The 71,429-nt window shown below is 45.0% G+C and overlaps 4 protein-coding genes across 7 annotated transcripts; 3 read left to right on the top strand and 1 right to left on the bottom strand.

Moving 5' to 3' along the window:
* Positions 1-20,910: 20,910 nt before the first annotated feature.
* LOC121570392 (ATP-binding cassette sub-family B member 10, mitochondrial-like) lies at positions 20,911-27,271 on the top strand. Its single transcript, XM_041881882.2, has 14 exons — positions 20,911-21,372; positions 21,739-21,936; positions 22,102-22,228; positions 23,847-24,075; positions 24,256-24,402; positions 24,618-24,753; positions 25,079-25,174; positions 25,288-25,497; positions 25,604-25,683; positions 25,801-25,981; positions 26,153-26,196; positions 26,282-26,316; positions 26,615-26,755; positions 27,268-27,271. The coding sequence occupies exons 1-14, from the start codon at positions 21,069-21,071 to the stop codon at positions 27,269-27,271; spliced, it is 1,932 nt and encodes a 643-aa protein (XP_041737816.1). The 5' UTR covers positions 20,911-21,068.
* An 11,834-nt stretch (positions 27,272-39,105) lies between these two features.
* Positions 39,106-41,943, top strand: LOC121577954 (actin, alpha skeletal muscle 2). The gene is made up of 7 exons (XM_041891958.1): positions 39,106-39,212; positions 39,894-40,030; positions 40,186-40,510; positions 40,639-40,800; positions 40,951-41,142; positions 41,241-41,422; positions 41,577-41,943. The coding sequence occupies exons 2-7, from the start codon at positions 39,902-39,904 to the stop codon at positions 41,718-41,720; spliced, it is 1,134 nt and encodes a 377-aa protein (XP_041747892.1). The 5' UTR covers positions 39,106-39,212; positions 39,894-39,901; the 3' UTR covers positions 41,721-41,943.
* Positions 41,944-42,035: 92 nt separating this feature from the next.
* Positions 42,036-46,847, top strand: ccsapb (centriole, cilia and spindle-associated protein b). 3 transcript variants are annotated; one of them, XM_041891972.2, is made up of 4 exons: positions 42,036-42,910; positions 43,586-43,945; positions 44,396-44,670; positions 45,024-46,847. In XM_041891972.2, exons 1-4 carry the CDS (start codon positions 42,838-42,840, stop codon positions 45,192-45,194), a joined length of 879 nt encoding a protein of 292 aa, XP_041747906.1. In that variant the 5' UTR covers positions 42,036-42,837; the 3' UTR covers positions 45,195-46,847. The 3 variants fall into 3 exon arrangements, with proteins under 3 accessions (XP_041747906.1, XP_041747915.1, XP_041747924.1); XM_041891981.2 differs by lacking the exon at positions 45,024-46,847 and adding an exon at positions 44,864-45,016; XM_041891990.2 differs by lacking the exon at positions 42,036-42,910 and having other exon boundaries at positions 42,917-43,945.
* Positions 46,848-48,022: 1,175 nt separating this feature from the next.
* On the bottom strand, positions 48,023-53,289 carry LOC121577977 (ras-related protein Rab-4A). Of its 2 annotated transcripts, none has more exons than XM_041892003.2 (8): positions 53,134-53,289; positions 52,556-52,636; positions 52,277-52,391; positions 51,806-51,868; positions 51,254-51,408; positions 50,490-50,585; positions 50,190-50,334; positions 48,023-48,855 (listed from the first exon to the last, which is right to left on the bottom strand). In XM_041892003.2, the coding sequence occupies exons 1-7, from the start codon at positions 53,147-53,149 to the stop codon at positions 50,219-50,221; spliced, it is 642 nt and encodes a 213-aa protein (XP_041747937.1). In that variant the 5' UTR covers positions 53,150-53,289; the 3' UTR covers positions 48,023-48,855; positions 50,190-50,218. The 2 variants fall into 2 exon arrangements, with proteins under 2 accessions (XP_041747937.1, XP_041747946.1); XM_041892012.2 differs by having other exon boundaries at positions 50,190-50,331.
* Between the last annotated feature and the right edge of the window lie 18,140 nt (positions 53,290-71,429).

Raw genomic sequence — 71,429 nt, 5'->3', positions numbered from 1 at the left:
TCAAATAAGGTTTATGTTCCTGTTGAAGTGCTAAGTCAATAGTAGCCAATTCAAACACCTCACAATTTGGATCAAAGGGTTCCTTAGTCTTCCCCCCACTAGAGTCTACTATTTCTCCCTCAAGGACTAATAATAATAATAATAATAATAATAATATGCCACTTAGCAGACGCTTTTATCCAAAGCGACTTACAGTCATGCGTGCATACATTTTTGTGTATGGGTGGTCCCGGGGATCGAACCCACTACCTTGGCGTTACAAGCGCCGTGCTCTACCAGCTGAGCTACAGACTAGTCACGCCTTATCTTCCTCTTCCTCACGCTCAAAGCTGGGGGATGGACTTCTCTCTCTCTCTTCTCTCTTTTCTCTCCTGTCTGACTTTCTCTGCCCTTGTCCTGTACTCCTCTATCTCTGGCTCTTCCTCACCTTCATCTTCCCTTCCTCCTCCAGCCCCTTCTTCCTCATAGGGAGGTGGGGCCGTTGGGGCCGGTGGGGGGGGGCAACATTATTCCCCTGCACTCTCCTTCTCCTCCCTACGTATTCATCATCTGGATTTTCTCTCCATGCCTGGTCTGCCAAGTTTGGATATAACCTTTCTGCCCTCTGCTCTGGGGGAGGCACGGAGACCTCAACCTTCACTTCTCTTTCCCTCTCACTCACTTCTCTTTTCTTCCTGCCTTCTTTCTTGGCTCTGTCCTGTCTGTTATTCTGCTCATGATGGATTGCACGTCTCTCTGAGGCTATTACACAATTCAGTTATTTTCCCAACATACTCTCCGTGATCGGCCCATGGCAAAAGTGTCCTCTGGGCATCCCCTGAAACCCACTGCCCTCTAACGGCAGCCCAAACCTTACTATTCCTGTTTTGGGGTGGGTCATTCCTTCTACCGCTCTGGCCACGTCCTCTGTGTTCATGGCCTGTCTGCTAAATGGCATATTATTATTATTACTGTATACATCTAAGGTTGCTGGGGCCCCTTTCATTCCCCGCCAATATATTAGGTAAGGCTATCAGTGGGTACTGGCCCCCTCCTACTCTCTCTCTCTCTCTCACTGCTTATTTCTCCTTTACACACCTTATGTATCTGTTTAAGCATGGATTCGAGTTTATCTGCGTCTAGACGTCCCTCAAAACCATACCTCTCCCTCCACCTGGTTACATAATGGAGATATCTTCTATCCCTGGATTCCATTTTAATTACATCAAGCATTTCTCGTCCCCAGTAAATTCTGGGACCTCTTGTGAGGATTTGCCCCCCCCATGGTTGGTACTGTTAAAAATCCCTTAGCCACCTCTTCTATATAACAAGTCAATTTAACAAGTAATTCAAAATAGCTTCACACAACAACACCTTGAATCACCCCTTCCTGTATATGTAATCTTGACTAGTCCCCCAGAATTATCTCATACTTTTACAGAGGGATTGATCCCCACAATGTAATCTTGATAATTCCTGACAGTCTCATACAACAGGAATGGGTTCTCCCTCCTCTATACAACCACCTCTCCCTGTATATGTAGTCTTGACTAGTCCCCCAGAATTATCTCATACTTTTACAGAGGGATTGATCCCCACAATGTAATCTTGATAATTCCTGACAGTCTCATACAACAGGAATGGGTTCTCCCTCCTCTATACAACCACCTGGAATTATTCATGTGACTTTTGAGCAAACATTAGGTCTCACACGTATACAACCTTACATGATTATTGGTGTTGTATCGGTAACCTGGAGTTTATAAGGCTCCAGAACGGATAGAGTTACATCAAAATCTACAGTTGTTTGTGACTTTTTACTTTACTAATATTATATTTCTCACACATGCTACTTTAATTCCTTCTGGTGTACTTTTTGTATTTGTTTAACCCGGATTATTTGTTGACTGTTCAATAATCTCTTACAGGTTACATCCCATAGGTGTACTTTTAATAGTTCCTTCTATTTCAACACCGGGTAGTTTCTTTTGGTAATGGCCTATTACCGTGAATCATTACGGACCCACCACCAGGTTGACTAGTCCCCCAGAATTATCTCATACTTTACGGAGGAGTCTATCCTCACAATGTAATCTTGATAATTCCTGACAGTCAACCCCACATTTCACTTAAAATGGCTACGCATTGATAAATTTGATACTTTTCAATATTTTAGCAAGTCCTCAAATCAATTTCACCAAGTTAATGAATAAAGACTACTGACCTTATCCTTGCAGCCGAGATTCAATGTAGGTTTGGATTCCGTCACCGTCTCTGTCATTAATCAGGTGTCCTCTGGCCTGTTTTAACCCTTAATGTCAAAGGGCAGGACTTTCTATTTACGAATGTATCATTCGCCCGTCGACGGTTTTCAGAGTTACCTGGAATGACAGAAACAGGGTATTGGAATCCGGCTCGAAGGACCAAGCTGTTAAGTGAATTATTTAACAAACTATTTTAGTGTCTCTGTGCGTCTCCCAAAAGGTTGTAAGTCTTTTGGGATTTAAGTAACGGCCAGAGTCCCGGTCTGCATAGTCAGAGATATTTATTCATTGAGAATTCTGCCATCACAATTTCAGAGTCCATCTTTTATACTCATACGTCATACAAAAATAAATCCCTTCCCTCTGTAGGCGGGCTGTAGTTTTCCACTCTAAAACTGCTCTACTGACCTTCAGTTCACACACACACACACATATACACACATGCATACACACATACATACACACACACACACACATATCCTACTCCCTGCTTTACTCAGTTATTGCCGTTCTCACAATATTCTGCACCATGTTTTCATAACAGTTTCTCCCCTCCCTAAATTGGGAGGCCTCTTTATCTTAGTTTCTCAGTTGTCTTTGTTGTCTGGCCTAACTCTTACTCACATTGCTAAATAGTGGCTCAATGCCATTGTCACACCCTGGTTCTGGGACTCATTATTGTTGAGCCAGGGTGTGTGCAGTCTATGTGTTTATGTTCTATGTTGGGTGTCTAGGTTGTTGTTTTCTATGTTTGGTCGGTGACTCCCAATCGGAGGTAACGAGTGTCAGCTGTCGGCTCGTTATCTCTGATTGGGAGCCATATTTATACTGTGTGTTTTCACCTTGTGGTTGTGGGTTTTTGTTCCAGGTTCAGTCATAGTCACTGTAGGACTTCACTATCGTCATTTGTTTGTTGTTTTCGTGGTTGCTTTTATTTAAATAAAGTCATCATGTTCACTCCACGCGCTGCGTATTGGTCCGTTTCCTCAGACGATCGTGACAGAAAAACCCACCATAGAAGGACCAAGCAGCGTGTCCAGGAGCAAGACAGCTGGACATGGGAGGAAGCGCCTGGTAAGGAGATCGAGAGGCTGGCGATGGCCCAGGTGGGCAAATCGTGGTCCTGGGAGGACATGCTCGGGGGCAAGGGACCTTGGGGGGAAGATCAAGGCCCTGGCGAGAGAGGAGCAACGGCGTCAGCAGGGCCATCATCGTTGGAAGGACGAGAGGCAACCCCAAAAAGTTTTTTGGGGGGGGGGCACATGGCTTGGACGACGGGGCTAACGGAGGCAGAGAAGGGGCGAATTCAAGAGGCCACCAGGTTACGGGGGCTACTGGTTAAAGGAGGGAAAGGAGATGTAGAGGCACGGCGTGAGAGACTGAGGTGTGTATCCAGTCCGGTCCGGCCCGTTCCAGTTCCCGGGGTAGAGCCAGTGGTGTGTGTCCCCAGTACGGTCCGGCCTGGTACGGCCCCTCGCACCAAAGGGACGGTGCGCGTCTCCAGCCCGGTCCGACCTGTTCCTGCCTCTCGCACAAGGCCCTACGGTGTGCGTTGCCAGCCCAGCCCGGCCTGTTCCTGCTCCACGCACAGAACCTACGGTGTGCGTCGCCAGCCCAGCCCGGCCAGTTCCTGCTCCACGTACTAAGCCTACGGTGTACGTCGCCAGCCCGACCCGGCCTGTTCCTGCCACTCGCACCAAACCTACGGTGCGCGTCGCCAGCCCGGTCCGGCCTGTTCCTGCCACCCGCACCAAGTCTACGGTGCGCGTCGCCAGCCCGACCCGGCCTGTTCCTGCCACCCGCACCAAGTCTACGGTGCGCGTCGCCAGCCCGACCCGGCCTGTTCCTGCCACCCGCACCAAGTCTACGGTGCGCGTCGCCAGCCCGACCCGGCCTGTTCCTGCCACTCGCACCAAACTGACGGTGCGCGTCGCCAGCCCGGTCCGGCCTGTTCCTGCCACCCGCACCAAGTCTACGGTGCGCGTCGCCAGCCCGACCCGGCCTGTTCCTGCCACTCGCACCAAACTGACGGTGCGCGTCGCCAGCCCGGTCCGGCCTGTTCCTTCTCCCCGCACTAGCCCTGAGATGCGTGTCCTCAGCACGGGACCACCAGTTCCGGCACCACGCACCAGGCCTATAGTGCGCCTCAGACGGCCAGAGTCTGCCGTCTGCCCAACGGGGCCTGAACTGCCTGTCTGCCCAACGCCGTCTGAACTGTCCGTCTGCCAAGCGCTGCATAAGCCGCCCGTCGGCCATGAGCCTTCAGAGCCGTCCGCCAGACCGGAGCCGCTAAAGCCTTCCGCCAGACAGGAGCCGCTAGAGCCTTCCGCCAGACAGGATCAGCCAGAGCCTTCCGCCAGACAGGATCAGCCAGAGCCTTCAGCCAGCCAGGATTTGCCATTCAGTCCGGTGCTGCTCTTTAGTCCGGTGCTGCCCCTTAGTCCGGTGCTGCCCCTTAGTCCGGTGCTGCCCCTTAGTCCGGTGCTGTCCCTTAGTCCGGTGCTGCCCCTTAGCCTGGTGCTGCCCCTTAGTCCGGTGCTGGCCCTTAATCTAGTGGGGTTAAGGTGGAGGGTGGTCATTTGGAGGAGGCTACGTAAGCGGGTAGTGACTATGGTGGGGTGGTGGTCTAGGCCGGAGCCAGAACCGCCACCGAGGAGGTATGCCCGCCCAGCCCTCCCCTGTTTGGGGGTTTTGAGGCGCGGTCGCAGTCCGCGCCTTTAGGGGGGGGTACTGTCACACCCTGGTTCTGGGACTCATTATTGTTGAGCCAGGGTGTGTGCAGTCTATGTGTTTATGTTCTATGTTGGGTGTCTAGGTTGTTGTTTTCTATGTTTGGTCGGTGACTCCCAATCGGAGGTAACGAGTGTCAGCTGTCGGCTCGTTATCTCTGATTGGGAGCCATATTTATACTGTGTGTTTTCACCTTGTGGTTGTGGGTTTTTGTTCCAGGTTCAGTCATAGTCACTGTAGGACTTCACTATCGTCATTTGTTTGTTGTTTTCGTGGTTGCTTTTATTTAAATAAAGTCATCATGTTCACTCCACGCGCTGCGTATTGGTCCGTTTCCTCAGACGATCGTGACAGCCATAGCCTTTACTGGTCCTACACTCACACATTTCTAACACATTATACACAGTTTCAGGGTGTAATAATTAGTCATTAATAATGAATCTATCAGCTTCCCATTCCGACGTCGACCACGAAGATTCCATCTGCTAGCCCCGGCCCGCTAGCACACGCTAGCCGTGGCCTCTTGCTCGCTAGTGCTTTAGCAGCCCCCGAACTACCTCCGAACTATCCTATTGCTGTTCCCCGGACCTTATGATAACTCAGCTATACAGCTGATGCCTGCTGGACTGTTCCTTTTTACGGTACCGCATCCTGTTTATGTTTAGCCTCAGCCCAAACTGTGTCGTCATTACCAGCTGTTGTCTTAGCTCTCTCAAATTACACCTGTGATTGCTTTATGCCTCTCTCCCATGTCAATATGGTTAGCTTATTGTTGTTTCGGTTATTTCTAATTGTACTATTTCACTGTAGATCCCCCAGCCCAGCTAAACCTGCCTTAGATAGCTCCTTTGTCCCACCCCCCATACACGCGGGAGACCGACTCAATTGGTGCCTCCAGTGATGCTATCTCTTTCATTGTTACCCAACGCTTAGGTTTACCTCCACTTTACTCATATCCTTCCATATCCTTGTCTGTACATAATGCCCTGAATCTTTTCTACAACGCCCGGAAATCTGCCCCCTTTATTCTATGTACCCAATGCACTAGAAGACCAGTTCTTAAAGCCTTTAGCCGTATCCTTATTCTAGTCCTCCTCTGTTCCTCTGGTGATGTAGAGGCTAACCCAGGCCCTGCAGCCCTCAGTATCACTCCTACTCCCCAGGCGCTATCATTTGTTGACTTCTGTAATCGCAAAAGCCTTGGTTTCTTGCATGTTAATATCAGAAGTCTACTTCCTAAGTTTGAGTTATTCACTGCGTTAGCACACTCCGCCAACCCTGATGTTCTAGCAGTGTCTGAATCCTGGCTTAGGAAGGCCACCAAAAATTCTGAAATTTCCATCCCCAACTATAACATTTTCCATCTAAATAGAACTGCCAAAGGGGGTGGAGTTGCAATCTACTGTAGAGATAGCCTGCAGAGCTCTATCATACTGTCCAGGTCTGTGCCCAAACAGTTTGAGCTTCTACTTCTAAAAATCCACCTATCCAGAAATAAGTCTCTCACTGTTGTCGCTTGCTACAGAGCCCCCTAAGCCCCCAGCTGTGCCCTGGACACCATATGTGAATTGATTGCCCCCCATTTATCCTCAGAGTTCGTACTGCTTGGTGACCTAAATTGGGATATGCTTAACACCCCGGCCATCCTACAATCCAAACTAGATGCCCTCAATCTCACACAAATTATCAACGAACCTACCAGGTACAACCCTAAATCCGTAAACATGGGTACCCTCATAGATATCATCCTGACTAACTTACCCTCTAAATACACCTCCGCTGTCTTCAACCAGGATCTCAGCGATCACTGCCTTATTGCCTGCGTCCGTAACGGGTCCGCGGTCAAACGACCACCCCTCATCACTGTCAAACGCTCCCTAAAACACTTTAGCGAGCAGGCCTTCCTAATTGACCTGGCCCAGGTATCCTGGATGGAAATAGATCTCATTCCGTCAGTAGAGGATGCCTGGTTGTTCTTTAAAAGTAATTTCCTCTCAATCTTAAATAAACATGCCCCATTCAAAAAATACAGAACTAAGAACAGATATAGCCCCTGGTTCTCCTCAGACTTGACTGCCCTTGACCAGCACAAAAACATCCTGTGGCGTACTGCATTAGCATTAAATAGCCCCCGCGATATGCAACTTTTCAGGGAAGTTAGGAACCAATATACACAAGCAGTCAGGAAAGCAAAGGCTAACTTTTTCAAACAGAAATTTGCATCCTGTAGCACTAACTCCAAAAAGTTTTGGGACACTGTAAAGTCCATGGAGAATAAGAGCACTTCCTCCCAGCTGCCCACTGCACTGAGGCTAGGAAACACTATCACCACCAATAAATCTACAATAATCGAGAATTTCAACAAGCATTTTGCTACGGCTGGCCATGCTTTCCACCTGGCTACCACTACCCCGGCCACCAACTCTGCACCCTCCGCTGCAACTTGCCCATGCCCCCCCTGCCGCTTCTCCTTCACACAAATTCAGACAGCCGAAATTGTCGCAACCCCTATTACTAGCCTGTTCAACCTCTCTTTCGTAATGTCTGAGATCCCCAGAGATTGGAAAGCTGCCGCGGTCATCCCCCTCTTCAAAGGGGGTGACACTCTAGATCCAAACTGTTACAGACCTATATCCATCCTGCCCTTCAAAAGTATTTGAAAGCCAATTTAACAAACAGATCACCGACCAGACCATTTCGAATCCCACCGTACCTTCTCCGCTATGCAATCCGGTTTCCGAGCTGGTCATGGGTGCACTTCAGCCACGCTCAAGGTCCTAAACGATATTATAACCGCGATCGATAATAGACAGTACTGTGCAGCCGTCTTCATCGACCTGGCCAAGGCTTTCGACTCTGTCAACCACCGCATTCTTATTGGCAGACTAAATAGCCTTGGTTTCTCAAATGACTGCCTCGCCTGGTTCACCAACTACTTCTCAGATAGAGTTCAATGTGTCAAATCGGAGGGCCTGTTGTCTGGACCTATGGCAGTCTCTATGGGGGTGCCACAGGGTTCAATTATTGGGCCGACTCTTTTCTCCGTGTATATCAATGATGTCGCTCTTGCTGCTGGTGACTCTCAGATCCACCTCTACGCAGACGACACCATTTTGTATACATCTGGCCCTTCATTGGACACTGTGAAAACAAACCTCCAAACAAGCTTCAATGCCATACAACACTCCTTCAGTAGCCTCCAACCGCTCTTAAACACTAGTAAAACTAAATGCATGCTCTTCAATCGAACGCTGCTGGCACCCGCCCACCCGACTAGAATCACTACTCTCGACGGGTCTGACCTAGAGTATGTGGACAACTACAAATACCTAGGTGTCTGGTTAGACTGTAAACTCTCCTTCCAGACTCACATTAAGAATCTCCAATCCAAAGTTAAATCTAGAATCGGCTTCCTATTTCGTAACAAAGCCTCCTTCACTCATGCTGCCAAACATGCCCTCGTAAAACTGACTATCCTACTGATCCTTGACTTCGGCGATGTCATTTAAAAAATAGCCTCCAACACTCTACTCAGCAAATTGGATGTAGTCTATCACAGTACCATCCGTTTTGTCACCAAAGCCCCATACACTACCCACCACTGTGACCTGTACGCTCTTGTTGGCTGGTCCTCACTACATGTTCGTCGTCAAACCCACTGGCTCCAGGCCATCTATAAATCACTGCTAGGCAAATCCCCGCCTTATCTTAGCTCATTGGTCACCATAGCAGCACCCACCAGTAGTCTGCGCTCCAGCAGGTATATCTCACTGGTCATCCCCAAAGCCAACACCTCCTTTGGCCGCCATTCCTTCCAGTTCTCTGCTGCCAATGACTGGAACGAATTGCAAAAATCTCTGAAGCTGGAGACTCTTATCTCCCTCACTAACTTTAAGCATCAGTTGTCAGAGCACCTTACTGATCACTGCACCTGTACACAGCCCATCTGAAATTAGCCCAGCCAACTACCTCATCCCTATATTGTTATTTATTTTGCACCCCAGTATCTCTATTTGCACATAATCTCTTGCACATCTAGCATTCCAGTGTTAATACTAATTGTAATTATTTTGCACTATAGCCTATTTATTGCCTTGCCTCCATAACTTGCTACATTTGAACACACTGTATATATATTTTATGTTGTATTGTTTTTGACTTTATGTTTTTTTACCCCATATGTAACTCTATGTTGTTGTTTTTATCGCACTACTTTGCTTTATCTTGGCCAGGTCGCAGTTGTAAATGAGAACTTGTTCTCAACTGGCTTACCTGGTTAAATAAAGTTGAAATAAAATAAAATAAAAAGTAGCTTGATATCATACTTTTACAGTAGCTAGTAATATCATAACTTGTACAGTAACACTTAAGTAAATATATATCTTACCCTATGGCAGCTGCTCCTGACCTTGGAGGTATCCAGTCCATCTCTGAGCAGCAGCAGGAGAAGGTAGAACTGTTCTGGGGTACTGCTGACCAGCAGCTGGTCCAGCAGCTCCTTTACTGGCTCATCCAGGGACCTCACCTCTGATACTGACAGCCATGGGGCAATATACACTGAGTGTACAAAACATTAAGAACACCTTTCTAATATTGAGTCACCCCCCCCCCCTCTTCACCCTCAGAACAGCCTCAGTTAGTTGGGGCATGGATTCAACAAAGTGTCGAAAACGTTCCACATGGATGCTGGCCCATGTTGACTCCAATGCTACCCACAGTTGTGTCAAGTTGGCTGGATGTCCTTTGGGTGGTGGACCACTCTTGATACACACAGTTAAACTGTTGAGCGTGAAAAACACAGCAGCGTTGCAGTTCTTGACACAAACTGGTGCACCTGGTACCTACTACCATACCCCGTTCAAAGGCACTTAAATATTTTGTCTTGCCCATTCATCCTCTGAATGGCACACATACACAATCCATGTCTCAATTGTCTCAAGGCTTAAAAATCCTTCTTTAACCTGTCTCCTCCCCTTCATCTACATTGATTGAAGTGGATTTAACAAGTGACATCAATAAGGGATCATAGCTTTCAGCTGGATTCATTTGCTCAGTCTCTATCATGGAAAGAGCAGGTGTCCTTAATGTTTCGTACACTCAGTGTACATTTTCTAAATGTACAATTATTTTGATAATTTCTGTAAATATTTTTTATTATTATATTATTTTGTGTTCAAGAGAAATTCTGTGAAATTCTGAATGATGTCTGTTTTAGTCATCCATGTCTGTCAGTGATGGTACAGGAAGTTAACTTGGACATATACTGGAGGGTCAGTGATGGTATATGAAATTAACTTGGACATCTACTGAAAGGTCTGTCAGTGAAGGTACAGGAAGTTAACTTGGACATCTACTGGAGGGTCAGTGATGGTATAGGAAGTTAACTTGGACATCTACTGGGGGGTTTGTCAGTCAAGGTACAGGAAGTTAACTTGGACATCTACTGGGGGGTCTGTCAGTGAAGGTACAGGAGGTTAACTTGAACATCTACTGGAGGGTCTGTCAGTGAAGGTACAGGAAGTTAACTTGGACATCTACTGGAGGGTCTGTCAGTGAAGGTACAGGAGGTTAACTTGAACATCTACTGGAGGGTCTGTCAGTGATGATACAGGAAGTTAACTTGGACATTTACTGGAGGGTCTGTCAGTGAAGGTACAGGAAGTTAACTTGAACATCTACTGGAGGGTCTGTCAGTGATGAAACAGGAAGTTAACTTGGACATTTACTGGAGGGTATTTTACAACTATTATCAGCAGCAGGAAATCCCACAACGTACAGGTAGGTGAGCATCTCAGAACCCATTACTGTATCAATATTGATGTTACTCATATTGATGTTACACAGGAAACGGAAACCAGTTGGGACTTACTGTATGAATGTGCGGGTTGACAACATGCCTAGTAAAGTTTGCTTAACTATATATCTTTGTCTGTCGTGACTACAACGCAAAGCATATTGAAACATGGTGGCAGCGGTACTCAAAAGAACCTGGATCTCATCAATGTAAAGGAAGAATACATCCCAGGCGGCAGTTTGAAAAAGTGCCGCGCTTACAGGCTAGTCATCGCGCCTAACGTTAACGTTAGCTAGCTATCGTATCCAATAGCTAGCTGGATATTGGATACAAGCAGATTCGTGAGTAGCTAACGTTCCATTCTAAGAATAAATCGCCATGGAAAATGCACTGAAACCCCAGGGAAAAATAGACTTTGATGATTGTAATTTAGCACTGACCTGGAAAAGATGGAAAGAGGAATTCAATTTGTACATGGCTCTTACAATGAGAGAAAAACCTGAGGATTACAAAGTGAAGCTACTGTATTATCTCATTGGGGAAAAAGGCAGAGAGATTTGCGAGACTCTATGTGTGGGCAGTACAAAAGACGATCTCTCTGTTGAGGAAGTAATTGCAGCACTGGATGCATTTTGTGATCCCAAGAAAAATGAACAATTGAGAGATATAATTATTTCATGCGAAGTCAGGGCCAAGATGAGATTTTAGACATATATCTCACTGAATTTAGGACTCTAGTGGCCACCTGCAACTTTGGAGTAATCACAGACTCTCTTATCAGGGACAGGATTGTGTGTGGCACATGTGACCCACACTTAAGAGAGCGCTTACTCAGAGAGACTGATCTCAGTTTAGAGAAATGCATACAGATTGGCAGAGCTGCAGAACTGTCCAGACAGAGAGCTAAAGTCATAAATGTGCAGGTCCCTGTAGCAGTGCATGCAGTCACACAGAAAGATAGACCGAGAGGGAGAGGAGACCCTACAGAGGGACAGAGCATTATACAATGCAGATACTGTGGACGGACACATGAGAGGAAAAATGAAAAATGCCCTGCATATGGACAAAAATGTAAATCCTGTGGAAAAAACAATCACTTCTCTACGGTTTGCAAAAGTGCAGGGACCAGCAAGAGAAACAGAGTCCTGGCAATGGAAAATGTGTTAGCTGACTCAGAGAGCGGTGAGGATGTTCTCTGCATCACACTAGGGCCAAAGTCAGAGAGCATCAACGTGGTGCAGGAGATAACCACAGACCCCAATGCAGCTCTTTTTGCAACCATGCTGGTCAACAAAAAGTCAGTCAGATTTCAGCTAGATTGTGGTGCTAGTTGTAATGTTATCCCTGCAAACCTCATAAAAGCCAGTCGCCTAGAGCCCTGCAGTCAGGTATTGGTGATGTATAACAAGAGTACTCTGACGCCACTGGGGAAGAGCACACTTAAAGTGATCAATCCACGCAATAAGAAAATCTACCGAGTTGAGTTCATCGTAGTCAACAAGAATGTGCACAGGCCCATTCTATGCAGTAAGGCTATCCAGGCAATGGAGTTGATTACTGTGCAGCATCACAACATCCTGGCCATCGAGAAAATAACAGGATCCTGGACTAAAAAGCAAAGTAAACAAGAGTACTCTGACGTATTCCAGGGAGATGGATGCTTATCCAGCAAACTGAAGCTGGAAGTGGATGAGCGAGTGGAGCCCGTCCAGCTGCCAAAGAGAAGAGTGCCAGTAGCACTATATAAACCACTCAGAGAGGAGCTCAGTGGTCTAGAGAAAAGAAGGATGATAAAAGCAGTTGAAAAAAGCACAGATTGGATTAGCAGCCTGATCGTAGTGAAGAAACCGTCTGGAAAACTAAAAGTGTGCATTGATCCGAAACCTCTCAACAAGGCGCTCAAGAGGAGCCATTACCCACTTCCCACTGTTGAAGACGTGCTGCCAGATCTGAACAGAGCACGTGTGTTCTCTGTTTGTGATGTAAAAAATTGATTTTGGCATGTGGAACTGGAGGAGGAATCCAACTATCTCACCACGTTCTCTACTCCAATGGGACGCTACAGGTGGCTGCGCATGCCAATGGGAATCAGTCCAGCCCCAGAGATCTTTCAGAGGACGTTGAACCAGGCAATGGAAGGTCTTCCAGGAGTCAAAATCATTGCAGATGACATCCTGATTGTGGGAGAAGGAGACAACGATGAAGCGGCGACTCTGGACCACGACAAAAACCTAAAAATGCTCCTGGACAGATGCAGGAAGCTCAATATCAAGCTGAATCTGGAGAAGCTGCAGCTCAGGCTGAAAGAAGTGCCCTACATTGGCCACCTGCTAACATCAGAGGGGTTGAAAGTGGACCCAGGAAAAGTGACAGCCATTAAACAGATGCCTAGGCCTACAGATGTGCAGGGGGTGCAGCGCTTCCTGGGCATGGTAAACTACCTAGCCAAGTTCTGCAGCCACGCCACGGAGCTCTGCGAGCCACTGCGACAGCTAACACACAAGGACTCACTGTGGGAGTGGTCAGAGAGACATGAGCAGGCTTTCAATAAAATCAGGGATACCATTGCACAGACCCCTGTGCTGAAATACTACAACCCAACAGAGCAGCTTGTACTACAGTGTGATGCTTCGGAGAGTGGGTTAGGAGCAGCCTTGATGCAGGGAGGACAACCAATAGCATACGCCAGCAGAGCCCTGACAGAGACTGAAAAAGGGTATGCACAGATAGAGAAGGAGCAGCTTGCAGTGGTGTTTGGCATGGAGAGGTTCCACCAATTCACATATGGACGAACTGTGGAAGTGCAGTCAGATCACAAGCGTCTAGAGAGCATCATGACAAAGCCTCTCAGCGCACCAAAAAGACTACAACGCATGCTCATGAGACTCCAAAACTATGAGGTCAGTCTCCGATACGTTCCGGGAAAACATGTGGTTCTGGCCGACACCCTGAACAGGGCGAACCTCACAGAACAAGACAACAGAGGCCCTGTGGAGGTCGAAGTGGAATCAATCAATATGATACACTACCTCCCTGTGTCAAGTCGAGAGACTAAAGCACATCCAGAGAGTCACTGAGCTGGACCGGGAGCTCCAGACACTGAAAAATATGATCCTGCAGGGGTGGCCTGAAGTGAAAGGTATGTACCCTTGGAAGTAGCCATGTATTTTCACAACAGAGATGAGCTGAGTGTGCAAAATTGAGTTATCTTCAGAGGTGAGCGAGCCGTTGTGCCTACTGCCCTCAGGTCAGAGATAATGCAGAGAATCCATTCCTCACACATAGGAACAGAGGGATGTCTGAGAAGAGCTCGCGAGTGTGTCTACTGGCCAGGCATGAATGCACAGCTGAGAACATACATGGCACAATGTAGCACCTGCACGGCATGGGGTATGAAGCAGCAGAAAGAAACGTTGAGGCCCCACAAAGCACCAAAGCGTCCCTGGGAAAAAATAGGGACTGACCTGTTCCAGTTCAACGACAGAGACTACATGGTCACAGTTGATTATCTCTCCAACTGTGGACCATTTGGAGAACACACAGTCGAAAACGGTCATTCGAAAACTGAAGACACACTTTGCACGCTATGGGATACCTGACATCCTTTACTCAGACAATCGTCCCCAGTACTCTTCAGACGAGTTCCGAAGTTTCAGTAAGGCTTGGGACTTTACACACAAAACATCGTCTCCAGGATACCCGCAAAGTAATGGGAAAGTGGAATCGGCAGTGAAAACAGCCAAAAGACTGATGGCAAAAGCAAAGAGAGCAGGTGCTGACCCATACCTGGCCATGCTGGATCACAGAAATACCCAGTCACAGGGAACAGACAGCAGCCCTGCAATGGTGCTCATGGGAAGACGTACAAAGACACTACTTATAATGAGTGAAAATCTTCTGAGACAGGGGATGGCAAACTGTCAGCTGGAGAAGTTCGAAGAAAGACAGCAGAAACAGGCAAAGTACTACGACACCTCTGCTAAGGATCTCACAGAGCTGCAACGAGATGACAGGGTGAGAGTTCAGCCACTCACAGGACAGAAACACTGGTGGCAGAGGGCCACAGTAGTCAGACCAGTGGAGCAAAGGTCCTATGAGGTGAAGACAGAACAGGGACAAGTCTTCAGGAGGAACAGGCGACACCTGAGGAAGAGCAGAGAAATAGAGGAGGATTTCCCCACTGTTGAGGAGCCTGGCACATACAGTGGGGAAAAAAAGTATTTAGTCAGCCACCAATTGTGCAAGTTCTCCCACTTAAAAAGATGAGAGAGGCCTGTAATGTTCATCATAGGTACACGTCAACTATGACAGACAAATTGAGGAAAAAAAATCCAGAAAATCACATTGTAGGATTTTTTATGAATTTATTTGCAAATTATGGTGGAAAATAAGTCTTTGGTCACCTACAAACAAGCAAGATTTCTGGCTCTCACAGACCTGTAACTTCTTCTTTAAGAGGCTCCTCTGTCCTCCACTCGTTACCTGTATTAATGGCACCTGTTTGAACTTGTTATCAGTATAAAAGACACCTGTCCACAACCTCAAACAGTCACACTCCAAACTCCACTATGGCCAAGACCAAAGAGCTGTCAAAGGACACCAGAAACAAAATTGTAGACCTGCACCAGGCTGGGAAGACTGAATCTGCAATAGGTAAGCAGCTTGGTTTGAAGAAATCAACTGTGGGAGCAATTATTAGGAAATGGAAGATATACAAGACCACTGATAATCTCCCTCGATCTGGGGCTCCACGCAAGATCTCACCCTGTGGGGTCAAAATGATCACAAGAACGGTGAGCAAAAATCCCAGAACCACACGGGGGGACCTAGTGAATGACCTGCAGAGAGCTGGGACCAAAGTAACAAAGCCTACCATCAGTAAAACACTACGCCGCCAGGGACTCAACTCCTGCAGTGCCAGACATGTCCCCCTGCTTAAGCCAGTACATGTCCAGGCCCGTCTGAAGTTTGCTAGAGTGCATTTGGATGATCCAGAAGAGGATTGGGAGAATGTCATATGGTCAGATGAAACCAAAATAGAACTTTTTGGTAAAAACTCAACTCGTCGTGTTTGGAGGACAAAGAATGCTGAGTTGTATCCAAAGAACACCATACCTACTGTGAAGCATGGGGGTGGAAACATCATGCTTTGGGGCTGTTTTTCTGCAAAGGGACCAGGACGACTGATCCGTGTAAAGGAAAGAATGAATGGGGCCATGTATCGTGAGATTTTGAGTGAAAACCTCCTTCCATCAGCAAGGGCATTGAAGATGAAACGTGGCTGGGTCTTTCAGCATGACAATGATCCCAAACACACCGCCCGGGCAACGAAGGAGTGGCTTCGTAAGAAGCATTTCAAGGTCCTGGAGTGGCCTAGCCAGTCTCCAGATCTCAACCCCATAGAAAATCTTTGGAGGGAGTTGAAAGTCTGTGTTGCCCAGCGACAGCCCCAAAACATCACTGCTCTAGAGGAGATCTGCATGGAGGAATGGGCCAAAATACCAGCAACAGTGTGTGAAAACCTTGTGAAGACTTACAGAAAACGTTTGACCTGTGTCATTGCCAACAAAGGGTATATAACAAAGTATTGAGAAACTTTTGTTATTGACCAAATACTTATTTTCCACCATAATTTGCAAATAAATTCATTACAAATCCTACAATGTGATTTTCTTGATTTTTTTTCCTCATTTTGTCTGTCATAGTTGACGTGTACCTATGATGAAAATTACAGGCCTCTCTCATCTTTTTAAGTGGGAGAACTTGCACAATTGGTGGCTGACTAAATACTTTTTTTCCCCCACTGTACTACCAAGTCTGATCTCTTTTTCTTTTACTAGCTCTGACTTTGCTGATAGCTACAGTGCCTTGGAAAAGTATTCATCCCCCTTGCCGTTTTTCCTATTTTGTTGCATTACAACCTGTAATTTAAATAGATTTTTATTTGGATTCCATGTAATAGACATACACAAAATAGTCCAAATTGGTGAAGTCAAATGAAAAAAATAACTTGAATAAATAAATAATGGAAAAGTGGGGCCTGCATATGTATTCACCCCCTTCGCTATGAATCCCCTAAATAAGATCTGGTGCAACCAATTACCTTCAGAAGTCACATAACTAGTTAAATAAAGTCCACCTGTGTGCAATCTAAGTGTCACATGATCTGTCACATGATCTCAGTATATATACACCTGTTCTGAAAGGCCCCAGAGTCTGCAACACCACTAAGCAAGTGGCACCACCAAGCAAGCGGCACCATGAAGACCAAGGAGCTCTCCAAACAGGTCAGGGACAAAGTTGTGGAGAAGTACAGATCAGGGTTGGGTTATAAAAAAATATCTGAAATGTTGAACATCCCACGGAGCACCATTAAATCCATTATAAAAAAATTGAAAGAATATGGCACCACAAGAAACCTGCCAAGAGAGGGCCGCCCACCAAAACTCACGGACCAGCCAAGGAGGGCATTAATCAGAGAGGCAACAAAGAGACCAAAGATAACCCTGAAGGAGCTGCAAAGCTCCACAGCGGAGATTGAAGTATCTGTCCATAAGACCACTTTAAGCTGTACACTCCACAGAGCTGGGCTTTACGGAAGAGTGGCCAGAAAAAAGCCATTGCTTAAAGAAAAAAATAAACAAACACGTTTGGTGTTCGACAAAAGGCATGTGGGAGACTCCCCAAACAAATGGAAGAAGGTACTCAAAATTGAGCTTTTTGGCCATCAAGGAAAACGGTATGTCTGGCGCAAACCCAACACCTCTCATCACCCTGAGAACACCATCCCCACATTGAAGCATGCTAGTGGCAGCATCATGCTGTGGGGATGTTTTGCATCGGCAGGGACTGGGAAACTGGTCAGAATTGAAGGAATGATGGATGGCGCTAAATACAGGGAAATTCTTGAGGAAAACCTGTTTCAGTCTTCCAGAGATTTGAGACTGGGAGGTTCACCTTCCAGCAGGACAATGACCCTAAGCATACTGCTAAAGCAACACTCAAGTGGTTTAAGGGGAAACATTCAAATGTCTTGGAATGGCCTAGTCAAAGCCCAGACCTCAATCCAATTGAGAATCTGTGGTATGACTTAAAGATTGCTTTACCCCAGCGGAACCCATCCAACTTTATTATTATTTCACCTTTATTTAACCAGGTAAGCCAGTTGAGAACAAGTTCTCATTTACAACTGCGACCTGGCCAAAATAAAGCAAAGCAGTGCGATAAAAACAACAACAACACAGAGTTACATATGGAAAACAAAAACGTACAGTCAATAACACAATAGAAAAATAGAAAATCTATATACAGTGTGTGCAAATGTAGTAAGTTATGGAGGTAAGGCAATAAATAGGCCATAGTGCAAAATAATTACAATTTAGTATTAACACTGGAGTGATAGATGTGCAGAAGATGATGTACAAATAGAGATACTGGGGTGCAAATTAGAAAAATAAATAACAATATGGGTATGAGGTAGTTGGGTGGGCTAATTTCAGATGGGCTGTGTACAGGTGCAGTGATCGGTAAGGTGCTCTGACAACTGATGCTTAAAGTTAGTGAGGGAGATAAGAGTCTCCAGCTTCAGAGATTTTTGCAGTTCGTTCCAGTCATTTGCAGCAGAGAACTGGAAGGAATGGCGGCCAAAGGAGGTGTTGGCTTTGGGGATGACCAGTGAGATATACCTGCTGGAGCGCATACTACGAGTGGGTGTTGCTATGGTGACCAATGAGCTAAGATAAGGTGGGGATTTGCCTAGCAGTGATTTCAAATCAAATAAAATTGTATTTGCCACATGCGCCGAATACAACAGGTGTAGACATTACTGTGAAATGCTTCCTTACAGCCCTTAACCAACAATGCATTTATTTTTTTATAAAAAAAGTAAAATAAAACAACAACAACAAAAAAGTGTTGAGAAAAAAAGAGCAGAAGTAAAATAAAATAACAGTAGGGAGGCTATATACAGGGGGGTACCGGTGCAGAGTCAATGTGCGGGGGCACCGGCTAGTTGAGGTAGTTGAGGTAATATGTACATGTGGGTAGAGTTAAAGTGACTATGCATAAATAATTAATAGAGTAGCAGCAGCGTAAAAAGATGGGGTGGGGGTGGAGGTGGGGGGGCAGTGGAAATAGTCCGGGTAGCCATGATTAGCTGAGTCTTATGGCTTGGGGGTAGAAGCTGTTGAGAAGCCTTTTGGACCTAGACTTGGCGCTCCGGCACCGCTTGCCGTGCGGTAGCAGAGAGAACAGTCTATGACTAGGGTGGCTGGAGTCTTTGACAATTTTGAGGGCCTTCCTCTGACACTGCCTGGTGTAGAGGTCCTGGATGGCAGGAAGCTTGGCCCCAGTGATGTACTGGGCCGTACGCACTACCCTCTGTAGTGCCTTGCGGTCGGAGGCTGAGCAGTTGCCATACCAGGCGGTGATGGAACCAGTCAGGATGCTCTCGATGGTGCAGCTGTATAACTTTTTGAGGATCTGAGGACCCATGCCAAATCTTTTCAGTCTCCTGAGGTGGAATAGGCTTTGTCGTGCCCTCTTCACGACTGTCTTGGTGTGTTTGGACCATGATAGTTTGTTGGTGATGTGGACACCAAGGAACTTGAAGCTCTCAACCTGTTCCACTACAGCCCCGTCGATGAGAATGGGGACGTGCTCAGTCCTCTTTTTTTACCTGTAGTCCACATGGTTCGTACCATGCTGATATGATGGGCTGGGCATTGTCGAACAACAGCCTCACCACCTTCCTGTAGAAAATCAACTGAACCTCCTCGTGCTTTATCCTGTCGGCCGACACATTGTAAATGTCTCCCATCAAGCATAAATTCAAGAGGTTCTCCAAAGCCAGCAGAGCTAAGCTCCAGTTTTCACCATCAAACGTGTCTTTGAGAGTCACCTGGTTTGTGAAATCCAAGGCGGTGATTAACTGTGTCAAAAAAGCAGAGTTGTTTATTATCCTCTCCTTTACAGTAGATGTCCAGAGAGAACCCGTCCAGAGAGAACCTGAAGAGCAGCGGGAGGGAACTTGGCCTGGCAGCATAATGGAGAGTGGTGTCACAGTACCGTTGTGCACAGAGCTTTGTGAGTATGGAGTTGATTGGGGAGAGTAGGCCCTTCCCTGCCAGCCCGTTCTTCATCCCTGGCTCCTCCTTATAGGCCTGGAGATGGTCTGGCAGGAAGAGGACTGCAGGATGGTGTCCACCTTACCACGGATGTCCCTAATCAGGTGCTGGCGAACAAGTAGGTCATCCTCGGCCGTCCAGGCCCTGGTGCTGGAGCATGTGTGTTGTGACGTGGAGAAACACACGGTTGGCGTTGTCCTGCTGCCTCTGGACCGTGAGGTAGCTGCTCAGGGTAAGAAGAAGGACCTCAAACACCTGGGGTGTGAGGGGGTCTGTGGTTTGCTCTGACACAGCTTGGCCAGCAGCTCCACCAGTAGCTTGTACTTAGTGGTGCATGTTACAGAGAGGACTGGGGAGGACAGGATGCCCTGACAGCAGCTCAGCACAGTGGAGACAGACGCTGAGGGGGTCTCTGATGCAACTCCTGAATCCTTTCAATTATAACCTGGAAAGAAAAATGGTCAGAAATCATAACATCAATAAAACACTTGTACCATCAGTGCAAAACCGTCAAGCTTCAGTTTGTCCACCCAGGGTGTCTTGGGGTTTTTCAGCTTCAAGTGAATACCAGAGTAAATGGAAGCCATACCTGAAAGCTGGTCTGTGGAAAGGGAGAGATCAACCTGAGTCAATACAATTCTGAGACTAAAAGATGTAATCTTATTTGGCCAGTAGAAGGAGACGTTTCCTTAAAGTTAAATTAAGACAACTTGGAATAATAGAGCTGGTGAATGGACTTGAAATAGGAAGTATCTTCATGATTGTGAAATATAAATGTACCATGCCTGGAGTGTACTGGTCAAATAAACTTGTTTTTTGCATGTAGCATGTAGCCAATCAATTCAAATCAAGCTTTATTTATACAGCTTATTTCAGACATGCAACACAATGAGCTTCACAAGGAAAAAGGAAAAGCAAAGCTAAAAAGGTGTGTTTTAAGACCTCTTTTATAGTTTTATGCTTTATTCACATTTGAAAAGCCGGAAATAGCGTCCTAAAGAGGGCTCTGAAACGCTAGCGCACTTGAGTTTTGAATTATTTTGCTTTTCTGTCTGAGTCGCTCGCTAACTGGCTTGGGTGCACCAGAATGGGACTGATGCTGTTGTCAAGATGTCCAGGAGTACATCTTTTGAAACGCAACGTTCAATCCCGAACACATAGACTAGTTTGGTTAGAATGCCAGACGTCCAGGGGACAACGAAATGGGCGAGAGGTGAGTGGGAAAAGCCTTTGGCACGCGCTTCGCTTTTACACCCGAGGAGATGCACCTCTCTCGTGCCTTGTGTTCCACTTGGACAGTTCCCCATACCGCACCATTTGTTGAGGAGCTCATGGACAACCACGGTCAACTTTGCAAACTACAGCTCCTCAACAGACTCAGAACAAGCAACAGAAACGAAACAAACCCCAACTTGGATACCCACTGAGGATGTCAAAAGGATATTACAACTTGCCCACCCTGAGCGCTTGCGACTGTCAGGTAGGTCATGTCACTGGTTCACTGTACCACCACTGACAACTTCTAAAATGACAAACATTTGTATTTATTATGGATCACCATTAGCATGCAGCAGCTACTCTTCCTGGGGTCAGGCAAAATTAAGGAAGTTATACAATTTTAAAAACATTACAATACATTCATAACAGATTTCACAACACACTAAGTGACACATTACACTGAAATAACAATGTTATCACTAACTTGTGCCTGTATAGGGTTGACTTCATTACATCCCTTATTCCTTCCTTAGGCCCTATTTGTTGTCATGAAAGTTTCCCTTTTTAAACAATAATGCAGTAACTTGTTTTGACTCTTATATTTTGTTATCTATGCTATCCTCCACAGCGGCTGTGGGTTTCCTGGTGGTTTCCAGTGCTGTCACCATGTCGGCGCCCTTCTTTCTTGGCCAGGTTATTGACACCATCTACTCCAGCTCCTCAGAGGACTTCAGTGCCTCCCTCTGCTCTCTGTGTTTCACGCTCTTAGGGGTGTTCCTCTGTGGGGGCGCTGCCCGTGTCTACCTCATGCAAATCTCAGCTGAGTGTCACCATTTGCTTCCAGTGCATGCAGAGTAGGTTTCCATAGCAATTACACAGGTGACTGTATGAGGGAACTTAACTTACTATCTCTGAAAATTGTCATGACTGTTTACACTTTTGATGCCATACAGAGGAAATGTATAAAACAATGATGTTATGACTCTTGCAGGGCAACAGATTGTGAGAAATATAAGTGTAACCCTATTCTCCTCCATTCTGAGGCAGGAGGTGGGTTTCTTTGATAAGACTCGTACCGGGGAGCTCATTAACCACCTGTCTGCGGACACGGCTTTGGGGTGTTAAAGACCCTTTTTCTCTGTACTGGGGTCAGTTCTAAGATTCTGAGTCTCATCAGAATGCAAGTCAACTGGTTTATTGTCATGAGGAAGAAGATGTGATTTTTTTCATCCCTTCAGGTAGGCTTTCCTCGGGTGGACACAAGACTTTAAAAATCCTAACATCGCTGAGCCTTTCACATTAAACGACCGTCTTTCCTGTAGTTTGTTGTCTTGCCAACATTGTGGTGCGCACACTAAACGATGTGGCACAGACGGTGGTCACACACTACAATATTATTCACTTGGTTGTGAGGATTCTCGATATCATGCTGTCTCACAAAAACATTGTGATTAGATTTAGCGTAGCTACGAGCTATGGCTCAAAGCAGCCTCATAAACTTTCAGTCAGACATTCACCATACAGAGTTTAATTGAATAACATTCCTTGTGAACTTCAGAGCTGTAACGATTTGACACTTTCACTTTGGTTAAAGGCAAGTCCAAACGCATACTAGTAGTAGTCATCGCTCCTGCTCAAGAGTCTACACATTCTGGGTGATGCTAAACGTAATCTCACTCGCTTCTTCTCTGCTGAGCTCTCATTGGCTGTTGCTGATCACCGTTCTCAAAACTTGTTGTAAATCTCACACTACAAGAGCATTGCAGATTTTGCGCCAATAAAATCAAATATGTTTGAAAATATCTATGTATGTTATGTTGTAAATGTGAATATGAATTAATTCCCCCATTACAGATTACTCTGACGTTTTTCTTGCGCTGTAACCAATGATTTATGAAAACTTGCTTAGTGGGTTGATGTCCTCATTGTGGTTATACATACGTGTTTAATACGTTTTATGTACACACTGTATTAGAATATTTATGAAATGCACATTGTTATATTTGGTAGCACTTGTTTTCCCTCGACTCCAACCCCATTCGATGCATGGAACGGATGTGGGTGGGGCTATGTCTACATAAGGGTGCTAATTTTAAAAAACTCACAAAAGCTCTGATGAAGGCCTTGAGGCCGATACTTAAAGCTTATTAAAGAGCAGGGATACTATCAAGAACAGTGTGCGGGTTTCATCTTGTTCAACTGTTGCCATGCACCTACAAAAGAGATAGCTCAGATGTGCGAGTGCCTTTTTAAGTTAGATTTTGTGCCAATAAAATCAAATATGTTTTAAAATATATGGACGTCTGGGACTGCTCAAAGACGAGATCGGTAGCCCTCAGATTGTGTCTTTGACCCGAAAACATTAAACGAGCGTAGGTGACAGCCGCGTGCCCCGAGTAGGCAACGACGTCGGGATTTTGTCTCCAATCTCAAAAACTTGTCTGGGAAAGCTAAATCATGGCCAAATCGTGTGGTGTACACCCGGCTTACATTTCTTCATTGTTCTGGTTACTCTACGTAGATTGGTTTGACCAAAGTTCTTTCTGTCACAACAGGAAATTAGAATTTAGCGAGTTACTTCCATGAGTTTCTTCCTTGGTTACTGTACACGTTTCATTTCAGTCACTTCCTGAAACAAATTATGCATAGCAAAATATCCATAACACATTATTATACTAAATATAGTAAAGTTGAATAAGTTGATAAATATGTTCACACATCCTCTTTAGTCATTAGTGGCTTTACAGGTTCCAAAGGTAACAGAGCAAGCTTAAAAGACGAGCTGAATTGCCTCATGTTTCCTGGCCTCTCCTTCCCTCTCTGCCAACAGTTTTACGTGTCACCCAGTTTAGCAACCTTTGTGCTGATGATCGTGCCTCCTATGGCTGGCCTGGCTGTCATATACGGGAGATACCTGCGCTCCATATCCAAACGCACACAGGACTCTCTGGCCGAGGCCACACAGGTAAGATAAGGCCTGCTAACAGCTCATCATTACAGTCATTACTGAGGCTGTGTTTCCCCTAGATTACTCTTCAAGCAGAGTACAAATACAACCTAATCAACATCCGGGTCTTTTAACCCCAAAATGTTGAATTGAAACCAATTGAACAGACTGAGACTCTGTTGTTCTGTTCTCATGTAGTTGGCAGAAGAGCGTATCAGCAACATGAGGACAGTTCGGGCGTTTGGTAAGGAGCTGACAGAGGTGGCTAAGTATACAGAGAAGGCCAACTACATTCTCCACCTGGCCAAACAGGAAGCCGTTTTGCTGGCCGGGTTCTTTGGCGTGGTGAGCATTCAGCCATTCAATGTTGCCCAATTTTCCCTAAAGAGATGGTTGACATTTTGTCAATGACATCAGTTGAAATGTACTCCACCCCTTTGGTCTCTTGAAAGACAGGAATCACAGAGTTGTGTGATCTGTGATGGAAGCTTCTGCTTTTCTGGCCTGTATTCCTTCAGGGGCCATTGGGTTGTAACTGCTTTCCTATGGGTCTTTTTTAGACAGGACTCAGTGGCAACATCATCATCTTCTCTGTGCTGTATAAGGGAGGGCTATTGATGGCCACCGAACACATAACTGTGGGAGAGCTCTCTTCCTTCCACATGTACGCCTTCTGGGTGGGCATTAGCATTGCAGGTAGGGTGCATATAATTGTCTCATTGCCTATCCATGCATTCTGAGGAAAACCCCAGCCCGGGGCGGCAGGTAGCTTAGTGGTTAAGAGCGTTGTGCCAGTAACCGAAAGGTCGCTGGTTCTAATCCCCAAGCCGACTAGGTGAAAAATATGTTGACGTTCCCTTGAGCAAGGCACTTAACCCTAATTGCTCCTGTAAGTCGCTCTGGATAAGAGCGTCTGCTAAATGACTAAAATGTAAATTAATCAATGAACAAATCACACTTAAATAAAAAAACGGATTCTCTATCTCTGAGCTTCTGTTTAATTGTCTGTTTTGTTGAACAGGGATGAGCTCGTTCTACTTTGAGCTGATGAAGGGTTTTGGAGCAGGGGCACGGCTGTGGGAGCTATTGGACAGGAAGCCTGAGTTTCCCCTTAATGGTCAGCATCATGCCCCTCCATTCTAGACCACACTGAGACAGCATTGTGCAAAACACCTTAGACTCCTCTGCATCTAAACTGGCATGTCCATGTTCCTCCTCATTTTTCTGTAGAGGGTATTGTGCTGAGGCCAGAGCAACTGAAGGGTAATCTGGAGTTCCAGAATGTCTCCTTTGCCTACCCAACCCACAAAGATGCCCCTATCTTCCAGGACCTTAGTCTCTCCGTGCCTGCCGGCTCTGTCATGGCCGTGGTAGGCCCCAGCAGATCGGGCAAATCCACCCTGGTCTCCCTGCTGCTCAGGCTCTATGACCCAGACTCAGGTGAGGACTGCAGCCAGGAGGTCATCTCTTACAGCAGCTTCATGTCACTGTCTCTTCCATTTCATCAACAGTCTTCTGATTTTGAGATCCCTGTTTTGCTGTGTAGGTGTGATCACTATTGACGGGCATGATGTGAGAGATTTGAATCCTTATTGGCTGAGGAGTCACATTGGAACTGTTAGTCAGGTAATTGGTCACATGATGACATTATTATTAGTTGACCACATGTTCCCATTGTTGTGGCTGAGCTGTGTTGTGACATGTGGTCTGTCCCTGTACTGTTCTCCCTCTGTGGGTCTGCAGGAGCCTGTGCTCTTCTCCTGTTCCATTGATGAGAACATTGCCTATGGAGCTCCCGACTCTGACACGGTCACAGTTCAGGAAATCCAGCAGGCTGCACAGATCGCCAATGCCTACGAGTTTGTCCACGGTTTCCCCGAAGGCTTTGACACTGTGGTGGGAGAGAAGGGTGTTCTACTGTCAGGTAAATACATGGATTTCCTAATGATGGTGTTGGACTTCACTGGATATTCTCAACCCTGAATGATCTGACTACAGACAGATATGGGTTTTGTTATGGAGTTCTTCTTCATAGCTAAAACCATAGCTTCTTTAACAGCTGGAATGGAATTACTTATTTTACTTGAACCAACAGGTGGTCAAAAACAGAGAATTGCTATTGCAAGGGCTCTGCTGAAGGTAATTTAATTACACCTGATTACATGCATCAACAATTGATGTTTTTAATCATTTGAGCTAATGTAATAATGTTTCCTCCCTTCAGAACCCCAAAATACTTCTACTTGATGAGGCTACAAGGTAAGAGAAGTGCAGAATCACATCACGTTTCATTTCAGTCACTTCCTCTTCATTTTGGACAGTTAAGCAAGGTCAATGAGCTGGGTGATGTCAAAGGTCAAACAACCCAACAATATAATGTGAGCTATAACTTGAGGTTACTTGCATAACCCTGGTTGTCTGATAACAAGTGAGGTCTCTCACGTCCCAATAGTGAGAGACCGAAACAAGTATTTGAAGAGAACTCAATGGATCTCTGATCTAATTCTAATCTATTCATTTTTATTAAATAAATAAACGTTTTCCCCCTATTCCTCAGTGCCCTGGATGCAGAGAATAAGTTCCTGGTCCAGGAGGCTCTGGAGCGGCTCATGGATGGGCGCACTGTGCTGATCATCGCCCACCGCCTCACCACCATCCAGAACGCTGACGCCGTCCACGCCGCAAAGCTGTCATCAAGGCAAAGGGTGGCTACTTTGAAGAATCTCAAATATAAATTATATTTTTAGATGTTTAGCACTTTTTTGGTTACTACATGATTCCATATGTGTTATTTCATAGTTTTGAAGTCTTCACTATTATTCTACAATGTAGAAAATAGTACAAATAAAGAAAAACCCTGGAATGACTAGGTGTGTCCAAACTTTTGACTGGTACTGTACATTGTCATAAATGTAGAAGATAATCAAATAACATATTTCACTGCAGTTGATAAAGCAATGAATGAACCGCCACTGATCAGTTAGGAAAATGATGTGCATATCCATGAAAATATTCTGCTATTTTACCTGTTTAGTCACTGGCTATAATTTTATTGTGATGGAATTTATGCAGGATATTCGATTTACATAAGATATAATCACAGAATTCATCTTCAAAGGTGGGTCTTTCTTTGCTACCAATTTGGTGAACATGTCTGAACAATCTAACATTCAGTAGGTAAAATTTGACCAAATCTGTGCGTTGCCCCAGCTAACACACACCTGACTCCAATAATCAACTAATTATGATATTCAGTTTAGAATGCAATTAGTTTAATCAGCTGTGTTTGCTAAGGATGGGGAAAAAGTGTGACACCATTCCGGCCCCCCGAGAACTGGAGATGCCAGTCCCTGCTGTAATATTAATCACTTTTACTAATAGCTACATTTTCTCCCCGTTAAACCGATTCCACTATCCCTATATCACTATTGTATTCAGATGTTTTGGGGCATAAGTCCTATATAAATGTTCTCTACACAAGGCTCTTGGGTAAAATCAGTATGTTGTAATAATGTAATCAAATATTATATTTTGATGATTTTGTGTTCTAAATCATTAGGCATCTGTGAAAATAAAATCGAATCGATATTCTGTGAATACTTTTTCAAATAGACCCCCACTAATAGCCCTACTACTACAGCAGTTGCAGTACTGAAGTTACATGACAGGTTTATATTTTGGTTCTGTATCATACTGTCATCGCATATTCTCAGAAAATATTTCCTCTTACCAAAAGAGGGTGCTATTACCCTGTTGCTTTTTTCTCTCCAATCTGTGTGTGAAGTGTGTTTAAAAAAGTTATAATTTTAACTGAACTACACTGAACAAAAATATAAACCAACATGTAAAGTGTTGGTTCCATGTTTCATGAGCTCAAATAAAAAATCCCAGAAATGATCCATATGCACAAAAAGCTTTCTTTCTCTCAAATGTTGTGCACAAATTTGTTTACATCCATGTTAGTGAGCATTTCTCCTTTGCCAAGATAATCCATCCACCTGACAGGTGTGGCATATCGAGAAGCTGATTAAACAGCATGATCATTACACAGATGCACCTTGTGCTAGGTACAATAAAAGGCAATATGCAGATTTGTCACACAACACAATGCCTCCAGAGTGGTGCAGTAGTCTAAGGCAGTGCTAGTTGTGCCACTAGAGATCCTGGTTCGAATCCAGGCTCTGTCGTAGCCGGCCGTGACCGGGAGACCCATTGGGCGTCGCATAATTGACCCTGCGTCGTCCAGAGTAGGGGAGGGAATGGCCGGCAGGGATGTAGCTCAGTTGGTAGAGCATGGCGTTTGCAACGCCAGGGTTGTGGGTTCAATTCCCATGGGGGGCCAGTATATAAAATAATGTATGCACTCACTAACTGTAAGTCGCTCTGGATAAGAGCGTCTGCTAAAATGTCAAGAATGTCCACCAGAGCTGTTGCCAGAGAATTGAATGTTAATTTCTCTACCATAAGCTGCCTCCAACGTTGTTTTAGAGAATTTGGCAGTATGTCCAACCGGCCCCACTACCGCAGACCTCGTGTAACCACGCCAGCCCAGGACCTCCACATCAGAGGACTATTTCTGTCTGAAATAACGCCCTTTTGTGGGGAAAAATGCTTTCTGATTGGCTGGGCCTGGCTTAGCCCCTGCCCAGTCATGCAAAATCCATAGATTAGGGCCTAATGAATTTATTTCAATTGACTGATTTCCTTATATGAACAGTAACTCAGTAAAATCTTTGAAATTGTTGCATGTTGCGTTTATATTTTTGTTCAGTATAATTTACTGTAAAATTCAGTTCAGACAAATCTGGGCTATCCAAAACAATTCCTTGGATTTTTGCCTCATCCATTCTACTCATACACCTTTGTGACCACTTTCAGTGATCAAATACACTACATTGCCAAAATTATGTGGACACCTGCTTGTCGAACATCTCATTCCAAAATCATGGGCATTAATATGGAGTTGGTCCCCACTTTGCTGCTATAACAGGCTCCACTCTTCAATGGGGGCATTGTCATGCTGAAACAGGAAAGGGCCTTCCACAAACTGTTGCCACAAAGTTGGAAGCACAGAATCGTCTAGAATGTCATTGTATGCTGTAACGTTAAGATTTCCCTTCACTGGAACTAAGGGGCCTAGTCTGAACCATGAAAAACAGCCCCAGACCATTATTCCTCCTCCACCAAACTTTACAGTTGGCACTTTGCATTGGGGCAGGTAGCGCTCTCCTGGCATCCGCCAAACCCTGAATCGTCCGTCGGACTGCCAGATGGTGAAGCGTGATTCATCACTCCAGAGAACGTGTTTCCACTGCTCCAGAGTCCAATGGCGGCGAGCTTTACACCACTCCAGCCGATGCTTGGCATTGCGCATGGGTGATCTTAGGCTTGTGTGTGGCTGCTCGGCCATGGAAACCCATTTCATGAAGCTCCTGACAAACAGTTATTGTGCTGATGTTGCTTCCAGAGGCAGTTTGGAACTCGGTAGTGAGTGTTGCAACCGAGGACAGACGATTTCAATGTCCTACGCGCTTCAGCACTCGGCGGTCCCTTTCTGTGAGCTTGTGTGGCCTACCACTTCGCGGCTGAGCCGTTGTTGCTCCTAGATGTTTCCACTTCACAATAACACCACTTACAGTTGACCACGGCAGCTCTAGCAGCTCTACGATAATCGAAAATGTCAACAAGCATTTTGCTATGGCTGGCCATGCTTTCCACCTGGCTACCCCTACCCCGGCCACCAGCTCTGCACCCTTCGCTGCAACTTGCCCATGCCCTCCCCCGCTTCCTCTTCACCCAAATTCAGATAGCTGATGTTCTGAAAGAGCTGCAAAATCTGGACCCCTACAAATCAGCTGGGCTAGACAATCTGGACCCTTTCTTTCTAAAATTAGCCGCCGAAATTGTCGCAACCCCTATTACCAGCCTGTTCAACCTCTCTTTCGTATCGTCTGAGATCCCCAGAGATTGGAAAGCTGCCGCGGTCATCCCCCTCTTCAAAGGGGGTGACACTCTAGATCCAAACTGTTACAGACCTATATCCATCCTGCCCTGCCTTTCGATAGTATTTGAAAGCCATTTCGAATCCCACCGTACCTGGTCTTCTGTAGCTCAATTGGTAGAGCATGGCGCTTGTAACGCCAGGGTAGTGGGTTCGATCCCCGGGACCACCCATATGTAAAAATGTATGCACACATGACTGTAAGTCGCTTTGGATAAAAGCGTCTGCTAAATGGCATATTATTATTATTCTCCGCTATGCAATCTGGTTTCCGAGCTGGTTATGGGTGCACCTCAGCCACGCTCAAGGTCCTAAACGATATTATAACCGCGATCCATAAAAGACAGTACTGTGCAGCCGTCTTCATCGACCTGGCCAAGGCTTTCGACTCCGTCAATCACCGCATTCTTATTGGCAGACTAAATAGCCTTGGTTTCTCAAATGACTGCCTCGCCTGGTTCACCAAATACTTCTCAGATAGAGTTCAATGTGTCAAATCGGAGGGCCTGTTGTCTGGACCTCTGGCAGTCTCTATGGGGGTGCCACAGGGTTCAATTCTCGGGCCGACTCTATTCTCTGTGTATATCAATGATGTCGCTCTTGCTGCTGGTGACTCTCAGATCCACCTCTACGCAGACAACACCATTTTGTATACATCTGGCCCTGATTGGACACTGTGTTAACAAACCTCCAAACGAGCTTCAATGCCATACAGCACTCCTTCCGTAGCCTCCAACTGCTCTTAAATGCTAGTAAAACTAAATGCATGCTCTTCAATCGAACGCTGCTTGCACCCGCCCGACTAGAATCACTACTCTCGGCGGGTCTGACTTAGAATATGTGGACAACTACAAATACCTAGGTGTCTGGTTAGACCGTAAACTCTCCTTCCAGACTCACATTGTCACGATCGTCTTCTTGTGAGATATTGGACCAAGGCGCAGCGTGTGCCAAATACATCTCTTTATTTTGGAAGAGAGAAAAAACACGAAACCGAACACTATCCAAAACTAACAAAACAACAAACGACCGTGAAGCTAAATAACGTAAGTGCACAGACAAGCAACAAACGTTCAACATAGACAATTACCCACAAACACATGATGCCCATGGCTGCCTTAAATATGGCTCCCAATTAGAGACAATAAACCACAGCTGTCTCCAATTGAGAACCAATCTAGGCAGCCATCAACATACAAACACCTAGACAAGATATTACCCCATTAAACCTACAAACCCCTAGACAAACCAAAACACATACTTCACCATGTCACACCCTGACCTAACTAAATTATTAATGAAAACAAAGATAACTAAGGCCAGGGTGTGACATAACCCCCCCCTTAAGGTGCGAACTCCGGGCGCACCAGCATAAAGTCTAGGGGAGGGTCTGGGTGGGCGTCTGTCCACGGTGGCGGCTCTGGCACTGGTCGTGGTCCCCACCCCACCATAGTCACTACCCGCTTTCGTAGCCTCCTCCAAATGACCACCCTCCAACTTAACCCCACTGGATTAAGGGGCAGCACCGGACTAAGAGGCAGCACCGGACTAAGGGGCAGCACCGGACTAAGGGGCAGCACCAGGATAAGGGGCAGCACCAGGATAAGGAGCAGCACCAGGATAAGGGGCAGCACCGGACTAAGGGGCAGCACCGGACTAAGGGGCAGCACCGGACTAAGGGGCAGCACCGGACTAAATGGCGGATCCTGGCTGGCTGGCTCTGGCGGATCCTGGCTGGCTGGCGGATCCTGGCTGGACGGCTCTGGCGGATCCCGGCTGGACGGCTCTGGCGGATCCTGGCTGGACGGCTCTGGCGGATCCTGGCTGGACGGCTCTGGCGGATCCTGGCTGGACGGCTCTGGCGGATCCTGGCTGGACGGCTCATGGCTGGCTGACGGATCTGGCTGCTCATGGCTGGCTGACGGATCTGGCTGCTCATGGCTGGCTGACGGATCTGGCTGCTCATGGCTGGCTGAAGGATCTGGCTGCTCATGGCTGGCTGACGGATCTGGCTGCTCATGGCTGGCTGAAGGATTTGGCTGCTCATGGCTGGCTGACGGATCTGGCTGCTCGCGGCAGGCTGACGGATCTGGCTGCTCATGGCAGGCTGACGGATCTGGCTGCTCATGGCTGGCTGACGGATCTGGCTGCTCATGGCTGGCTGACGGATCTGGCTGCTCGTGGCTGGCTGACGGATCTGGCTGCTCATGGCTGGCGGAAGGCTCTGGCTGATCCTGTCTGGCGGAAGGCTCTGGCTGCTCCTGTCTGGCGGAAGGCTTCGGCTGCTCCTGTCTGGCGGAAGGCTCTAGCGGCTCCTGTCTGGCGGAAGGCTTTAGCGGCTCCGGTCTGGCGGACGGCTCTAAAGGCTCATGGCAGACGGGCGGCTTTGCAGGCTCAGTACAGACGGGCAGTTCAGGCGCCGTTGGGCAGACGGGCAGTTCAAGCGCCGTTGGGCAGACGGGCAGTTCAGGCGCCGTTGGGCAGACGGGCAGTTCAAGCGCCGTTGGGCAGACGGGCAGTTCAGGCGCCGTTGGGCCGACGGGCAGTTCAGGCGCCGTTGGGCAGACGGCAGACTCTGGCCGGCCGAGACGCACTATAGGCCTGGTGCGTGGTGCCGGAACTGGAGGTACCGGGCTGAGAACACGCATCTCAGGGCTAGTGCGGGGAGAAGGAACAGGGCATGCTGGACCCTGGGGACGCACATAAGGCCTAGTGCGTGGTGCCGGAACTGGTGGTCCCGGGCTGAGGACACGCATCTCAGGGCTAGTGCGGGGAGCAGCAACAGGACGCACAGGACTCTGGGGACACACAGGAGGCTTGGTGCGTGGTGTAGGCACTGGTGGTACTGGGCTGGAGCGGGGAGGTGGCGCCGGAAATACCGGACCGTGCAGGCTTACTGGCTCCCTTGAGCACTGAGCCTGCCCAACCTTACCTGGTTGTATGCTCCCGTCGCCCGACCAGTACGGGAAGGTGGAATAACCCGCACCGGGCTATGTAGGCGAACCGGGGACACCATGCGTAAGGCTGGTGCCATGTAAGCCGGCCCGAGGAGACGCACTGGTGGCCAGATGCGTTGGGCCGGCTTCATGACATCCGGCTCAATGCTCAATCTAGCCCGGCCGATACGTGGAGCTGGAATGTACCGAACCGGGCTATGCACGCGTACAGGAGACACCATGCGCTCTACTGCGTAACACGGTGTCTGCCCGTACTCTCGCTCTCCACGGTAAGTACAGGGAGTAGGCGCAGGTCTCCTACCTGACTTCGCCACACTCCCTTTAAGGCCCCCCAAGAAATTTTTGGGTAGTACTCACGGGCTTCCAGCCTTGCCTCCGTGCTGCCTCCTCATATCGCCTCCTCTCGGCTTTAGCTGCCTCCAGCTCTTCACGAGGGAGGCGATATTCTCCCGGTTGTGCCCAAGGACCCTTTCCATCCAGTATCTCCTCCCATGTCCATGAATCCTGTGTAGGTGGGTCCTGTTGCCGCTTGACACGCCGCTTGGTCCTAGATTGGTGGGTAATTCTGTCACGGTCGTCTTCTTGTGAGATATTGGACCAAGGCGCAGCGTGTGCCAAATACATCTCTTTATTTTGGAAGAGAGAAAAAACACGAAACCGAACACTATCCAAAACTAACAAAACAACAAACGACCGTGAAGCTAAATAACGTAAGTGCACAGACAAGCAACAAACGTTCAACATAGACAATTACCCACAAACACATGATGCCCATGGCTGCCTTAAATATGGCTCCCAATTAGAGACAATAAACCACAGCTGTCTCCAATTGAGAACCAATCTAGGCAGCCATCAACATACAAACACCTAGACAAGATATTACCCCATTAAACCTACAAACCCCTAGACAAACCAAAACACAAAACAATTACGCACAATACACAATGAGAAACAGAGGGTTATAAAGGGAACACAATAAAACATAATGGGAAACAGGTGTAAACAATAAAGACCAAACAAGACAAACACCAAAACATCGATCGGCAGCAGCTAGTACTCCGGGGACGACGAACGCCGAAGCCTGCCCGAGCAAGGAGGAGGAGCAGCCTCGGCTGAATCCATGACAGTACCCACCCCCTTGACTCCGGTGGAAATCCCTCAACATGGAGGGATCTAGGATGTCCCTCCTAGGGACCCAGCACCGTTCCTCCGGACCGTACCCCTCCCACTCCACGAGATACTGCAGGCAAGATGGAACGGACTGAGTACGCCGGAGCCCCCTCGATGTCCAACGGGGGCGGAGGAGCCTCTCGTACCTCACTCTCCTGGAGTGGACCAGCTACTACCGGCCTGAGGAGAGACACATGGAACGGGGGATGGGGTGGTAATTGAGTCGCCTTATTTTTACAGAAGGCGAGAGCCAAATCGGCATATTCAGGTGGAATGTGCATGGTGGGAACTTGGTTCGGACTTTCCACCGTCGTGGCCCCTACGGAAACACCCACACACCTCCCGACAAACTGATCAGACCATCCCTTGAGAGCCCTCTGTTGCCATGAAATGTTGGGGTCATGAGACGTCAACCAGGGAAGCCCCAACACCACGGGAAACGCAGGAGAGTCAATCAAATACAACCAAATGATCTCCTCATGGCCCTCCTGCGTTTTCATCCTGAGCGGCACCGTGACCTCCCTAATCAACCCAGACCCCAAAGGGCGACTATCTAGAGCAGGGTTCTTCAATCCTGGTCCTGGAGGGCCGAAACACTTCTGTTTTTTATTTCTACCTGGTAGTTAATTGCACTCACCTGGTTTTCCCAGGTCTGAATTAGCCCCTGATTAGAAGGAGAGGATGAAAAACAGAGGTGTTTCGGCCCTCCAGGACCAGGATTGAAGAACCCTGATCTAGAGCATGGATAGGGAAGGGCACATCCACTGGAACTATAGGAATCCCTAACTTATGGGTGAAATGGCGATCGATAAAATTCCCAGCTGCGCCTGAATCGACTAGCGCCTTATGCTGGGAATGAGGAGAAACCTCGGGAAACACAACTTTAATACACATATGCGCAACAGGGAGCTCTGGGTGAGTTGGGCGCCTACTCACCTGGAATGACTCATCAGTGCGCGGCCTACTGCCTCGATTCCGAGGAGACCCTCCCCAGCACCGACAAGCAGTGTATCCTCTGCGGCCACAGTTGGTGCAGGGGACGGCCTCTCTCCTGGTCTCTCTCCTAGTACCAGCACCTCCGAGCTCCATCGGGGTCGGCTCGGAAGTGCTGGGGAATGGAATGGATGGCCCCGAGTCCGGACGTCCGCGGGTAGCCAACAGGGTGTCCAGGCGAATCGACATGTCCACCAGTTGATCGAAGTTTAGGTTGGTGTCCCTGCAGGCCAATTCCCGACGCACGTCCTCCCTCAGGCTACATCTGTAGTGGTCGATGAGGGCCCTCTCATTCCATCCCGCGTTGGCAGCCAGTGTCCGGAAGTCCAGTGCGAACTCCTGCGCGCTCCTCCTCCCCTGTCGAAGGTGGAATAGACGTTCACCCGCCGCCTTACCCTCTGGTGGATGATCGAATACTGCCCTGAAGCGGCGGGTGAACTCCGCATAGTTGACTGTAGCGGCGTCTATTCCCCCCCACTCGCCGTTGGCCCACTCCAGCACCTTGCCGGACAGACAGGAGATGAGGGTGGACACGCTCTCATATCCCGAGGGCGCCGGGTGGATGGTTGCCAGGTAGAGTTCCACCTGTAGCAGGAAACCCTGACACCCGGCAGCTGTGCCATCATAAGCCCTCGGGAGCGAGAGCCAAATCCCACTGGACCCCGGAGATGAAGCGATGGGCATAGCTGATGGTGGTGGTATCGTCGGAGGAGGTGTAGACCAACTTCTTCTTTCCCATCGCTCCACGGTGTTCACCACCTGTTCCATGGCGGTGCCGAGAGCCTGGATCATAGCCGCTTGTTGTTCTACGCGCTCTTCTATTGATCCAGCTGGCACCGCCGCTCCTGCTGACTCCATGTCTAAAGGTGCGTAATTCTGTCACAGCGACGTGTATGCGGTAGGCGAAGTCAAGAGCAGGACACCGAGCTACTGGCAGAAACTTTACTGGATGCAGTGCAAAATACAAAGTACACAGGCAACCTCAAACAGCGAGGAAATAATAAGACCCGCACACATGGGCAACTGCCGCAAAGACCAAAACAATTACGCACAATACACAATGAGAAACAGAGGGTTATAAAGGGAACACAATAAAACATAATGGGAAACAGGTGTAAACAATAAAGACCAAACAAGACAAACACAGAAACATCGATCGGCAGCAGCTAGTACTCCGAGGACGACGAACGCTGAAGCCTGCCCGAGCAAGGAGGAGGAGCAGCCTCGGCTGAATCCATGACAATCTCCAATCCAAAGTTAAATCTAGAATCTGCATCTTATTTCGCAACAAAGCCTCCTTCACTCATGCTGCCAAACATGCCCTTGTAAAACTGACTATCCTACCGATCCTTGACTTCGGCGATGTCATTTACAAAATAGATTCCAACACTCTACTCAGCAAATTGGATGTAGTCTATCACAGTGCCATCCGTTTTGTCACCAAAGCCCCATATACTACCCACCATTGTGACCTGTACGCTCTCGTTGGCTGGCCCTCACTACATATTCGTCGCCAAACCCACTGGCTCCAGGTCATCTATAAATCACTGCTAGGCAAATCCCCGGCTTATCTTAGCTCATTGGTCACCATAGCAACACCCACCCGTAGTATGCGCTCCAGCAGGTATTTCTCACTGGTCATCCCCAAAGCCAACACCTCCTTTGGCCGCCATTCCTTCCAGTTCTCTGCTGCCAATGACTGGAACGAACTGCAAAAATCTCTGAAGCTGGAGACTCTTATCTCCCTCACTAACTTTAAGCATCAGTTGTCAGAGCAGCTTACCGATCACTGCACCTGTACACAGCCCATCTGTAATTAGCCCACCCAACTACCTCATCCCCATATTATTTATTCTGCTAATTTGCACCCCAGTATCTCTATTTGCACATCATCTTCTGCACATCTATCATTCCAGTGTTAATACTAAATTGTAATTATTTTGCACTATGGCCTATTTATTGCCTTACCTCCATAACTTACTACATTTGCACACACTGTATATAGATTTTCTATTGTGTTATTGACTGTATGTTTTGTTTATCCCATATGTAACTCTGTGTTGTTGTTGTTTTTATCGCACTGCTTTGCTTTATCTTGGCCAGGTCGCAGTTGTAAATGAGAACTTGTTCTCAACTGGCTTACCTGGTTAAATAAAACAAAATAAAATAAAATGAGGTGATCGGATTGAATTCTGGCCCTATTACACTCTTAGAAAAAAGATACTTGCTTCATATATGGCACCCCTAAAAGTTCTAGGCTATTCAAGAAAAAGGGTTAATTGGGGTTCTATATAAAAACCTTTAGGGGTGCCTTAATACATAATATACTAACAAGCAATATAACCCTTTTTGGTTTTATTTCTAACTTTTTTTGAGTGTACGGTTCTCTAGCCCAGGCTGGATTGGTCTTCTGAGTGGCTAAACTGGGGCATCACCTGCTGGGGCAGACAGTTGAGTGGCAGCAGCTGGGATCGCAGACCCTTCAAACTAAACCAGCCTCAGCTGTAGAATTACTCAAATAAATGCTATATTTATTTTGTACAACACAATACATAAGATCAAGTTAATGGAAGGACTGATTTTCACAGTATTTCAATGGAAAAGATTGCTCAGCAGCTATTCATTTTCATTAAACACAGCATTCTAAGGTTGGATATGAGATTCTTGGATAGCTTATTATGGCATGTGGTCAGGCTGTCAACAAATTATTTGACTGGGGTATTGCTGTGAGCAGATTACCTCGCCACTATGTCTTGAAATGTCTCAAATATATATACTGTTTAATAAATGTATTACACCTACTGGAACATGTCTTTTTTTACAACCCTAATGTTAAGTAGACAATAAATATCCTACTATGCTGCTTACCATAACATGCTTAGTCAGCATAGTATAGCTGTTATGATCTGTTTCAGAGAATCTGTCAGGCAATGGCCATAAAGAGGTCAGGGTACACCTACATACACACTGATGGCCATAAAGAGGTCAGGGTACACCTACACACTGATGGCCATAAAGAGGTCAGGGTACACCTACACACTGATGGCCATAAAGAGGTCTGGGTACACCTACACACTGATGGCCAAAAAGAGGTCTGGGTACACCTACATACACACTGATGGCCAAAAAGAGGTCTGGGTACACCTACACACTGATGGCCATAAAGAGGTCTGGGTACACCTACACACTGATGGCCATAAAGAGGTCTGGGTACACCTACACACTGATGGCCAAAAAGAGGTCTGGGTACAGCTGATGGAATAATAATATATTTATTTGGTCTTGTCACAAAATCAACATTTCAAAAAATAACTTTGCATGCATGCGACTAGCACCATGCAAATAGTTTGATTAAACGTATGCTACTACAGGCCTGAGTCAATGGGGCATCTGTTATTGTTTGGATAACCCACTGTGGTCTAGAATTCTAAATCGAGTAAAATCGGAAAGATCCAACTAGCAAAAATTACAGACCAACCCATTGTTAAAACAGCTGTGCAATTGCAATAAAATTATATGGAAGGAATTCCAAGCTCAAAGCAACATTACAATTTTTGTTATCAACCTGCAGTAGTATGTCAGAACAAGAACGTAAACTACCTTCCTTCCTTGGTGTTGTCATTCCTATATGGCTATAAAGTTGCGGTCCTTGATAAGGGAAGGGCTTTCCAACCGGGATCCTGTTTGCAGTTATAGTTTGCTTGCCATGAGGGTGTCTTACAAATCCCAGGCTCTCCATATACGGCTCTGGCACCGTGGCTTGGAATCAGGACCACAGTCCCATACATGGAGAGCCCTGCTCACTTCAAAACCGGGGAGCCCTGTAGCCTGCCTACGAAGTCTCCCCCTGTCACCCCGAAGAACCTAATATGGATGACGGCTGGGTAAGTGTCCAATGGAATACGTAGACATTCTCAATGGTGGGTAAGGGAAATAGGCCGAACGCGGTGAGTATATAAGGTTGGCAGTGCCACTGTAGCTCGATCCAGCAGCAGTTGTTTTCCGCGTTCTGAGCTTCATCTGAGACAGACAAGGTAAGGACCTGGAATCAACTCAAACCTCAGACTGGATCTACTATTCATGGATTGATCTCAATGGATATACTAATTTTTTATTTGACATCTGCGGGGCCAATTAATATTACAAAATATACTGATAGTGATGTCACAGGCTCTTCACCTGAAGAAATTACTCATGGAATTGTATAGCTACAAAATTAGGGAAGGGTAGAACAGCGATAAAAGACACATTTTCCTTTCTATCAGATTACTTGGTAAACCCTTGTCTGTAGAAGCCTAATAGACTTGGCTACCTTGACGTTGTGTTGTGAAAGAAGTTGGAGGAGTTTCATGGAGTTGAGAAACAATGGAGAGATAATTTCACTCATAGAAAAAATGAGTGTAGGCCTATAACATTGGTATACAATAAGGATAACATTTCCAGCAGGCGACAACATCAATGCGTGAATCTAATGTTGACACAACTCAAATGACTTGTGCCCAAACTCAATTCAACACAATATCGACATAGTAGCATGAGTAAATGTTATGATTATCTCAACAAGTCCTGTGTGTTAGCTGTCATCTGTGGCTTGTACAGTACATCATTCGTTAGACAGTTTCGGTGTGCATCTTGCGTTATGTTGTTCTGTGATGTGTAGCGCGTGCGTGTGCCATGCAGAAATATGAACATACTTTTTTACGTGTATTATTAAGAACCCAAGATGTGTGACGATGACGAGACTACCGCTCTTGTGTGCGACAACGGCTCCGGCCTTGTGAAGGCTGGCTTCGCCGGTGATGACGCACCCAGGGCTGTCTTCCCCTCCATCGTTGGTCGCCCTCGTCACCAGGTAAGATCTGCTCTCCAATGACGTCTGCAACAGGCCCATATTACGCAATTTCCCCTGTAAATCCTGTATTGTCTATCTATGCGTTTACGTGTAATGTTTTGACTGGGATTAGGCTTCGTCACCATATAAACCAACGAGTCTCCTCTTTCCTCTAGGGTGTCATGGTCGGTATGGGTCAGAAGGACTCCTACGTAGGAGATGAAGCTCAGAGCAAGAGAGGTATCCTCACTCTGAAGTACCCCATCGAGCACGGTATCATTACTAACTGGGACGATATGGAGAAAATCTGGCACCACACCTTCTACAACGAGCTGCGTGTGGCCCCCGAGGAGCATCCCACCCTGCTCACTGAGGCCCCCCTGAACCCCAAGGCTAACCGTGAAAAGATGACCCAGATCATGTTTGAGACCTTCAACGTCCCCGCCATGTATGTTGCCATCCAGGCTGTGCTGTCCCTGTACGCCTCCGGTCGTACCACTGGTAAGGAATGCAGCGTTTATGCATATAAATAATTCACCTAAAACAACGTATCGGTTACGTGTAGCCAACCATGTCTCAATATTATGAGTTCATTCAACTGAATATTGACGTTTTCGTTTGTGTTCAAGGTATTGTGTTGGACTCCGGTGATGGTGTGACCCACAACGTGCCCATCTATGAGGGTTATGCTCTTCCCCACGCCATCATGCGTCTGGATCTGGCTGGTCGCGATCTGACTGACTACCTCATGAAGATCCTCACTGAGCGTGGCTACTCCTTCGTCACAACTGGTGAGATTTCGTTTTTCTTGTTTTACGCACCATGAGAATGCCATGCGTAATCTGTCAAATGAGCAAAGACGCACAAGACGTGCGCATTTGGCTGTGCATAATTGCAATAATTTGTTCAATGTTCTGAGCAAAAATACTTATTCATTACAGCCGAGCGTGAGATCGTGCGTGACATCAAGGAGAAGCTGTGCTATGTGGCCCTGGACTTCGAGAACGAGATGGCCACTGCCGCTTCCTCCTCCTCCCTGGAGAAGAGCTACGAGCTTCCCGACGGTCAGGTCATCACCATCGGTAACGAGCGTTTCCGTTGCCCAGAGACCCTCTTCCAGCCTTCCTTTATTGGTATGTAATCATCGTATAACGAGTAGGGCTAATCTATATGCCTATTATGTTGGTCGAATTAAAGAGATGATGTTTCTAATATGATATGATCTGAACAGGTATGGAGTCTGCCGGTATTCACGAGACCGCCTACAACAGCATCATGAAGTGCGACATTGACATCCGTAAGGACCTGTACGCCAACAACGTCCTGTCAGGAGGTACTACCATGTACCCTGGTATTGCTGACCGTATGCAGAAGGAGATCACCGCCCTGGCCCCCAGCACCATGAAAATCAAGGTAATTATATCATCGACAACCCAATGACAATATTCTGACATTTATATCACTTTTTTGAAAAAATATAATAAACATTTAGATCTCAACAATAACATCTTAATATGTCATCTTAATATGTCATGTTTTTACTCATACTCAACTTCTTTCTCTATAGATAATCGCCCCACCCGAGCGTAAATACTCTGTCTGGATCGGTGGCTCCATCCTGGCTTCCCTGTCCACTTTCCAGGCCATGTGGATCACCAAGCAGGAATACGACGAGGCAGGTCCCAGCATTGTCCACCGCAAGTGCTTCTAAACCTTTCATCGTCTCCGCTTTCTCTGGATCGCGAAGAGGAACAACATGTTGTTACTGGACTTTTTTTGTCACAATATTATTTTGTAACCATGTTACCTGGTGAAAAAATCTTCAAATGTCAACCAACATCAACAAGAACGAAACATGCCATGTTATTATTCAACATGTGAACGTGAATGTACATAAATACTAAGTTATTAAAGTCCATTATTTGGTATTTTCATACATTTCTGTTTTATAATCATCAGCCTATGTTAGAAAACACATAACATGATCATCATGCAATAAACCAATTGGCTTGCCTACTCGTGCACATGCACAGGTCGAATGCATGGCAAATTTAGGATTTTCATTCTGAATGCATGGCATTGTGAGATAATAGGCTATTGGAAATACAAAGGTCAACCACATTAATTGTTATCAAATTACACACATTCGGACGTTTACGCGCGCAATAAAACTTCTTCATGCAAACTTACTTGCGTGGAGTCTAAGAGATTTTACTCTTTGATTTGGCTTGGCGAGAGTGAAAGGTGACTCTCCGCCACTACTTCGCTTGAATGTGCCATGCATGCTCTCCTTCGCGCGAACTTTAAACTTCGCAGCAACACAGATTTTACACTAATCTCATATTCCAAGGACATACCATGAAGAAGCCTTTTTTAGAATGCATTTTTAGAAATAATTGAACACCGCTTTGGGCAAATCTCTCTCACACATTTCAAACTCTTCAAAGCGCCCGCCCCATCCCTCCTTTTTAAAAGACAGGTAGGCCTACCCACGATTTTGACCAAACATTGCTCTAGCTATCTAGCACACTGGTTGCAGGTTACTAATCGGCTGCTCATCAGGACCTTGTTAGAGTAGGGCTGAAGCAAAACCCTGCGCACCAGCTCTCCGGGAGTAGTGTTACTCAGCGCATTCTGCAGACATTAATTTGAGCAACTACATTCCTGTATTCTAGCCAACATTTACCACCTATTTAAAAGTATCTGATCAGACTCATTTTATAAAATGTGTATTCTCACCCTATTCTCATTTATTCGGCCACCTGTTCGGAGGAACTGGCCTTTTAAATGCATCTCAACTACGGGCGGGGCTTAGACGTAGCAAGCCTATGATTACAGCACACCAAACACCATCTGTTGTGTTTTGCTTCCGTGAAATCCGAGCCAGTAAATCTATACGCTGTAAGTATAATACATTAGAATGTTCAAACCTACGATTTGCAATACATTTTCAGACATTCTATAGTTCTGTGGAGAAATAAATCGCATAGGCTACAGTGTGCATAATCTAGTTCTCTTGCACATTTTGCATTCGTTGCAGTGCAGGCTACATTATCTACATTATATAGTCGTTTGATTTTCCTACTTAGTGTATTCTGACAATAGAATATGGAGATTGATATGCTATTATCAGCTTAATTTACAATAATAATGTCATAACAGTTTAATAATCAATTAAATAGTGAATACAATGCAATAACAATTACAAGAAGCTTTATGGCTAATTGGCTATAGCTTCAAATAAGAATTAATGATAAAACCACCAATTTCTCTTACACTGAAAATATTATGGCATAACATCTAGAAGAGTCGTTTGAAGAACGTCCTCTTTATGACGACGTTTTTTGAGAGGGCGGCCGCATTAACGGGTGTGTCAACTTTGCATCACACCACCACAGCTGTTCAGCTATTGGCGTCTTTTCTCTAGGATTCGTACTACAGCCCCTATGTTTTCGTTTAAATGTCTGGCGCGGGATGAGTAGGCTAGGTATAGTCTGGTATTGCTCGCTACTATGTAACACTTTTACAATGTAACAGGGCAGGAATTAATTCAATCACATTTTATTTTTGAGAAAGGTCTTAACAAACGGAAATTAAGAATGGTTACAAAGAGGATCCGAACGGAGTATATGAAGAGATTCAAGGACCCAAAATGGGAAACCTACGCCAAGTGTTATGAGGAGATGGTAAAGTACAGACTGACGAGAAGGCTTTTGGAACAAACACATAATCCGTGGTTTTGGAACGGTGACAGTGACTCGGAATCCAGCAGGTCCACTCCTCAAAATAATAAAGTTGAGCCATTGGTCCTAAAAGAAGAATCACAACGAGAACGTGAGAGAAAGATTCCACCTAAACAACCATTTGAACAGAAGATCCCAATTTCAGAAGAAGTGCATGAAGAAGTTGCTTCTCCGCAGACCTCGCCACCCATTGGTAAAGCATTTTTAAGGTCAATGTTTACAGTTTATTATCAATCAGTTAGAATATAATTTTTTTAATGTTTGTTTCATTATCCATATATCCTCAGTAATTTTCTTACACAGTCTTGCACAATTTCACCAATATATTTGATATGTTTAAAACAATGTTTATGCAGATGGAAATTAGCTGTTAACAGCTACCAGAGACTCATGTTTTTGTTGTAGACTGTCCCTGCCTGGTCAAATAAAGTTAATAAAATAAAACAAATAAAGAATTAAACAATAGGACTCTCATGCAACTGTTTATGTTATAACTGATAAGTTAACATGGCATGATATAAACCTTTTGTATCACACCCTCTGTCTGTTAACTGTTTCTTCCTACAACACTTGCACATATTAAAAACTAAAAGGTATACTAATAAAATGATAGAACTCATAAGTATTCCTCATCCCTTCCTAGATGTACAGGTTGCTGTGGACAGAGGCTGTGGAGAGACAGAGGAAGAGAAGCTGGGACAAGTATTAACTGCCTCTGAGTTAGGGAAGAAGCCAGAGGCCCAAACTACAGCCAAACGGTCCAGAAAGCCCCCCAGGGCATGGAGCCAGCTACGGAAGCCCAAAGAGACTGACAAGAAAAACAGGCACCCATTTGCCCTGTATGGAGGGGGTGACAGGCCAGCTGAGATGGCTAGGAAGAAGACTCACAATGTGGGTCCAGCTGCATCAACCAAGGAGGTGATTACTCACTAATGCAAATTCCAAAAGGTCTGTCAAGTGTTTGATTCAGTGTAGTAGGTCAATGGGGCGGTTTCTCGGACCCAGATTAAACATAGTCCTGAACTAAAAATAATATTCAATGGAGAATCTCCGGTAACCGACCCATAGTATTCCTTTACTTCATTTCACTAACTCTTGTTGTGGTCCTCAGATCCACCAGTCTGCATTAACTCTTATGTTGTGGTCCTCAGATCCACCAGTCTGCATTAACTCTTATGCTGTGGTCCTCAGATCCACCAGTCTGCATTAACTCTTATGCTGTGGTCCTCAGATCCACCAGTCTGCATTAACTCTTATGCTGTGGTCCTCAGATCCACCAGTCTGCATTACGGGCCAAAACCAGACGGGAGGTTGAGAAGCAGGTGCAGAAAGTGGACAAGCAGAGAGTGCGGTCTGCAGAGCTGGAGAAAGTGACCATGACCAAACCTGACTTTGACCCCTGGATGACGGAGTACATGCGCTGCTTTTCTGCCAGGTCCTGATAGATATAGAGGGCAATACTTATGAAAAACATAAGATGGGGAATATGGTCTTCTTTATCAAATATAAAACATATAGAATTATTTTGTTTCCAAAGTTTGCATTCACCATGCTTTTCAAACTTTTTAATGTTAATATATTCCTTAGTCACTACAAAGTATTGCGTCCAAATCATGCATTAACGTAATTCAGTTTTAGAACGGTAATGCACAAAACCCTCTGAGTGAACAGATTTGTCTTGCAGTAACAATGTGCAGTAAATAGTCCTCTCTGTTTGTGAAATACAATATCACTGTCCAAAGGTATTTCTACACAGTATGGCACTAGATAGTCCTGGTCTCAGCTTATTGCTCTTTGCACCGCCAGGACCCAGCCAAGGGTTCCTCTCAGGCGGCCTTAGGTTTAGGTGGTATACCGGGGTATTTTGAAATACAGATGGTATGATTTTCAATACCATCTCGTGGAGGGTGCGTGCTACGCCACTGCTTGTAACTAACTATAAGTTAACTATCTAAAATGTGCCAAATGAATTATTTCCAGCTCAGGGCTCCAGCTATGCATTTGGTTTGCTAACTTGCTAGCTAAGTGGCTAGCTTGCAAGATCAAGCTTCTTGGTTACAACTGAAAAGGAGCGCTATTTCTTTCCAAACTTAAAAAAACAACACACAAAGCTAATTTAGGCAGCAGGGATCTTTTTAAGTTTGGAAAGAAATAGCGCTCCTTTTGTGCACTGCCGGTAATACCGTATACCCCGGTGTGGTACAGCAACGGTGTGAAGGTATGGAAATCTGGACACTACCCAACCCTAGGAGGCATAGATCAAATTCTCCCAAAAGTGACCTCAATAGCACATTGACAACGTTCTGTACATACTGTAGATAATGAAGGTCAACGTTTCGTTTATGTGGATGTTCTCATGGTCAAATCTCTCTTTTTTGGGTGGTTGAGTGTTATGTTATGGTCTTCTGTTGTTCATTTTATTTGTCAGTATTATGTTTTAACAAGCACAAGTTTTATTTCCACATAAAATACAATAAGACAACCTTTAGGGCTAATGTTGATTAAATAATGAGCAAAAAAGCAAAACATAGATGCAATAAGTCGTAGATAATTAATATTATGTTTCAAATAGCTACAACAGGGCCAATGCTTTCGATTACAGTGATCATAACCACAGGATGCATGCATGAAATGTTATAATCTACCAGCACCGGATGATTCACTGGTATCTGTGTAAGTAAGCTGCAGTACACAAAATGTCAATGTTAATGTTATTGTGAAGTATAGCTCAATAACAATTTACTGCAGCCATAACATTGAGGTCTTGATTTACTCAAAGCTTTGGAAAATCTTCCTGTCAGTATAATGACTTGTCGGTTTTAAAGCGAAGTATGTTGATGTGAGGCTACATTACTTGGAATAAAGCCAGTAGGACTAGTGTGTCTAGATCACAGACAGTCTGTAAGGAGGGAGCTCATGTCGAGCTCCAACTGATTAAAAATGTCACAATTTTCTTGTTTAAGTGTTATTTTGTATGATCAAACTTAAATGTTGACGCTTTTACACATTTAATGGTACTGATACTGAGATCAGATTGCATTTTGATATTGTGTGCTAGGCTTAAAACAATGAATAAACTACTTTTTTTTACTGAATTGTTTGACTTGGAAAACATCCACCAGAAAATATCTAGTACAGTAATGAGATTAAAAGGCAAATTTCACCTGGATACTCATCAATTCCTCAGCATGACCACAAATATGCCTAAAATTAAATCTAATGTTGGAGCATGTCAATGAACAAAAATATAGACAATGCCATCCATTGTCATCCTGTACTATGCTCGCATGGGTAACATTAATGGGACAAGAGGGAAGGTGGGGAGAGGACATACCAACATGTAGTAGTGATGGGCATTTTCTGTACTGTAACTGGCAGTGCCTTCTCTCCTCATGATGAGCGTCATAATCTTCAGAAAACTGTAGTAGAACGGTCCTACCCTGAGGAGAGGGGATCAGTGGATTTACTGTCAGTCATCTCAACACAATGGTGGCATTACAGGTTGTAATTTCTGCAGTCGTGTCGCGCCTGGAGAAGTGTTACATGTCTCGGGAACCATATTAATATGATATAGCAATCTTGCTCCAGCAAACGGTCAATCTAAGCTGAGAGGCACAATTACATTCTGAAGCCTGCCATTTCACAAGTCCCGATCGGCATCGGGAAAATGGTCATTGAACTAAATGACTGTCGTCAATTATATTAACTTTGGTGCAAGGTGTCAAAAGGGAACTAGATCACCGTGCATTAGCTCCCTGTCTGTGAGTCAGCTTATCCACCTGTGTAATAACAAAACCTGCACAACTCCAAAACTATACTATTACACAGCTATTACTAATTATTAGACTGTTATACTAATTAGTGTTATTACACAGGTATAATGTTACCATAGTAATTACAGTGTTATTACACAGGTAGACTGATAGTAATTAGTGTTATTACACGGGTAGACTGTTACTATAGTAATTACAGTGTTATTACACAGGTAGACTGATAGTAATTAGTGTTATTACACAGGTTGACTGTTACTATAGTAATTAGTGTTATTACACAGGTAGAATGTTACTATAGTAATTAGTGTTATTACACAGGTAGAATGTTACTATAGTAATTAGTGCTATTACATAGGTAGAATGTTACTATAGTAATTAGTGTTATTACACTGGTAGAACAGCAACTTCATTTGTAGTGTTACCAAGTATTCTAAATGGATATTACAGACAAACTTAAGTAATAAAGTAACAGAGGAATTACCTTGTAACAATTTACAAACCATTTTTAAATACTTTATTTTAAAAAGAGTAGCTATATTATTGAGAATAAATTAAAAAAGCCTGACTCATAACAATTAGGGAAAAAAACAACTAATAATATCAACACAAAGAACATGACAAACTACGGGTCAATGAAACCAGCAGGCGAGACAGTGCTGATTGATAATTCTGACCGTAACATGACAAACAACGGGTCAATGAAACCGGCAAGCGTGAGACAGTGCTGATTGATAATTCTCACCGTAACATGACAAAGGAAAATGTGATGTCATAATTGATAGATTATTCTGCAGCTAATAATGAAATACTGTGATATTCAGTCCATAAAACATGCTTTGAGGGACTTAAATGATCTATTCTTTATACAGATAATACTGTACATAATGCAAGATGCTGTGTGTAGGGATAGGGCAGCAGTACAGGGGTGTAAGTAAAATGCCAGGGCCCGTAATCATGTAGCGTCTCAGATTAAGTGTGCTGATCTAGGATCAGGTCCCCCTGTCCATGTTTTCTTATTCATTATGATCTAAAAGGAAAAATAAATAATATCAGCACTCCTACTTAGAGACGCATTGTGAATACAGCCAAGATGATTGAAAGGCTTGGTCCACTCTTAAAGGAGATTGGAACAGGGGCATCTCTGCCTGTGTCTGAGGGGTGCAGGAACAAGCTCAGCATTCCAGATTGGGTCCAGAAATCCGGGACTCTCTGTGGGTCACTGACGGAACATCCGGAAGTTGGGAAGTTAAAAGAAGGTCAGGGAAGAGTCGCTCCGCCATGATGAGCCCTATATCATGTCCTTACATCTGTCATCTGAGTCTTCACTAACCTGCATGGAAACAAGGACAGAGAGATTTGAATCCAATACACACCCAGGCACACACGTGTGTAGGGATCTTGTAAATGAGCCCCTTTAGCCGAGACACCGCTGTGTCAATTTGCAATTAACAGAGTTACAATTCGTTACAATTGCGTGCTGGAAATATTTGGCTGGTTCTCAACTCTACGCTCTGTAATTGACAAGCTAATTGAGCATTCCTGTCTGTAGACATTGTACCCCTCTATTTATGCCTGGCATTTTTTGTGAAACACTACAACACCCAAATAAGGCACTTCAGAGACCCTTGACCCAACAGGAGTCAGCAGAATCTCGGGTTAAATATATATCTGCCCAGAGAGAACACTGTATCGACCACAGTTGCGTGGAGCCGAATCCAGACAGCTTCTTAGTAGGGAGGCTCGTCATTCTCATGAACTTTACCCTCCCCTCTCCCAAAAGAGGTGGAGTCGGTTTGGGTGGCTATGGTTCTGCATTATCCACACATTAGCCACTTGGGAGCTGGAGGACCGAAATAGATAGACGGCTCCTCCCTCTCCGTGAAATACCTAAAAACAGCCTCCTGGCCTCAATCCAACCCCCCCATTGCACAGGGGGGAGACTGGACTCAATCCTAGGGGGGAGACACATTACCATAAAGAGACTCTGGACTTAGGGAGTTACATTTGGAACACCGCCTTTCACTTAGCCCTGAAGTAGTTTCAGAGATCACCTTGCAGCAACAGAAAATACATCATTGCAAACCATTCAGGGAAACCATTTGAGAAGAACATGTATCAGCATTCTGATGGTTTTTTATTTTATTTGAGTTCTGATCCCCATTTTACTGTCAATTTCTTTTGACAGGACAGATGTAAGAACAGATATAGAGAGGGGTACATGAAGTAGTTAAGGGCACAGACAGTCAGCCAAGCCAGGGCTCGAACCCCTGTCTCCAAGGGGGCATGTGATGATCTTGAAGTAACAGACAATGGCCATCAAACTAGCCCTGTTTCAGCATTTGGTGCATTATGGACAAATCTTTAAAGCTCATGGATATGCATCTCAAAATGACAAATTAATGGTTCACCTGCTCCATGCAATGAAACACAGCCTCAACTGTAAAATGGAGAGGACTTTTGAATGGCCTCTTATATAACATGTGAATGTGAAAAGCAACATCTATGATTACAACTGTATCCGTGCCTGCTATTTTGACAGGCAGCAGTTTGGATGTCACTAAACTGAGCTATTTATTGAGTTATTAGTGTGGTAACGCCAGGGCAAGTCCCAGAGCAGAACCCTTTGCAGTAGGCAGCCAGCAGTAAGGGGGAGGAGTCTCTCACCTTGGATCTGGGCACACTGAGCGTGTTCACTAACAGCCACATTCCTGGGCGCTCTCGGCCTGTCCCCTGCGAGGGGAGCGCAGCTGTCGCAGCGCCGCGTCTCCGTACTGGATCCCTGATCCCATCCGCTCCGGGTCCAACTCTCCTGGAAGAGAACAGAGAGAGAGAGAGAGACCGATAGATAGATAGAGACAGATCGAAAGAGAGAGCGAGAGATACAAAGAGAGAGAGAAACAGTTCAGCTGGTAAACTTTCATTGATGTTGGTTAAGGTGAGAAGACACTGATAGCCGACAGATACCCGACTCTATCTTGTTGAGAATTTTCCTGGCACACTGCACAAAGGCCTCCTCCACATTCTCCCCTGTCAGAGCACTGGTCTCCAGAAACATCAGCTCTGAAACAGACAAGACAGCAGGACACAATATTAACATTGATTATCATTGATGGATATGAAACCCAGGAGAATTCGCCTTAGTGCTCTATTCAATAAGTAAAACTGAAGCGTTACAGATTGCGCAATAGAAATGGAAAGTTAATTTCTGAATTAGCCGACATGTGCAGTGCTCACCATGAATACAGTAACTGCTAATGCGGGAACATTGCCTTTAAACTTAAATCACGCTGCAACGCTGAACTTCTGTGATACGGATTGAATAGAGCCCTAAGTCAGCATTTAGCTGTGGAGGACATGAAACTGCCAAGGTTCTGTGGGCACTAGTTCCCACACAGTGAGTTGTCCTACAGTGACCTCTAGTGGGGCATGGAAAACAAGCAGAAATTAGGATCTTATGGTCATTTCTTCACCTTGCCATCTGTGGAATTCCAAGACGTTCAGGTCTACGGGCAGTGTTTAGAGGGTAGGAGCTACATTTTGGGTGATATGTATCAAGCGTTTTAAAGTAGGAGTGCTGATCTAGGGTCAGTTTAGCTTTTTTGATCACAATGAATAAAATTACATAGAGAGGACCTGCTACTAAATCAGCACTCCCAGTCTAAGACGGTTGATACATACAGCCCTTAGATTTCAGCGTTAAGAGGGATCATCATTCATACTAAACGCACCATTTTCCTGAGCAAAGCGAGACGCCTCCAGGAAGGTGACCTCCCTGTCTGCGTCCAAGTCCTTCTTGTTACCACACAGGATGATGACAATATTTTGGCTGGCCAGCATCCTGGCATCTGTCAGCCAGTTGGTCAGGGCGTTGTAGGTTTCCCGGCTGAGGACGATGAGGTCAGATAGATAGATAGATAGATAGATAGATAGATAGATAGATAGATAGATAGATAGATAGATAGATAGATAGATAGATAGATAGACAGACAGACAGAGGAGGAGGAGAGCAGTGAAGACACACAGATGTGAAGTCAAATTTGACTTTAGAAAGGTTAGAGCAGTGTTTTCCAAAAAGGTTGATGGGAGCCACTGTGCTACCAATGACTCTAGGCCCCCTAGAGTCGTGTTCATGTACTCAATTCAATATTTGTCTTTTTTAGAAACATTTGTTTTGTTTATTCACAAAGATGGATGACAGCATACCCCTTGAAGGTCCACCCATAATAAAGCATGGATTATTTATCCTCACACTCCTGATCACCTATGTGTAGGTCATTTACCTGGTGATGTCATACACAAGCAGCGCTCCTGCAGCTCCTCTGTAGTAACTCCGCGTCACAGATCTGGGAGAGAAGAACAATTCTAACATCACTTTGAAATACATCATTGTACCAATTGGAACATTTTACACATCAAAATTGCATTTATTAAAATTGACATTCTAAAATGTGACATTCTCCATCTCCTACTCTAACTATAGATAGCTATACATAGCAGCATTAGGAACGCCCCCACATCAGAATTTCAGCTGCGCTCCACATTAGTAACTCCCCCACATCAAAATTTCAGCTGCGCTCCGCTTTAGTATGTCCCCCATATCGGCCATTATTTACTCACTTACTGTTCCAAGGATCTGGCACCAGTTCTCTAATGATCGGCTGGAGATTAAACGGTCCAAGCTGGTTTTAGAAAAATGTCTGATGCCCTGCCACAGTAGGAGTAGGTGTGTGAAATGCTGTCTCGTATCGTACCTGAATCTCTCTTGTCCTGCAGTGTCCCAGATTTGGAGTTTGACATATTTGTTCACTACGTTGATTATCTTTGAGCCAAACTCCACTCCGATGGTGTGATTAGAATCGTCTTTGACTGCGATTTAAATTAAATTGTTTCATGTTAATATCACAACACATAATTTGATCACAACATATTTATTGATTCAAGGCTCTTGTAGCTTGTCCCTCAAATACATGTTATAGCTAGCTGGATAGGAAGTACATGTCAGTACAATCCAGGAATTGGACAGAACTTACACCTCTTCTCAATAAACTGGTGAAGAAGACATGATTTTCCAGTTCCTGCATTCCCAATCACTAGGAATTTGAACAGGAAATCTAGAAGAGGGAAAACAAACAAAGTTAATTTGTATTCATATTTCATATTCATTGTCATCATTAGATAATGCATATTCATTAGGCTAGTTAACTAGTTAGGTAACGGTACACAGACAACGCATTAGCAATGCCAATCATCCAGCAGCAAAGCACCTGCTTCATCAGCTTGCTACGTTAGCTGAACGCTATTTTTTGCTTCATGTATAGCTAGCTACTTTTGCGCCGACATTTAACCGTAGTTAACTAACGTTAGCTACTGTAGCTCTCTGAAATGCAGAGGTTTGTCTAGATAAGAAACCAATTACCTAATGATGACATTTGACAGAGATGCAAGCTATCTAGCTAAAGCTATACCCCCATCAACGAGGAAACGCTAACGTTAGCTAGCTAACATAAGCTATTTGTTTTGATGGAGACATTGCAATAACGTTACACCTGCTCCATCGTCGCCTCTGGATATCTATTGTAATGCGACCTTACTAGTCAAGATTTCCTACCGTATGTCTCAGACATGGCCAGGGTTGTGTTTTGTTAGCTAGCTAAAGTAGTTATGTCCTCTTGTTTTTCTTGAGGCAAAGCAGCTTCGAAATAAAAAAATTAATAGAAGGAAAATCCCTAATGATATCCGTGAATCCTACTGGTTTTTCACTCTCACTTCCGTAGAACGCGTTTTCAAAATAAAAGTTGCATCAATCAACATAAAAATATCAATATATTATATAAAAATATTATAATATATTATTGCAAGTACAGTTATGTTGAAATAAATGTTTTACTTAATGTATTACTATTTTAGAGGAATCAGATTAGGCTACTTTTGTATTACTTCTATTTCTAACACCCAAATCTATATTTTAAACAGTAACAGGTCAATTTTCTTCAGAAAATGTGTGTGCTTGTTTCAACTATTACTACTTGTTTTAGATCTATTGTCTAGTTAGACATGTTGTTAGTATTTTGTCTAGATTAGAGCAAGCCTGGTCTCAGATCTGCTATCATTGTCAAGCCATACATGTTTGGCATGACAATGAGTGACAAAGCGTTGGTATGATGGCACAAACAGACTGCTACTCTTAGACCACTGAGTGGCGCAGTGGTCTAAGGCACTGCATCGCAGTGCTAACTGTGCCACTAGAGATCCTGGTTCGAATCCAGGCTCTGTCGCAGCCGGCCGCGACCGGGAGACTCATGGGCGGCGCACAATTGGCCCAGCGTCGTCCAGGGTAGGGAGGGAATGGCCGGCAGGGATGTAGCTCAGTTGATAGAGCATGGCGTTTGCAACGCCAGGGTTGTGGGGTTCGATTCCCACGGGGGCCAGTATAAAAATAAAAAAATAAAACATGTATTCACTAACTGTAAGTCCCTCCTGCAGCAAAGCACCCCCACAGCATGATGCTGCCACCCCCGTGCTTCACGGTTGGGATGGTGTTCTTCGGCTTGCAAGCACCCCCTTTTTCCTCCAAACATAACGATGGTCATTATGGTCAAACAGTTCTATTTTTGTTTCATCAGACCAGAGGACATTTCTCCAAAGAGTACGATCTTTGTCCCCATGTGCAGTTGCAAACCGTGGTCTGGCTTTTTTATGGTGGTTTTGGAGCAGTGGCTTCTTCCTTGCTGAGCGGCTTTTCAGGTTATGTCGATATAGGACTAGTTTTACTGTGGATATAGATACTTTTGTACCTGTTTTCTCCAGCATGTTCACAAGGTCCTTTTCTGTTGTTTTGGGATTGATTTGCACTTTTCCAGCAGAACGCGTCTCCTTCCTGAGCGGTATGACGGCTGCGTGGTCCCATGGTGTTTATAGTTACGTACTATTGTTTGTACAGATGAACGTGGTACCTTCAGGCGTTTGGAAATTGCTCCCAAGGATGAACTAGACTTGTGGAGGTCTACAATTTTGTTTCTAAGGTCTTGGCTGATTTCTTTGGATTTTCCCATGATGTCAAGCAATGAGGCACTGAGTTTGAAGGTAGGCCTTGAAATACATCCACAGGTACACCTCCAATTGACTCAAATGATGTCCATTAGCCTATCAGAAGCTTCTAACGTCATGACATAATTTTCTGGAATTCTCCAAGCTGTTTAAAAGCACAGTCAACTTAGTGTATGTAAACTTCTGACCCACTGAAATTGTGATACAGTGAATTATAAGTGAAATATTCTGTCTGTAAACAATTGTTGGAAAAATACTTGTGTCATGCACAAAGTAGATGTCCTAACCGACTTGCCAAAACTATAGTTTGTTAACAAGAAATTTGAAGTGGTTGAAAAACGAGTTTTAATGACTCCAACCTAAGTGTATGTAAACTTCCGACTTCAACTGTATAGCATATAGGGTTATATAGCCTATAGTGTGATATATAGCCTATAATTTACAAGACATCAGGATGCATGCAACGCGTTTTAACTGCAAAAGTCTTCTTCAGGCAGCGTCAACGTTATTATTATTTTTATGGTTCAAAATTGGAAATGAAGAGAATACTCCATGCAATAAAGTATTCTAATGCAGACAGCCAAACCACCACAAGGGTGCGCTAGTAGATTAGCTATATCCGCCATACTCAGAATGGTCTCTGACTCAGTTTGCTACAAATTCCTGTACCCCATACCCAGTCTTTCACAGAGGAGGCTCACAAGGACCCCCACGGCAACATCCAGGCCCCAGAATTGTCAATTAAAATCAACAGAAGCAAAAACGTTTTAAGGCAGGGGGAAAGAGAGGTTGAGGAACCACCATGGGGACACTGCTCACGCCTTTGGATTTCACATAGCTGGTGTGTTGAATTCTGAGGGCTTGGGTCCTATGGTTCGAAAATGTACTCAATGACAATTATGAAGTTCTCTGATGAGTTATAACCAGACATCCCAAGCCCCCACTTACCTTCCCCCACCCATATGTCAAATGTGGAGGACAGAACCTCAATAGGTGCTATTTTGAGATTTAAAATAGGTTTATTGGTAGCCAATGAAATTCTTCAATTCTACTGTTGTTGTTTTGTCATGTATACAATAAACAAGGTAGCTTATCCCCAGATGAATAGGAGTGGTATGTTACATCATGCCTAAGGATGTGTACAGAAGTCTTACTGTCGCTACGTCAGATTTCCTGTTTAGTTGGACTCTCCTTAATGTACTGTATATGTTATGGACATCTACTTGACATTTCAATGAGATCTGACCAGACACGGTGCCCTCCATTTCTAAGTAAGTGCTACTACGAATATGTTGAAATAAGACAATGCAGACTACCAATGACACTGGGGTAAAAAAACATATCCAAAATTCTATTGGTTCACGTCTAGGTTTTGAAGAAATTGTAATTTATTTAATTTTACAAAACTATTGTTGGATAGCTTCTAGTGTTGTATGTTTTCACAAAAATATTTTCCCATTGCAACAGAAAATAGTTTGATGCTATTTATTTATAGTGGAAAATGAATCATGTTGGCTCCTACTTCATGCTGCAGTACAACCATATTACAACCAGCATGTTGTAACATTAAACTACTAACTTTCTGCCGTACAGTGTCGACAGGGAACAGCCTATGAAATCTCAATATACAGTAGACGGGCCTACCGTAGAGCCTGAAAATAAAATCGGAGGTCTTCCCTTTCACAACTTGTAAGCTGGTTTAACGCCATGGAACCTGCTCCCCCCGAGGACCAATGGTATCACTAGAAAACTATAGAAATCAGGAAGAGGGGAAATGACCTGTCCTTGGAATCTAAAAATGTAATCAGGATGTTGTTCCAACATATGGGAGGTTTCTTTCTGTGAATCAGTGAGAGGCTAGCATCTGTGTTCAGGTCAGGTCAGACCCTGGGGCAGAGCACAGGGAAAGACAATGGTAATGACTGGGTGGTGGACATTGTCTATATGCTCCTACTTGTCACATCTATTTCTGGTCTAATATCTAAATTGGGGTATGATCATATATTACAGCTATGGAAGAACAACAGAGAAAGGGGACGGAGGTGTAAATGATGTTGCTTTATCTGTATGGGCAGATTAATGTAACTATATAACTAATATAACTGTAATATAATTTCTTCTTCAGATGATATTCAGAGTAGACCTGGTTGTGATACTCTCTCTCATTCACCACACAGACTTGGGTGAATGCTGTAAGCCCTCTGTAGTTAGGGTTAGGGTTACTGTAGAAATGTTTTTGAAATAATTGTGTGAAAATAAACACATCAACGGACTTTGTCCCTTTAAACAAATAGCCCCTCCAAAACAACCAGCTCTCAACAACAGATGGCCACAAGGGACCAGACCGTCAACAACGCAGTATCAACATTGTGACAGAAATTCCAAACAACCAAACTAACTAAAGAATTATCTTTATTTGGCCATGTTTAAGAGTTGAGAGTGATTTGAGGAAAGACAGCATCCATACAAGATAGATGACTCGTGGTAATTCGATACCACACTGAACAAAACAAAACGGTAATCTGGGGGAGACCTTAAGACTCCTGGCAGTATATTAACAATGATGGCTCTCAGTTGAGCTGCCTGCAGACATTGCTGAACCCTGCTGGGACATGGTCGGCTGCTTTCCCACAGGCAAACTGGCCACCTCTAATGGTATGAACCTTATTTACCCTCCAGAAGAATGACTCCTCTGGAACTGATGGAGAGCTGAGGCCTAGCACTCTCAACACCACTGTCAAACAGTGATGCAGACGCCCTGAATGGTCTCCTTGTACAGGCTCCAGAGAAACTGAAAGTTTTCCTTAAACTTGACAGATTGCTCTGGGGGGACCCCAGGACCCTAGGACCACAGGACCCCAGGACCCCAGGACCCTAGGACCCCAGGACCCCAGGACCCCAGAACCACAGGACCCCAGGACCCTAGGACCCCAGGACCACAGGACCCCAGGACCACAGGACCCCAGGACCACAGGACCCTAGGACCACAGGACCACAGGACCCCAGGACCACAGGACCCCAGGACCCTAGGACCACAGGACCCTAGGACCACAGGCCCCCGGACCCTAGGACCACAGGACCCCAGGACCACAGTGAGCTGGACATTTCTGCTGCCAACAACATCTCTTTAATGGCTCACACTGCAGGTATTCATAAACTGATCTAGCCTGTAAAGGCCACAGTTTGTAATGCCTGGACAATAACATTGTAATGTTACGATGACTTGAAATGGTTTGGCATCAAGATCACTCCAAACCAGTAGTGTGTAATTTTGTTGAAAACTACTTGGATAACAAGTTTGTCAGGGAAGTACATCCCCTCTTAAGCCCTGAATAGTCCAGATTTAGAGAGAATTCTGACTGAAATGCTTTCCTCAGCTAGAAGGTAAGAGTCTGCTGAATATGCTCAAGACAGATTCAAGCAAATAAGACTTGATGTGCACAGTCACTGCAATCTGCAGACCTCCCAGTCACAAAGTCCATTATAACACACTATCTGCCTGGTATTTGTAGTGGGATGATGTGGGATATTTTTCATTATGTAATACAAATAAGCACACGGATTAGATGTGCTATGATGACCAGTAGATTTGTAGCTTAGAGGTTCATTCGGGCAAACAGTTTTAGCACTCAGTACATGTACTGTACAGTACATATCCATTTGAATCAATGCCGACAGTATGTTCCATTAAATTGGCACAGAGTTACATTACCAGAAAGAAAATTAACAAACAAAGAAACATTCCCTCCTACTGCTCTGAAAGGCCCAAGTTGAATGCCTTCTTTCAGGCGGCGATGCCCCCACAGTCCTTCATGGTACACAGAGTTTGCCATTGTTCCACCTCACATCAATATTGGGGGACGGATAGCCTGGGAGGCAGTGGATAGAGAGCAGTAAAAGACTAAGCCATGGAAGAGGAGGGCAAGGGGGTGGGACTTGGCTCTTTTTGATCACTTAAGCGTTCACTAAACACACACAAAGGGAGCTGGGATCACTTGGCATGTCTGCTGTGGGTCAAGGGGAGCATTCTGGGCCTTGATTGGAACCCTGACACTGCTTATCCTAAGAGGACAGGAAGTTGTCATGCGAGCTGATTTGTAAACCTCCAGCCTGGGTAGATTTACATCCTGTCATTGTCATGTCACACCCCGTGTTTGAAGGGGCCGGGGGATGGAATATCTAGTTTATGTGTGTCATCCTTGTCAGCAAGACAGCGCCTGTTACAAAGTCCAGCAGAGGCTTCCACAATTACAGGAATGGCGTCTCCCCTCTCTGCCTATCACACCAACCCCTCATCTCTCACCCGCCCTCCTTCCACCCTCTCTAGTTCATTGTTTGAGCATCAGAGGGCAGTGGCTTTGAGCTGGGTGACGCTGGCTGGTAAATGTTTGATGGTTGGGGGCACTGAGGAACAAGGACACCATGACACCCTGCAATGGACAATGTGTATTAAGTTGAACACCGGTCACTGTGCAAAAAAAGTGACCAAGCAAGGGCCCCCTCATCTGAGATGTGAATATGAAATGGGGCAGATGCAGCTGTCAGCCTACTGATCCACAAGTCAATTGTTTCATTGGTGGCCCTATTGAGCCCCTTTTTTAGAATGGGTGATCTGCAGTATGAAAAGAGCCTGCACCCATTCACACTCATGGGAGACAGTTTATCATGACTTACGTACTACGGACAGGTATGTGCTGTCAGTGGGATAGGATAGTCAATGGAAATAGTTTCCCCATGAGGACACTCTTCAAATTGACTTATTAGAAGGTAATGAATAACTCAGCGATAGCCAGATTAAAGATGGGGAAGTGCTGTATTAGTACTCTGGCTTCAAACAGGCAAAATGTGCTTGGAAAAACAATAGAACCAGTCATTCTCTTCATCATCAGATGTGCTGATTTCAATGAGAAGAAGTTTTGGAATCTTGTTTACTAGATCAATGAGAGTCCTCTTTAGAGGTCACCCTTGCTGAGAATAGAACCATCCCCCAACCCACCCACACACATCCATGGGAAACACCAAAGACCTGACCGTTAGGGAGTTGACCACCTACTCAGGCCAAAGTTACCTTCCAACCAAAAGAGAACTTCACGGCAACATTTCCCTTTATTTGGTAGTACAGATCCTCGACAATTTGTGCAACATTTAGAATAACAGTCTAACTGCAGCTTGGTCTGCTTGAGGAGGTTCTCTAAGCATTCCTGGAGAGAGTGGGGAAGAGGCTCAGCAGCTTCCATTGGGTTCACATGAAAATGTCTGAATCAAGACACCCCTAAATCACAGCAGATGTGCTGCTCTGCCATTGAGACTACAAAGTCCTCGCCGCCTCCTCCATGCGAAAGGCGTCACACTGCAGAACGCATTGACCTTTCAGATTTCATTAAGCATTAGGGGGAGTGAGGCTAGGGGAACAGTCCCAGTGTGCTGTAATTAGAATCTAACGAGGGAAACGTTGAGGGAACGTTAGGGGAGCGCCTGGTGGGGTCAACGGAGCATGAAGACCACATAGAAACAGTAGACAACAAAGATGAAGGGATTAGAGGGTCTACGACATCACTGGTTCATCTACCGACCAATTCAGCCTTTCTTCATCTCCCTCCATTCATGGTCAACCACCCTCTGTCACCAATGTAGCACATGCTATGGGCTCCACCCTCCCATTACCAGAATGGATGATGAGTGTGAGGATGGGACTCTGTTAGGATGTCTCTGCTGTTAGCCTCACCTCTAGCATTTCTAGGATTGGATGTGAAATGTGTGTCTAGTCTGCAGTAGACTCATTAGCCATTGGAACAAACATTTGTTGAAATACTGTCTTTATAACCTGCTGCTTTATTCATGAACCTAAGTTGTCTTCTGCTTTCGCCACAGTGTTTCTCGTCCTCTGTCTAACCAAGCAACTGGAGCTGGTTTCCGCAACTGGAGCTGGAGCTGGGGTGGTAGAGGGCATAGCAGGGTGTGTGTGTGGGATACAGGAGATTAAATTCAGTATGTGGAAAAAAAACATCTGACAGATCTGTTGTGGACGTGCTTGGCAAATTGCGTCATGTCCCAGGCTTTCCACTCTCTGACTCTCACTCCAAAACACACAAGAGTGGGCCAGAGGTAGGATACAGTGACAGGGTGTGTGTGGAGATACACCAGAGGGCCAGAGGTAGGATACAGTCATTTGTGGAGAATACACAACAGCTGACCAGAGGTATGAGACAGTCCGGCAGGGTACGTGTGGGATACACACAAGAGTGGGCCAGAGGTATGAGACAGTGGCAGGGTGTGTGTGGGATACACACAAGAGTGGGCCAGAGGTATGAGACAGTGGCAGGGTGTGTGTGTGGGATACACACAAGAGTGGGCCAGAGGTATGAGACAGTGGCAGGGTGTGTGTGGAGGATACACACAAGAGTGGGCCAGAGGTATGAGACAGTGGCAGGGTGTGTGTGGAGGATACACACAAGAGTGGGCCAGAGGTATGAGACAGTGGCAGGGTGTGTGTGGAGGATACACACAAGAGTGGGCCAGAGGTATGAGACAGTGGCAGGGTGTGTGTGTGGGATACACACAAGAGTGGGCCAGAGGTATGAGACAGTGGCAGGGTGTGTGTGGAGGATACACAGCAGAGGTATGAGACAGTGGCAGGGTGTGTGTGGAGGATACACACAAGAGTGGGCCAGAGGTATGAGACAGTGGCAGGGTGTGTGTGTGGGATACACACCCCGGAGTGGGCCAGAGGTATGAGACAGTGGCAGGGTGTGGGATACACACAAGAGTGGGCCAGAGGTATGAGACAGTGGCAGGGTGTGTGTGGGATACACACAAGAGTGGGCCAGAGGTAGGATACAGTGACAGGGTGTGTGTGGAGGATACAGGAGATAAAATTCAGTATGTGGAAAAAAAAACATCTGACAGATCTGTTGTGGACGTCCTTGGCAGTTTACGTCATGTCCCAGGCTTTCCACTCTCTGACTCTCACTCCAAAACACACAAGAGTGGGCCAGAGGTATGAGACAGTGGCAGGGTGTGTGTGGAGGATACACACAAGAGTGGGCCAGAGGTATGAGACAGTGGCAGGGTGTGTGTGGAGGATACACACAAGAGTGGGCCAGAGGTATGAGACAGTGGCAGGGTGTGTGTGGAGGATACACACAAGAGTGGGCCAGAGGTATGAGACAGTGGCAGGGTGTGTGTGGGATACACACAAGAGTGGGCCAGAGGTAGGAGACAGTGGCAGGGTGTGTGTGGGATACACACAAGAGTGGGCCAGAGGTATGAGACAGTGGCTTGATGATAATGTAATAAACAATGTCTCGTAAACCATAAACATGTTCAACAGGGGTAAGACGGTACATGAAAACACATCTAAATTACACTTCTAGAGATTATATAGTCAATTTACAGGTCTCATGTACCCCATTGATGCTGGATTCACTGGTTTTCAAAGCCTTGAAGTCTGAAATGAGGATATTATGCCCTGAGACAGACTTGTAATTAATGGCATTCAGCTCTATAACATGAAACTGAAGTTTTCTTCTTTGGAAACAATTACATGATATTATGACCTGCAGAAAAATCTCATTATTTCATGTGAAATCATGTGAAAACGTGTTTTTGGAACACTTCACATGTGATCGCATGTGTAGTTTCATGTTATCAAATGTTGCTTTACATGTTGTCAAATGTTATCACATTAACTTCACGTGATCACATGAAAACATGTTTTTGGAACACGTCATGTGTTTTTTCAGTAAGAGTAGGTTGAATCAAATCAAATCAAATTGTATTTGCCACATGCGCCGAATACAACAGGTGTAGACCTTACAGTGAAATGCTTACTTACAAGCCCTTAACCAACAATGCAGTTTTAAGAAGAAAAAAAAGTGTTAAGTAAAAAATAGATAAGTACAAAATTTTAATCACAAATAATTAAAGAGCGGCAGTAAAATAAAATAACAGTAGGGAGCCTATATACAGGGGGTACCGGTACAGCCATTGAAGGAGCACAGCATTAGGAGAAAGGCAATCAACGATGGTCGCATGTCACGAGCCGTGGACGCCGAAGACAGCGACCTCCCGCAAAGCAGTCTACACTCCCAACGAGAGGCCTGGAGCGGATACAAACAACGAATAGCTACCCTGTCCTGGAGCCTGATCTTCCTGCACCTTCGTCGCTGGGGGTGCCTGTGTCTGCGGCCGTAGTGCCTACTACAACGATTTCGAAGTCGACGTCGGCAACCTTCTGTCCCTGCTCTGGATCGAGCGGGGCTTCTCCATCTGTCAGAGGCCTGCATCCTGTGAAGCGTGGGAGTGGGCGGATTTCCTCGTCCTTCTCGCCGGCCGTGATTTTGGGCAGCTCCATGGTAAGAAATGTGACCGTTCCTGGTGCAATAACAATGTCCTATCCCGGAGCTCGAGTAAATGACATTACTAAGCTGCTCCCGAATGTACTGAGTCAGGACATGGAAATCGATTCTATCGTAGTCCATGTGGGTTTAAATGAAATTATGAAGGGCAGCTCTGAACAGTTGAAACTGGATTTTAAAGAACTGATTGACTCTCTGCTAGACACTAACAAAAAACCCATCATATCTGGCCCTGTGCCCTCTCTGAATCGTGGCATTGAACGCTTTAGCAGGATTCTTGCTCTTTACAACTGGCTACGTGATTATTGCAGCTCAATGGGTGTAACTTTTGTTGACAATTTCGGTACCTTTTGGAAACAAAACACGTTTTATAAGGAGGATGGGATCCACCCAAATCATTTGGCTTCCTGGATCCTTTCACAGCATTATAAGGCTGTGTTGAGACCATGACTTAGCCATGACTCAAGCCCAGCTCTAATCCCTACCATTGTGACGCAGAGTTGTCAAAATGCTTCAGCAAATGTACATTACACCAGGGGCGTCGGTAGACACAATATAAGTCACCTAACTTATGTCCCTCTAACTGCCCTTAATGCCTCTGCTGATCCTACAGCTATTGTATGCAGTAATCATGTGCCTAAGAACCAGATTTATACTGTTAGCACAGAGCCGGTGTACCTGAGGAGGAAGGCCACTGTGTGCAGCTCATCCTGCACTAACATAAAGAACATGACCACATCTACTGCTGCTAAGCTTCCCAGTAAAGCAATAAAAACAAGTAAGAAAAGTGCTTAAAATAGCCCACGTTAACATATGTAGCTTAAGAAACAAGGTTCATGAAATCAATAATTTGCTAGCAACAGATGATATTCATATTCTGACTATTTCTGAAACTCACTTAGATAATGCATTTGATGATACAGTGGTAGCAATACAAGGTTATAACATTTACAGAAAATATAGAAATGCCAATGGTGGAGGTGTTGCTGTTTATATTCAGAACCACATTCCTGTGAAGATTAGAGAGGATCCCATGTTAAATACAGTTGAAGTAACATGGCTACAGGTTCATCTGCCTCACCTAAAGCCAATTCTGGTGGGAAGCTGCTATAGACCACCAAGTGCTAACAGTCAGTATCTGGATAACATGTGTGAAATGCTTGATAATGTATGTGATATCAATAGAGAGGTATACTTTCTGGGTGATTTAAATATTGACTGGCTTTCATCAGGCTGCCCCCTCAAGAGAAAGCTTCAAACTGATAAAAAGATTGTGGGAGCTGTTTTGTTAGACTTCAGTGCGGCTTTTGACATTATCGATCATAGTCTGCTGCTGTAAAAACGTATGTGTTTTGGCTTTACACCCCCTGCTATAATGTGGATAAAGAGTTACTTGTCTAACAAAACACAGAGGGTGTTCTTTAATGGATGCTTCTCAATTTTCCATCTTTACTAACGACATGCCACTGGCTTTGAGTAAAGCCAGTGTGTCTGTATGCGGATGACTCAACACTATACACATCAGCTGCTACAGCAACTGAAATAACTGCAACACTTAACAAAGAGCTGCAGTTAGTTTCGGAATGGGTGGCAAGGAATAAGTTAGTCCTAAATATTTCCAAAACTAAAAGCATTGTATTTGGGTCAAATCATTCACTAAACCCTAAGCCTCAACTATATCTCGTAATGAATAATGTGGAAATTGAGCAAGTTGAGGTGACTAAACTGCTTGGAGTAACCCTGGACTGTAAACTGTCATGGTCAAAGCATATTGATACAACAGTAGCTAAGATGGGGAGAAGTATGTCCATAATTAAGCGCTGCTCTGCCTTCTTAACAACACTATCAACAAGGCAGGTCCTACAGGCCCTAGTTTTGTCGCACCTAGACTACAGTTCAGTAGTGTGGTCAGGTGCCACAAGGAGGGACTTGGGAAAACTGCAGTTGGCTCAGAACAGGGCAGTACGGCTGGCCCTTAAAAGTACATGGATAGCTAACATTAATGACATGCATGTTAGTCTCTCCTGGCTTAGAGTGGAAGAGAGATTGACTTCATCACTGCTTGTTTTTTTAAGAAGTGTTGACAAGCTGAATGTACCGAGCTGTCTGTTTGGAATGCTGGCACACAGCTCGGACACCCATGCATACCCCACAAGACATGCCACCAGAGGTCTCTTCACAGTCCCCAAGTCCAGAACAGACTGCGGGAAACGCACAGTACTACATAGAGCCATGACTACATGGAACTCTATTCCACATCATGTAACTCAGTCAAGCAGTAAAATCAGATTTAAAAAACGGATAAAACTACACTTTATGGGACAGCGCGGACTGTGAAGAGACACACACAGGCACACACACAGCATTTGCAAACACATGCTAACACACGCACTCTACATTTTAATATTGTTATTTTGCTGTATTATTGATTTTGTATTGGAAATATGTTATGGTAGAGTAGTGTGTAATAATGTGTTGTGTTATGTATTGTTTTATTGTATGTAAACTGTGATTGGACCCCAGGAAGAGTAGCTGCTGTCTTGGAAGCCGCTAATGGGGATCTGTAATAAATACAAATGTGCGGGGGCACCGGTTAGTCGAAGGTAATTGAGGTAATATGTACATGTGGGCAGAGTTAAAGTGACTATGCATAGATAATAAACAGAGTAGCAGCAGCGTAAAAGGAGGGGGGGGGGGGGGCAATGCATATAGTCCGGGAAGCCATGATAAGGTGTTCAGAAGTCTTATGGCTTAGGGGTAAGAAGCTGTTAAGAAGCCTTTTGGACCTAGACATGGCGCTCCAGTACCGCTTGCCGTGCGCTAGCAGAGAGAACAGTCTATGACTAGGGTGGCTGGAGTCTTTGACCATTTTTAGGGCCTTTCTCTGACACCGAAGTCATTTTAGATTAAGTTAACTCAACACGAAATCAGGATTGGACTTGACTTAACATTTTAAGGCAGCAGGGAAACAAACTTTTTTAAGGTGACTCAACAAAAACATTTACAGTGTTTTAGCAAAGTGCTTAACGTACTCTTGGCCGATCTTTTTCATGCCCACAGACCTGGTGCTGGTGGTGTAGCAGGAAATTCAAGTTGCTGCCCAACTGAGAGGTTGTGAGTTCAAATCCCAGATGAGGTTGAGTCCCAAGTGTGCTCACAGTGAATAATTTTACAAGAATGCTACTTTTGACTAAAAGTATCAAGTTCACTCAACAAGTCATTAAATCCAAATGTGTCCGTTTCTGTTATTATACTACAGTAGGTTGGAGTAACTTTAGATGACGTTAACTCAACATGAAATTCAGATTGGACTTGACTTAAGGCAGCAGGGTAACAAACTTTTTTAAGTTGACTCAACAAATCTTTTTTGACACTGTGATCTGTTCTCATACAAAAACATTTGTGATTTCTCAATTTTATGATGTAAGTGTAACCATGACTTAAAGATGCAATTTGATAAGACTGATCATGAGACAGCCTTGGGGCTACAGAGTTTTGGATGAATATGAATATTCACTGGCATGAAGAACATTCAACTTGTAGATTTCCCTTGTTCTTACAAACTCCCTTTAGCAAACAGACAGAACGTTGCACAACTGATTCCAGAATATAATCACAGACATATTTATTATTACATCAAGTGGTTTTGACTGGGATGTAAATGGTTTCAATAAACCATACCATTTGTTTTCAACTTTTCCTCCCTCTCCTAAATTCAATTCCATTTTACAAATATCCCTTTCAAACAGAGACGAAAACCGACCAACTTTAGCATTCCCGCCAACTTTTCTTTATATCTGTAAGGTATTGCAGGCAACAAAGCCTGTACTTTTATTTCCGCCAACCAACCTAGTCATGATTGTGGTAATGCATTTAAAAGTCCCGCCAGCCCCTCAGTATAAACGTTGCCTTTTCATCTTATTGTCTTTGTTTGGCACGCATTAAATCATGAACATTCTATTGTTGTTGTCCGACAACAAACGCAGACGTTCCATTGACCAGATTGGAGCACATTCAACAAATCTGATCTAACAAAGTGGATATTCTTAAAATCCGTTACGATTGTGTATTGTAATAGGTCCCACAATGTGGTTACTAAAGTCCGATTTTGATATATTTGGCTGTTTTCGCTGCATAACATGTAGAAGTTGGATCTTTTATAGGTTTAGAGGAAGTGACTGCTAAATGCTAACTCTTGTTCATATAAGCTGGTTAGCATAGCTAGCATACAGAAATCGGTGGTGGTAGTCAATGTTGTTTTTAACTGTAACGCAGTTGATATGAACATGTGTTGGGGTTGACATCCATACAAGCATTATATTCCAATTTTGACTTCAACGTAGTGTGAAATACACATATAAGCAACGTCAGTCTGTATGACATCTCAGCAGCCTGGTCCAAACAGCAATATTACCTGCTCTATTTTTTGCACCAACCCATCCGTTTAAAAATGTATTAGGATATGTCAATCTAACAAGCCAGGCAGCTAAAAGCAACTTTCTAGACAATGTTTTGGTTTGTTGCTAACTTGTTAGCTACCTAGCTGGCTAGCCAGCTCATAATTACCAGAACATATCTGACAACATTTTATTCACCATAACAGAAAAATTCAAACATTACAAGGTAATTACAAATTATTTAGAAGTATGGTGAGCTGCTAACTTACTGTTGTGAATGTGAAGAAATGAAAGCAGTGCAATTTTGTCTGAGAAATTTAGAGCTTGCTGTCACATGATGTCAGGTTACCATGACAAAGGTCACAACAACAAGGTCAAAGTTGAATGTCTCTTACTCAGTTGTGGCTAAGCAATGGCTATATAAAATGCGAATGCCGACAAGAATGTAGTCAAAATTGGGCTGTTTGAAAAGGGACCATATAAACATTGCACAATAATTTTTTCAAGCAACATACCACAAACCCTATGTGAATCAGGTATAGACAAGTTTACGCGCTGTATCCCGGGTGGCGCCATAACTCTACACAAATGCATTTCATTTCCGCCGGAAGTTTTTGGCACAACGTCTGCCGGTGTAAACACAGCGATGTCGACGCTAGCTTGGGAACACGGTTCTACTACTACTACAGCTAGAAAGGTGCCCATTCGCTCAACCACGGCGCCTGACAAGTTTTTGTCAGAACACTTACACCCATCCTTCCGTGGTAATGCCGCAACCCGTCAAGGAGCGGAGGGGGAGGAACTTGCAAGGGACTATTTGGAAACTCTGGGCAACAGCATTGAAACCAAAGGCTTAGTGGTGTGCGAAAAGGAACCGTGGCTTGCAGCATCTCCCGATGGAGTGATAAACAACGACATTCTGTTGGAGATCAAATCACCTGTGATGGGAAACAAGTCACTTGCAGAATTTTTGGCAACAAAGAACTGCGAAATCACAACTTTGGCAAACGGAGATAGGGTAGATTACCATATTGCCTGCAATGGTCCAAAAGGCTACTACATGCAGGTACAAATTGGGATGCACTTCACAGGGCTTCAGCACTCCAAGTTGGTGATCTGGAACAAAACTGAGCACCTAGAAATCGAAGTACCCTACGACCAAGGCTTTGTCCAGGGGCATATCATAAGGCTGCGCACATTCTACTTTGCCCACATGCTCCCGAAAATTGTTGATGATTTTGTTGAGGGAAGGTTACAGTTCTGCAGTAAATATCTCAGCATTTTAAAACCAAAATAAACTGCCTTATTTAGGTCATGCCCACAGGAGCCAACAGATGTCCATTGTTTACATGATCTCTTTATGCTGTGCAATATATCAGTGTGCCTACTGTTTGAGTGAAAATAAAGTTTGATGTAATTTCAATCCTTAGAGTGCTACAATTTATTTTAACACAGTTCATAATTCATAGTAAGCTCATACTGTACATAAATAACACTGGATTAATTAATTGTTTTGAGGAAACTAAACAAATGGCTTCAACAAGAAAGATTGCGTGTTTAATCTTAACAGGTATTAAAAAGTAAAATACAAAAGCAGCCCACACAATTACATCACTATGAAAATATTCATATATAATATAAAAAAATACAATGCACGCAGTATTTGTTGTGTTTATCTGTATTTAATGAACAACATGGCTGGGTGTTGGTAGACAGGGACACAGGGCAAGATTCTAAACCTCACTGATCAGTGGACTCTTCAGCTTAACTAGGCCAGCACAGATGGTTAAGATGTTGTCCAGTTTCGGTGCCATGCTGATGGGAACATTCTGGGATAAAATCTTAAACACCTTCAGTCTCTGGATTGCTCTTTCCACATGTATGCGGACATTGGCTACTCGCCTGGTGCGTGTCGTCTCCTCATTGGTCAACTGATTGCGCCTGTAGGTGAAAGCAGGGATGTTCAAACTGACCCTTCTCTCATCAAGCAAGTCTCGAATGGTGAACCCACGGTCCGCCATGACCTCATCACCAGCCCTCAGTCTAGGAACCCACTGTCCATGGTGATAAACTTATCGCTGCTTCTGCCAGCATAGGCATCAGATATAAACATGATTAGCCCATTAGGGGCCACAGCGACGAGATATTTCACAGTGTTGCGTGATTTATACTGGCTGAAAGTGTCACTCCTTGAGTCGTGGTTTGTGGCTCTTTGCATGGCACTTTCGGCACAGTCAATGATGCAGGTGGTTCGAGGGTAGTTCCTCTGAAACGACAAGGGCATGGTGGCACGAATGGTCTCTCTTGGAAGCCAGGGGATCAGGACTTTGAACTGTTCACCCATCACGTCAATCCAGTGACTAATCACAATACTTGCCATGGATGTAGACACATTGAAGCGGTGAGCAATATCTCCTAATATTAGGTTTAGTTTTAGTTTCATCAACGTCATAAGTATTTGGTCAACAACAGGAAGGGTAATTGATGGCTTACTGAAAGGCAACAACACCGTCACCAGGGTGAAGAATTGAACCATAAGCACTCCTGTATACAGCCGGGACATAGCATCATCAATGACCGTGGTGCTGGTCACAGTAGGACCCATTTCTGCCTCGCACTGTGTGGCCTTGTCTACTTTAACAGACTGTGTTGAACAGTAAATGTGATCAATATGTGACGGATCCTCCCATTGGGTCTGGGCATCTCGAAATTTTGGTGTAGCAGGCTCGGCCTCACAGACAGGCTGACAGGTTTCTGGAGCATCTAAAAGGGGAAGAGAAAACATGGATGGAGCAAAATTAATGCAGGCATAGAGTCCTCTCACTACAAACATCACAATGGAAAAATGTGTACTACAACATTGCACTCACACGCACACACACAATCATCATCACAACAGCCTGCCACCTTGCATTGTATTTATGATGTAGACTAAGGCACACGCACGCAGGCAGGCACACACACACACACACACACACACACACACACATTAATGATGTAGCTATCGTGGGCATTGTTTGTCCCATCTCCAAAACAATCAACTGCCTTAGCAAAATACCGGTAGCAATGTTAATGTATGACAACTTCTTCATAATTAACAGTATTGTCAGCTTCATAGCTAAAGTTGCTGAACTTACCCTCAGATTCAAGTCTGCGTTTCTTTATCTGGGAGGAGGCAGTGGTCCGCTGGGTGAGTTGACGCCTATTTGGCTGGGGAGGGCGATTGTATCCCAACCACAACTCTGGGAAAGGATTATCCTTGGTAGGTTTTTGGTCAACAAAGTGATAGGAACAAACAAAAACGTTGAGGGGTGGTTTCTTTAGATTCAATGCCTTCAGCCAGGTCCTTGATTCCGAGTCGGTATCAGGCTTGCGAAAAAATGTAAACAATGGAGCGCATGGACATTGCCTCTTTGTAGCTGGTTTGTGGTCATAGCACTCTCTATCTAACCACTCGTTCAGGTGCTTTCTCTAGTTTTTGCAACCAACTACCCCACACGTCGTTCCCGAACCACTTTTCTTCATGTTGTAATTGTAATTTTTATATCTTCTTTGTCACTGCGATATCAGTGCTTTGTCGGCACAACGGAGCTAGCTAGCAAAACAAACCCAGCCCGGCAGAACGGAACTGGATTGCATCGACGGGAGGAGTTCAGGAAGTAGAGCGGAAACGGCTTAAAAACTTGTCTATAAGGCACCACATAGCATGCATACAGAGGGGCTGTTCACGCAGTGGCCTGTCTAATGCACACTGGTGATAAGCATATCTCGCTTCCAACAAGACGGAGCATAAACTTCCCTTTGTTATGTCAATCACATACTGTGACAAAGCAGTGCTCTCTGCTCTTTCCCTGCAAACATTTATCTGGTAGAAGAGGACATCTGTGTGTATAATCAGACTAGTGCATGTGATATCAACCTCTATTCATTATCATCACACAGTGAGACTCTATATTCCATTTAAAGTGTGGGTTAATGAAGTCTAATGTTTGTTATAGTTACCGTAATTTTCGGACTATAAGCCGCGCCTTTTTTCCCATTTTTCAACCTTGCGGTTTATATAACGGTGCGGCTAATCTATGGATTAAAAAGTTGAAAAGTTT

Source organism: Coregonus clupeaformis, chromosome 1 (assembly GCF_020615455.1).
Source record: "Coregonus clupeaformis isolate EN_2021a chromosome 1, ASM2061545v1, whole genome shotgun sequence".
NCBI lineage: Eukaryota > Metazoa > Chordata > Actinopteri > Salmoniformes > Salmonidae > Coregonus > Coregonus clupeaformis.
Note: the sequence above shows the minus strand (reverse complement) of the source record. Positions and strands in the feature narration are given on the sequence as shown.

Coding starts and splice junctions, on each gene's coding strand:
- LOC121570392 (XM_041881882.2), top strand. CDS start 21,069: ATGCCAGACGTCCAGGGGACAACGAAATGGGCGAGAGGTGAGTGGGAA. Junction 24,754..25,078: donor GGTGGGCATTAGCATTGCAG/GTAGGGTGCATA, acceptor TTTGTTGAACAG/GGATGAGCTCGTTCTACTTT. Junction 25,684..25,800: donor ACATTGGAACTGTTAGTCAG/GTAATTGGTCAC, acceptor GTGGGTCTGCAG/GAGCCTGTGCTCTTCTCCTG.
- LOC121577954 (XM_041891958.1), top strand. CDS start 39,902: ATGTGTGACGATGACGAGACTACCGCTCTTGTGTGCGACAACGGCTCC. Junction 40,801..40,950: donor CTACTCCTTCGTCACAACTG/GTGAGATTTCGT, acceptor TATTCATTACAG/CCGAGCGTGAGATCGTGCGT. Junction 41,143..41,240: donor CTTCCAGCCTTCCTTTATTG/GTATGTAATCAT, acceptor TGATCTGAACAG/GTATGGAGTCTGCCGGTATT.
- ccsapb (XM_041891972.2), top strand. CDS start 42,838: ATGATTACAGCACACCAAACACCATCTGTTGTGTTTTGCTTCCGTGAA. Junction 43,946..44,395: donor GCAGACCTCGCCACCCATTG/GTAAAGCATTTT, acceptor ATCCCTTCCTAG/ATGTACAGGTTGCTGTGGAC. Junction 44,671..45,023: donor CAGCTGCATCAACCAAGGAG/GTGATTACTCAC, acceptor TGTGGTCCTCAG/ATCCACCAGTCTGCATTACG.
- LOC121577977 (XM_041892003.2), bottom strand. Junction 52,392..52,555: donor CCAGTTTATTGAGAAGAGGT/GTAAGTTCTGTC, acceptor TTTAAATCGCAG/TCAAAGACGATTCTAATCAC. Junction 50,586..51,253: donor TCGCTTTGCTCAGGAAAATG/GTGCGTTTAGTA, acceptor TGTCTGTTTCAG/AGCTGATGTTTCTGGAGACC.